We start from the raw sequence: 72,089 nt of genomic DNA, 5'->3' as shown, positions 1-72,089 counted from the left end.
ATAAAAAAATAAAAAAACAAAATAAAAAAAAAAAAAACAAAATAAAAAAATTCAAAATAAAATAATAAAAAAAAAAATTAAATAATAAAAATAATTAAATAAAATAAATACTGAAAAAAATAAAAATAAATTTAAAATAAAATGAAAATAAATATTTTAATATACAACAAAAAAAATAAATATATAAAGAAATATGTCGAAAACAAAACAAAATAAATAAGTAATAAAATAATAAACAACAAAATTAAAATAATAATAAAAAAGGATTTTAAGCGAAATAAATATTAAATAAAAAATTAAAAAACAAAAAAATATTTTGAATAGGCAAAAATAAATTAAATAAACAAAACAATTTAATTAAAAATAAAATAAGCTAAAAAATTAGAGATAAAATAAAACAAAAATAGCAAAAATTAATTAATCGTGAAAAATAACAAAATTGAAAATATATTAAAAATTATACTAAATATTAAAGAACTTAAAATTAGAAAAAAATAAAATTTTGAGTTGTTTAAAATTATTAAAAAAAAAACTAAAATTTTATTAAAAATTACAAATAATATAAAAGTATCAATAATTAAAAAAGAAATATTAAAAATAAAAAGCAAAAGATAGAATTTAAAATAGCATAAATAGTTAAGAAGCTTTCAAATAAATTATTTAAATTGTGAAAAATAAAAAAATATCAAATATTGTAAAATATAGTCAAAATTGTCAAAAATAAAAATAAATTTCAAGCATTATAAAAAATATGGATATTATACAAATTTGTATATGTTTTTTCGCTTAAAAGTTTAGGTGGGCACACATAAAACAAGTTTTCTTTTTTAGAACTTAATTGTTTATGAAATTCTTTTTTCAATAAAATTTTTAGATATTTCATATTTTTTTCTATTTGATAAGATTAAGGTTTTGCAATTTTTTAAGAAACCAAATAAAGCTTAACAATATAATTAAAGCTTAAGCTGAAATAAAAAAATAATAATAATTGACGGAATCTTAAAAAAAAGTCCGTTTAACAAATGTAGCATCACATGCAAATTAAAGCGGACCCTCGTAGACGAAAGTTTAAAGATTTTGCTTTTCGCAATTTCGATTTCCTACAAATTATTGTAATTAGTTAACGAAGACAAATAGACTTCACGAACCACTAACTAAAAATTAACTTAGTTTAAAAAATATTACAAAGATTATAAATGAAAGTCATTGAATATACTAGCAGCTTTACAAAAAGGCAGTAGCACAATATGAAATGAATTCATAAATTATGTGAACTTATATATACATATATTACTTTTTACTAACAATTTTTCCATTAAATTATGAATTTGCATAAATTTTCTGGAATATTTCTTTTTTTTTTTGTTATTTTATTTTTCTGTTGTTGGTGGTAAATTTGCACTCTGCAGTGTGTTTATTTAACTAATATGCCTTAAGGATTGCAATTATATGTTTAAAAACTACAAAAACAAATATTAAAATTATACAAGAAAATGTTGCTTGACTTTCTAAGTATGCACGGCAGCGCAAAAAATATCGCTAATTATTATTAAATGCAGTAAAATTGGAATGTATAATAGCGTGTGTCCGTTACTTCCGCCAAGTTAATTAATTTTTTTCAAACGCCCCTGAAGCTTCAGTTTTTGCCCAAACAAAACATTATCCAACGTAAGCAAGCTCTTTATTTTCAGTGTAAATCGCGGGGAAATTTTGGGATTTTTTGAACTTTTGCAATAAATTGAAAAACTTAAAAAATATAATTTTTTCTGCTCTACAAAAAAGGTTTGAATAACTTTTTTTTCACAAAAACACTCCTTCAAAACTTATACGCAGTTGAAGTTATGCATCATACGGTATACTGTATGAAGGTGCAACACAAAATGTCTAAATCACTTGCATAAATGCTCAGTACATTTGATGTATGACTTTAACTACGCATAACTTAAAACAAAAAAAAAATTAGAATATAAATTTTTCAAAATTGTAGATTTTTTTCAATGTGCACAATATCAAGAAATCACGTTTCAAATTGAAAATAAAGACCCTGTATATGTACATTTAATCTATTTTTGGGCAAAAACTGACGGATACTCTAATGTTTTTGTATTGCATTTGATATATATGTAGCTTATATAAACTGTATACTTTAGAAATGCGCATCTTCTACAAACACACATGTACTTCCTGGCGTATACGCATACTTGTATGGGGTTTAACGTGTCAATTTCGGTTTTCAATAATAAATCACTTATAAGAGTTTTGTAACATTTTAAGTTTCAGTAGAGATCTTTGAGTGTGAGCATTTGTTGCACATCAAAATTTGTCTTATAACAAAATATTACTACTTTGTAAGCTTAAGTACATATATGATTATATTATATTATAATTTCAACTAATTAGTTATGTGTAAATGTGTTTGTGTTTATGTCATTTGTTGGATATGTGGAATTTTGTATATTTGTTCGTTGCAGTCAATTTCGTGCTTGTGTGTGCTACAGAAATATTTTTTTATATTATTTTTGTGACCATTAGTATTAATAAATGTTTTATATGTATTTATAGTTTATGCAAGCGTTCAACAATTCGTGTAAATTTCTGATATTAGTAGTTTAAGAGATTGATATAATAATAAACTTTTGCATTTTTGCATAATACACTATTTGAATGTATCAATCTGGTTTGTATGCGATATGTAAAACGCTTTTCAAGCGCATATTCCAAGCAGATTAGTAACTGTATTCTTTCATATTAATATTCTGTGCAAAAGTTATACCCAAACACCATGTGGATTCTTGCTGGTCGGCACGGCATTTTCCAATTGCCTTGGTGAGCCGATTATACGACGACTGCTGCCGGGTTTATTGGAACCTTTAGATGAGGAGAAATAATATATTAGGCAGGAATAACAGATTAAGTTGAAATATAAACAGGGTTACGAATTTTTAATTCAAAAATTTTGGATTTAAAATTAGATTAAATATTTTTAATTACAATTTCGGGATTGAAAATTAAATTTTCACTTTTTAATTCCAATTTTTGTATCTAATTTGTTTTAAAATAAATTTTTAATTTCAATTTTCATATTTCGAGATGGAAAATTAAATTTTCCATTTTTAATTCCGATTTTTTTTATTTGTTTTAAAAATAAATTTTCAATTTTCATATTTTGAGATTGAAATTTAAATTTTCCATTTTCAACTTTTAATTCCGATTTTTTATTTAATTTGTAATAAATTTTTAATTTCAATTTTCATACGTATTTCGGGATTGAAAATTAAATTTTCAATTTTTAATCCCAATTTTTTTATTGCATTTGTTTTAAAAATAAATTTTCAATTTTCATATTTCGGGATGGAAAATTAAATTTTCAAATTTTAATTCCGATTTTTTTATTTAATTTGTCTTAAAAATAAATTTTTCATTGAAATTTTTCTATTTCGAGATTAAAAATTAAGTTTTCAATTTTTAATTCCCATTTTTGAATTTGATTTGTCTTACAAATAACTTTTCAATTTTAATATTTCGTGATAGAAAATTAAACTTTCAATTTTTAGTTCCGATTTTTTTTTTTTAATTTGCCTTAAAATAAATTTTTAATTTCAATTATATTATATATTTCGTAATGGAATTTTTAATTCCGATTTTTCTATTAAATTTGACTAAAAAATAAATTTTTAATTTCAATTTTGGGATTAATAATTTTATTGTAATTTTTTCTGAATAAATAATTTGTTTATCGTTGAAATTTTATTTTTAATTTTTTAATTCAATATTTGTGATAAAAAATTTGAAAACTATTTTTAATTAAGATTTTCGAGATTATTAGTACAATTATTTTTTAATTAATTATTTGCAAACCCTGAATAAAACTTCATTTTTTATTAGAATTACCTTCCAAAAAATGTTTAATCTCATCAGATGTTGTAACGGTAAGACTTTGCAGATTCACTTCTTTCATCTCATTCACCAATTGCTCCACCTTAAATATAAGCAAGAAACAGCATTTACTTCTATATTCTATATGTAACCATTAACTAAACGCACTTGTCGTTTCTTTTCTGTGATCGCATTTTCAATTAATAGAATTTCTTTTTTCAAATTCTCCGCTGTTTTATTAGACGTATCTGTGTTGTGTATAGCCTGATCGATTTCGCTTTGTATGCGCTCCATCTCCATGAGAAAATCGCGCTCAACATTTTGCCTAAAAGTAAAGGGAAATATTAACAAAAAAAAATTTTTGTAACTCAAGTGCTTAGTTATTACCTATTTGCTTTCTGTTTGGTGGCATTGCTCCGTTGCTCCACCTCAATATCGTTCATCAATAGGCGTATCTTATTTTTGCACTGTAGCAACTCAGTTTCGCAATTGGCCAATTTTGAACGTAGTAAAGCAATCTCGGATTTTAATGTTTTCTCCTGCTGCTTCACCAGCTCATTCTCTTCCTCCACATACTGTAGTGTTTGTAACTGGAAATGCGATTAACAAAGCTCAATAAATTGATATATGTATGTATGTACACATGTATTTGAAAAAAAATTATAATTGAATTTTAATCGCAAAAACGGATTTCAAATAAAAAATATTACACCCAAGAACCGTTAAAAAAAAAATAAAACTGATTTTAAAAATTTGTATTTCTAATTCTAATTTTGAAATTAAAAATTTAATTCCCAAAATTAAAAAAATTAATTTTCAAAATTTTGATATTAAAAATTTAATTCCCAAAATTAAAAATTTAATTTTAAAAAATTGGAATTGAAAATTTATTTTTTAATTTAAGATTTAAGAAATATTTTTTTATCACAAAATTTAAAAGCAAAATTTTAATCCCCAAAATTGAAATTAAAACTTGAGAATCTAATGTTTTATTAAACAAATTTGCAACCCTGTTGTTAAATCATTTAAGTACACCATACTCACCTGCTCACTGCCCTGTCGAAATATCTGATCGGCTTTGGTGATTTCACGCGAAATCGCTTCAAGCTCCTGGGCTTGATCTCGCTCTTTATTTTCCAAATAAACTATTTCAGCATCATACTGTCATAATAAATAAATAAAATATTTTTGAAATGACGTCGGCAATGCAGAGTGCCAAAATTTACTTACTTTACTCAATTCCAGTTGCTGCGCAGATATTTTTTCGCGTTGAAATTTAATCAGCTGCAATAAATCATTATACTGTGTCGCCTGGAAAATGCTCTCGCTCTCCTCAATACTACCCAAACTGCCGCTACTACCACCACCACCTCCACTACTACCGTTACCATTTCCAGCTAGGCGCTGAAAGTCCACATCATAATCGCTTGCATTGTTGTAATCTTGCGTAAAAGTGTTCACAGCTGCAGTGCTCATGCCACTCGCTACAAATTGTTGTGTTTGGAATTGTTGCTGCTGCAATTGTAACGGGCTATTGCGTGGTGGTGGCGGATCGCGGTAAGGTGGTGGCACTAGTGCGCCATTTGCCGAAATTGTTGGCGCATTTTTGTACAGCAAATCCGGTGGCATATCACCGCCAACCCCACCACTGCGATTCACATTGCCATTGTAGATGTCAAGGAGATTTTCACTGCTACTACTGCTGCAACTATTGCTGCTATTGTTGTTATTGAAGTTGTTGCTATGCGGTGTGGCATACAGCACGTCCGGACTGTTGGTGGCTATGCGGCGATCCAGCGACTCACGCACAACAGCCAAATTAATTTCGTTGATTGACTTGCTGTTCTGAGCACCGATTTGCTGATATATATGGTTGCTGTTGTTATTGTTGTTGCCGTCATTGTTTCTTTGCTGTGAGTCATGAAAAAATCCAGCACCATCGGTAAATGCATGAGCATGGTTTCGGGGCATTTCAGTGGGATTCGAATGAGATTTTTCGTGGCGAGGGATTAGCTGAGGTAAGGCTGACGAGTTATTATTGTCAGTCAATGTAGTGGGTGAACGTGAGATGGACGCGAGGTGTGGCGAATTTGTGTTTATGGGTGAAGAATTTGGTACCGGCGCAATTCGTTGCTGTTTATTTAAATTATTATTGCTATTGTTGTCGTTATTGTCACTATTGTTACTGTGACGTTGTGGTATACCTTTGACAATACCAATATTTTCAATATGTTTTGCATCGTGCCTGTAAGAAAAAAGTTTATTAAAAAGTTGCATATTTATTCATTGTATATGTTACATACCCAAAACTCTTTTTCTTCAATTCACGCGATTTATCAAGGTGTGGTGATATATTTAAATTTGTATCCAGATTGTTCAAATGTGATGACTTGACTTGGTGTGGATTGTAGTTACTATTCGTAGTATTGTTGTTGTTATTAATATTATTTTGACTATTGCTATTGTTATTGCTTAAGCCTAAAGGCTTTCTCAACATCACAGCTGCATTATTAGTGTTACTGTTGTTATTATTATTGTTGTTATTGGCTACAGAATTGTCTACACGTTGCGTTGTTGGTTGTTGTTTATTTTCCGAACGTTGCAGTATAAATTGCACATCATTGGCGTATTCACCCCATTCCAGTAATAATTTAAGCGGATTTTCGTTTGGCGCCAGCAAGCGCTCATTGTTGCGCCAACGTTCAATGAGTGTAAAGCGGCCTACTTTCCCAGTGGCATGCGCCAGCGCAAATACCACATCCTAGCATACAAAGTAAAGAAAATAAGTAATGAAAGCATTAAAAAATATTGTACATTTGATTAACGATTTATTGGTATTATTTGCAAGCCTAGATTAATGAGTATAAAATGGGTGAATGGCAGTGCTTTTACATACCTGACACGTTGTGTTCACGGTAACTCCACATACAATCCGTTGAATACCCTCAACCCAAACTTTCAATTCCATGGTCGGGTACGAAATACTTTTAATGCGCCAATTTAATAAAAGCCCTCCACAGAATTTTTAAAACTCATTTGTACACCTTTGGGAGTGGCGGTTAAAGCTGCGTTGATCGCGTGCTAGTTGCAAGTCAAGAAGTATGCACAACAGAAAAAATATTCGTTTACAACTTTACGCTCCAGTGAAGCGAAATGCATTTGTCGTTTTTAATATAGCTTTTAATGTTCTAACTCTTTCATTGTACGCCTAGCAACCACATATTTATGGCAATAATGGGCATATGTTGCAGCGATCATTTTACAATTTGTTGTTGCATACATTTATTATACACAAATATATGTATTTATCACAATAATTTTTGATTATAGATAAAAAGGATTGATTTGTGCAAAAATAATATTTAATCGATTTTCACTTTTCACAATTCCAATAGCTTGTTTCCCTTTCTCGCCACGAATTTATGCCTCGTCACTTGTTCAGTTGTTGTTATTTTCATTATATGTGCTGCAAAAACTGCATTTGACAAGTTCTACTTGTGCATCATAGCAACACTATTGTTGTTGGATGTTTATTCAAGGGGAGTATGAGAAATGATATTGAGGGCGTTCAATATGTGTACCACGAAATTTCTGCAGATTTAAGTTGTCTTTTCCATTACAATATCACATTTTCGTTGAATACTTTGGATTCACTTTATTTCTCAGGCTTTGTTTATTCTTTCTAATTATTTAAAACAACAGCGAAATTAAATTTCTATTAATTTTTTCATCAAAAACTTGTTTCTCCAAAAATTCCTCACCAACAAAAAACGCCATTTTGCCCTTCTCGGTTGATTTCTTTGCATTTGACATTCATCATGCATTTCAATGCATTATTTTGTTTACCTCCAAAAAGAAGTCTGGGTTGCCTACCAACTATAATACCTATTAGTTAATACTCCTTAATCCATCACACTAAAACCAATCAGTTCTAACTGAACTGTTTATACTCGTAAGTATATAATACAGTAGTTGCTTCCATTCTGGTTAATCCGTAAACTGAAATATTTGGTTATATCAACTCACTAAATATTTTTTTTAAAAACTATGTTAAAGTTATTTGATGCAACTCTGCGTGTGTATTTTTGTCACATTTCCTTTTGTGGCTCTTTCTTTTGAAATTGTTGCCGCACTTTATTTTAATTTTTCAGATTAATATTCTCCTACAAATAAATAAAATACCTCAATTTATTTTTAAAATAATATTCACAAATGTTAGAAAATTATTTCATTATAACTTCATCCATGTTAATATTTCTCAACTGGACAAGTATTCAAATTATACAACAGCTGGCAACTCATTAAATTTCCCAATTTTCATTTTCTTGTGTGCACCATTTCATATTGCTGCAGTGGTTTTTTCAAGTCAGCAATGTACGATTGACAAATTGCTGTGCTGTTAATTTATTTTTATTATATTTCCTTAAATTTGGAAAAATGAAAAATTTATTGATTTTATTGTGAACCACTTATAAAATGTTTGATTTTACTTGAGAAACGAGCAAGTGTGAAAATAACATCGAAAGTGCAAAGGAAAAGTGTTTTTGCAGAGTGGTTTGGGGAAAGTATGCATAAAAAGATTTGATCGACGAAAGAAAATCAAAGAGTTCAGTGGCGGATTGTGTTTGTCTGGATTTTTAAGCTAATAGGAAAGGTTTGGATTCGTAAACATAGTGGTTGAAAATTTTTGTTGGGGCAAGGACAGAAAACTGAAGTCTTAACTTCTATGGTGAAAATATAAAGTCGGAAACAATTAACGAAAAAGAATTAGATAAAAACAGGAAGTAGTTCAGCATAGTGGCTGTCGCTGCTTATCTTGTGATTGCAGCGACCAGCACAACCAAAATATAGCTAAGCAGCTTTAATTATACCAATTCAGAAGCACCTCTAAGCTGTTGACGTTCCGAAATGTCGAGTCGCAGTCGCGCAATACTTAATGTAAACCTCGATGCGGCTATGGCCAACGATCCGTTAAGAGAGCTCTTCGAAGCATGTAAAACTGGAGATATCGCAAAGGTAAAGAAACTAATTACCACACAAACTGTGAACGCGCGGGACACTGCTGGACGCAAATCGACTCCTTTGCACTTTGCAGCAGGTGAGTTTTTTCCCCCTTAAATTAAAAGAATTAATCTAAAAGCAGAGTGGGTTTAACAATGTATGTGGCAGTTGTTAAGTTGTTAATATATGCATTTATATAATACATATGTTGGATCTTTAACGGTGCTGCTGAAACAGCGTACAAGTGCAAACATAAATACACATTCACGCAAGTAAGCATTGGCGTGAGTTCATTCAAGTAAACACAATAGTTAGGTATGAACGTCCTTACCTTAATTCGTCCTTGAATCACTGGGGCAACCGACTGACGCGCTGCGGCTGCAATTGCGTCTACCATGCACACGTTGCTTTGACCCAGTTTGCTTGCAAAATTTCTACTATATTCCATGGTGCGGGTTAAAAGCGGTATGAAGGGTGGGATTGTTGAAACAAGGGCAAGGGAGTGACTGAACATTATGTACTATATATGTATGTATGTATAGTGTAACAGTTAGGACGTGTATGTGGTGCTGTTTTGTATTTTGTGACGACTGAGCTGAATACAGCTTGGTATATTGGTCCTTGTAGTTGATGCTGTTGCTCCATTTTTCATATTCCAAGCTTTAATTTGTGCAACAATTTGTTGTTACTAGTAAAGTGTTGTGCGTCGATGGTCGTGACGTATTTGCTTGACCTGGGTAGCCAGATAGCAGTATATCAATCATTGAAATAATATTCTTTCCAACCTTATATTTATATTAGACTTGTTATATTAAAAGTGTAGCTTGGTTTTTTTTATTTATTAATATCCCAAAAATATGAAACTTAATTAACTATGTTTTTAATATCATACACACCGTAATTAATTTATTTTTTACAAGGGTAAATATTCATAATTTTTACAAAACTAACATATGTAAGTGCATTTTTTTATTTGTTGATGTTGTGTTAACGTTGTGCTCATTTTTTCTGCTAACACACATAGTGTCCTTCTTCGTCGATTCGTCACAGCGATATGGGTTTGAGCACGTTCAAGCGCTTTGTGTTTTTAATCTCAGCGCTTAATTAGATGCTGAAAATAAATTAACAGGTTTATTTTTATACTGCTGCATATCAGTGCAATCGTGTAAAGTAAAGCGTCTAATCATATATGCGATCACTAAAAAGAGATATGTATGTACATACAGCAGCTTGTCAAAAAAATGAGAAATATATATGTATGTACATAAATTTGACGCCAGACACGATAATGTGTTGGTTGGTCCTAGTGTTTTGTTGTTGTATCGACGCAAAACAATCATCAAATATTCTACAATGCTGCGAATTTAAAAAAATTAAAGAATTTGCGTGTACTGGTGGTCTGTAAACGGTATGCTTCATTAATTCAGCTATCAAATTTATCCAACCGACTTCACCAGACCAACCCTTTGGACCACAAAATGGAAACCACGCGGTCTGTGCAATTAAGATTAAAGTGATTGTTGTGATAGGCAACTAAAGTTGAGAGGTTTACGCGGTCAATAGATTAGTTTTAAATTCAAAAATATATATACATACTTTCTCGTTATTAAAAGTCTTCTCCTAAAACTTTGTTGTTGTTCTCTTTTTAACCCACAAATTTGCTTTCGTTATTATTTAATATTCCAATTGTGTCGTTGCAACGATAACAAAAAACTGGTGCGCTTGCAACATACTAAACTACAATTTGCAGAGCTCACATCAATTTGAAGTTTCACTCTTTGCTGCTCATGTTCACTGCTATCGGCCCCCAACTAATATATAAAAATGTAAATTACCTGAAAGTAAAGTGTATGGTGCTTAACCACATTTTTAATACAAAAAAATTATATACAAACATATAGTTTATTTGTATGCATGTATGTATTTAATTATTTCCTTTCCTTTGTTTACATTTATTTTCGTTTTACACAATTTATGTGGCCATATGTTCGACTGTCATTTAAAACTTTTTAACTACTAACTTAGTTTCTCTCAGAGTTTGTGAATTTCCGAAACTTTGATTGCTTCTTCATTCCACTTAACACTTGGATACATATTGTATACATACTATATAGGGGGTTTCCAATAAGAGTAATATGATTTCTTAAAAACAAAAAACACATTAATTGTTAAGAAAATTCAAATTATTTTTATTTAATGTGAAGTGCAATAAGTTCGGAAAATAACATCTTTTGCAAAAACGAATTCGATTAATCCAATTTTCGAGTACTTTTTCCACTAAATGAAGTCGTATGTCGTGAGCAGTCCGTTCAATATTGACTTCTAAAGCTAAAAGACCAATGACTTCAAAATACCCAGAAAGGAGTGGTCTAATGGTGTTAAATCACAACTTCTTGGAGGCCATTCAATGTCATAATTTCTTGAAATAAAATAATCTCTAAATTTTTCTCACAAAATTCGGTTGTTTCGCGTGCTGTGTATCACGTAGCCCCGTCTTGTTGAAATCAGAAATCTTCCGAAGGGATCAAAGCAATGTAAACGGTTTAATTTAGCCTTTAGAAAGACGATTTTATACCCTGATCAGGGTATACTAAGTATGTCATGTAAGTTATAACATGCCAAAGAAAACGTTGGGAGCTAAAATGTATATCGATTTGAAATTTCGCCCACACTATTTTTTACAAAAGAAAGTACCCTCCGACATGAGACCACTATAGTATATAGCTGCCATATAAACCGAACGTTACAAATCAAGTCTTTATATGGGTCACGTATTTCACTTTGTAGCTTCGGTGCAACCGAAGTTAACATTATTTTTTGCAAACACAAAATTACATTCACCTATGAAATGTTTGTACATGAAAGCCAAGCGGAAACAAAAAGAAGGATCGGCATCAAGCTTGGTAATGCCAAAATGTTAGTTGATGTATAGCTGCATGCCGTTTCTGGAAATACGGCTAAGGTGATATGCTTGGCCGAACATAGATCTGGGTTCTTTCAAGTAACCGAGATTTGATTGTCAAGGTTGTCAAGGGAAGGGACTCCAAAATGATCGACAAGAATTTTCCTTTCTAATTTTTTAGTATCTTTAACGATTTACCTATCTGAACGATCAAATAGAAAGATTGGCCGCCCCTAGCTCAGTTTAAAACTAATATCTTGTTTTGTTTTTGGTTTGAGTTATTGGTCCCACATTAGTAGTGTTATTTTAAAAGGTGATTTAAATGAGTCTCGCTTAGCTACAACCTTACCAATGACAGTATATTTGCTTTCACTCAATCGTAATAAGGTCGTGTGGGATTTGTTTCATATTCGTCTAAAAACATGTTCTTAGAATTTCCATAGAATTGGCCAATGCTAAAGTTTTCTTTATATGGCGTGATGTTATTTTTATTATCTTTTTAACTATATACTTAAAATTTAAATTGCGCACATGCACATACATAAATATGCACAAAGTCATAAATACAGTTATCAGTTAACAATTAATTTCTTTCAGAATGACTCAAGACAGTGAAATCACTGTAATGTTTGCATGTTTTTTTTTGCGAACTATCGATAGAAAACTTAGCGATAGACAGGCAATTCATGGACAGTATCGCACAACCACCGACCGACCTTGCCTGCATGCAGTTGTTGTTGTATTATGACTGATATAAGCATTGTTAGGTTTAATGGCTAATAGCGAAACCAATTCGAAACGCCAGCCAAACGACGAATGAGTTTCAATTCAAAATAAATAAACAAAAGAAAAAAATTATAAACCATTGTTAGCAAGTAACTAGAAGAAAAATTATAACAAATAACAAAAATGGCTTAACAGAATGACCAGATAACTTATTGTCGCCATACGAGGGCCGGTTGTTTAGTCAGTCACTCTTTGTGTTTCCCTTTAAAGAGTTTCCGCGGACGATTTAAAGTTTATGGCGGAACTTTTTTGTTACTTCTTAGAGAAAAAATTTCAGGGGACTTGATTACAAAAGCAGCTTACCCTACTAGATATTGCATCGTGTACCGGAACGGACCCGGTTTTGATCCGGCCAAGGACTGTCAACTCGGCAGTATTCTGCCTCTACGACCACAACTAGATATTTTACTGAATAATTATCTTATTCTGATTCATTGACCTGAAATACATAGAATTTTCAAAACTTCTAATCAAAAATCCGATTCTTTTTGATCCAATCACTTCAAAATAACTCGTTTCAATAATAACAATTAAAATGTAATTCTAAGTAACACATACACATTCTTTGTCGGTCGAAAATGCATTTTTATTTAAATTCTCTATCCACAGAGTTAACAAACTGCCCTAGTAAGTTAGTGCCAAAAAGTAATGGTTACAATTAAATTGTTTATTTTTTCGTTTGAATTTTTAATTTCGTTTTGTTTTGCTTCTTTTTTCATTCAACATTCACAAATACATATATCACGTTTAAGTCATGGCATTAAGCTAAACAACTGCAGCACACCATTGTCATGTTGGCTGGTTGGCGATGACTAATTTGTGGTAACGCATCTTAAAAGCTCAATTCATATTCTTATATGATAACGCAAAATTTATAACGGTGTAGCTATATTTAGTAATAATTGTCTCTCCACTAAAAAAATAACTGTTTTATGAACACTTAAGACCAAAAAGGTATTGAGACAGAATATACGTATGTTAATATATAAACATATACATACATATAATTATTCCCTGAATATATATTCTTTATTCGTGTGAAAGTGAATTCGATGTCATTATGTATGGAACTCGATTTCTTTTGTATGGCCACCATAGGTACGCTTGCAGAAATCCAGACGCTGAACCCGATTTTCAACGGTTTTCAAGCATAAATCGGCCGATACTCCTGTAAATTCACGTTCGACATTCATACGAAGTTTATCAATCGTCGCTGGCTTGTTGGCATAGACCATAGACTTGACGTGGCGGCCAATTGGCTGTGCTATTTTGTGAGATAACACGTTCACCAAACTTGGTTTTCAATAAATCGTTTGTGATATTCGCTGTGTGGCTTGTGGCGCCGTCCTGTTGGTACCACACATTGTCCAAGCCCATGTCATCCAATTCCGGCCAAAAATATTCAATTATCATTGAGCGGTAACGATTCCCATTCACAGTAACGTGCCGATCTTGATCTAATGGTGACTCATGGATTACGTGTGAATTGCTGCCTGACCACTAACGTATATTTTGCTTATTGGCGAAGCCATTCGGCCAGAAATGGGCCTGGCTCAATCTGGATAATTTTCAAGTTGTTGCTCAGCACAACTCAGTAATATTCTCGACACAACGGGCAATTTTTTGTCTCACTGGTACGGAACCATTTTGTACTGTGCCTGTGAAGTCAAATTTTTCCACTAGACGCGCAATTGTTGATCTGACAGGCCGATTATGACGACCATAAATTGGACGTAGCGCGCTTAAAGTTGAGGCCGCTGACTCCGAATTTCGGTAGTAAATTTTAATAGTTTCGACTCGTTTTTGGATCGTATATGATTCCATAATGAAATGGTAAATTTTACTGAAGAGAAATGTCAAAAAAACGGGTGAGAAAATGGCGTCGTTTTATGTCTCTATCGGTCTACTTTTGTAGGGTCCCTATTAAAAAATCCCTTACTAGTTGCTGTAAGAAATGCCTCTGTGAGGTTATTAAAGGTTCGGTTAAAGTTAACGGTTTTCCATCTTTTCTTTCTTTTTTATAAGTATTTATATGTATGTATGTATGTATATTATAGCATTCTTGTTTTGTCGCTTATTAAAAATAAAAATATTCTATTATACATGTACATATGTATACTACTTGTATATGAGCATTGGTACGTGTGTATAACTCTTCATGAATTATTAAGACAATCTAAAGCAGATGTTAAGCTCTTAAGAATTTTATTCGTATTGTTTTCAATAAGAATAAAGAACTAAAATCTGTTAATATGGATATTCTTAAAACACAATACCGTAATAAAAATTGCAAGAGATGTGTTTACAAAAGATTCGTTAAGCAGACTCAATGATTTTCGTTTTTTTTCCTAAAATGTCTTTTTCTTTTATCTTCTAGCTTGTTTAAGGTTGGATTTTACTCACTTCATTCTATATACCATCTGATCAAATTTGACCCAGACTTACATAAATAACACATTTCGCATTTCAGCAAAATATTTATTATCGCCTGCAAAATACCATAGGCTCCTAATAAGAATGCTACTTTTGGTACTTTCCGTTTGGTCTCATTTGCTAGATTGTTGTATTGTTTCGACGTCATATTCATAAACCCATATCTCGTTGTGGTTAATGATGCGTTTAATGTCTGTAGGGTCCTCAGCTACTTTGTCAAATACCTCTTTTGCAGCAGTTTCAGGTCTTTTGGTACGAGTTTAGCATTAAAACGCTTCATAAGCAAAACAGTAACCCAAATGTGTTGACTGGTCCATGAGAGATGCTGATATCCTCTGCCAGCTCTCTAATGCCAACACGTTGATCTTCAAGGACTGTTTCTTTAACTTTCTCAGTGTCATCGTCATAAACTGAGGTGGATGGAGGACTCGCATTAATCGAGTTTTCGATGACCGAATACAGGACCTCTCTTTTGAAATGAGCAATTTTTCTATTCACAAATTATAGCCAATAATATTAAATACATTTTAGAACAAGCTTGCTACCAAGTGGAGAGATATTAAGAACCTTAAGACCCGAAGAACTATCACCACCCCCACACATTTCGCAAAAGTTTTCGAACTCGTGCGCTAAAGTTTTTAACTCACTGTAGCATTTCTATAACTTTTAGAATAAAATTAGCTGCAGTTGCATATTTTTATGGTAATTCCACTTCTTGAAACATCGTATGCGAATATTTTTCAATTTAGCAGTGGTTTATTTTGATTTGGCAATGATTGTCTGAACCTGTTATGCATTAAGCTTGAAAACAAAGCAAACAATTTGTTGCTTATTTCGATGTATTTATGGCCGCTAAACTCATTTTGCTCATAACGCCCTCGGTCAAAATCATTTTTCAACTTAATTATTGATAAATGGTTTCTTCAAATGATTGCCTGTCCAAGACTTTCATTAACTACTTTAATTCGTTTACTCCATTGTTGAGCATACCATAATTTTAAGCCAGTTATGATATAATTTGAGCTAATGTTTGCTACTGCGATAAAATGCTTTAATTAAAATAATTATAACATCGATTTTTCTGCATAAATATTTAGATTACATAATTTCGGTATAACTCGAACTCATATGTATGTCTATGGAAAAGTGGTCACCTCAAAGACTTACACAAATCTATATTTTAATTATACCTAACAAGGGGTAAGAGTCAGAAGGAAACGTCTGAGACCCTATAAAGTATATACAATATAGTAAATGATCAGCGTGACGAGCTGAGTCGATTCAGCTATTAGCGAACTAGTTCCTAAAGCTTTTTAGATATCGATCTGAAATTTTTGCATATGTCCTTTTCTCCGCAAGCAGCTGCTCTTCAAAATCAAGTTTTTGTATGGAAAAGTTATTTATTTGACCAAGATATTTTCACGACCGTTACTGTTTCCGAAACGATTGTTCAGATCGGAACCTATAGCAACGTAGGTTGCCTTTTGTATTGCCGATCGAGAATAAAAACAAATTTTAATCATCGAAAATCGCTTTATTGATTTTCTAAATATTCTCCATTAAGATTTTTTCCATGCGTTTGAACCAATTGTCGAAGCAGTATTGCCACTCTGTTTGAGGTATCTCAAAAACACGCCTTTTGAACGCATCAACCGCGGAAATAAAAAGAAGTCATTCTGTGTCAAGTCAGGACTATACGGAGGATGACTCATCAAATCGATGTTTTGAGTGCTCAAAGATGTACAGCGATGTTGCGGAATGTGATAGTTGTCGGAATCAGAATTGAAACCGATCAAAAAAAGCAGTAGGTGCCATGAATTCAGATATTATTGGTTTGATATTCGAAACATAATTTGTACCGGCTTTGAGTGCCTCGGGAAACAATTTTATGGGTTTTGCTTTCAGAAACAAAGCAAAAAGAAAGTCGCTCACAGATATGAAATGTAAGTTAAGAAATCAAGTTATTGTATTATTTCGAACTAATTTATCTTTATTACTATAGGGGAAAACATAAGTATAAAACACGAAATGTCTTATTGAGTTTTTGAAAAAAAAAATCCGGATATTTAAAAATATTAGATTTACAAAACGTAATAAACGTAATATAACACCTAAATGCGTATTTATTCATTCGATAAATGTTATCTCTTAAAATCTTTCTTTAATTCGGAACTCATTAATTAATTGCTTCCGAATGTATTCATTTGCAAGTTTTGTCACATTAAAAACAGCTGATTCGAATATTGGTTTTGCGTATGTTCGAAAAGACGAAAATCCAAACAGATTCTGTGACACCATTGAAAATCAGAATTGGTTTGCAATTCTGTCTTGGATTCCACAACATCCTTGCTAGTTTTTTCAGCAAATGTATGAGAGCTGGTATTATCGTGGTGAAGACTGATCATTTGCTTGAAAGTGCTTCGTGCGCGAACAACTCTGGTTGGATTCGGCCCATATTGAAACAGCCATATAGTCGATGTGAGAGAGCCAGCATTATCGTGGTGAAGAATGATCCATCTTCAGCGACTTATCTTGAAACACCCATACAGTCGACGTGTTTCGAAATATCGTTTTTGTTAACATTTCTCTCGACCAATAGACACGAGCCTTTTTTTGAGCGATTGTTAAATTGTGTGGGATCCCACGTGAGAAAAATTATTCTAACATCAAATGTATGCTAGTCCCATTAATGACAACAGTTGTCTCATTCTCACGGTAGATCGCATGACGATCTTGCAATATCAGTTTGGGCATAACAATTATAAGTTTCCGGGCCAACAACTAGTTTTGGACGACCATACCATCGATAAACACTTCTTGATGGAGCTTCATCGTCAAAAATTTAATCAAGTTCATCTAGGCACTCTTGATGAGCTAATCCACGTCGAAAATTTAAAAAATAATCGCACGAAAATTTTAGCGACATGATTCTATTTTTTTTGTCGAGAAGAATATTTCAAGTTACTGAAAACACCAAAAATAGCGCTGGAATGTCAAAACGCTCTAAGTATGCATAACATACCATAAAAAATGTCAATGTTTACGATGAGTTTCCAGATTGCAACCCTCGTAGCACCTGACGTATCCCACAAAAAATAGTTTAACGAAATCAAGTCACATAACCTAGATGATAAATTGTCAGACGTTTTATAAAGAAGTATCGCCTTGCTGGAACTATGTATAAAGTACATATCCATACATATGTATGATTATTATTTACGGCGGGAACCACTTTAATTATGTGAGTTATTGTTGTTGTATTACTAGTAGTGCAAAATTCTCTGTAAGATTGCAGCAGTAAATATGATTTTGGAATTAATATCCATTATTCAATGGCTACCAACCATGCATTACTTCTGTTGTCTTTAATCAAACCTCTTATTACCCATTACATCATCACGAATGTTTGTTGAAAACAACGACGCAATATCCTTGTTCACCTAATGCCATGCATATCTGCTCGTATTTACCTGTCGCATTGTGTACAGCATTCGGTGACCCCATTTAACTTGGTCACACAGCTTTACTTGGTGACCCTGTACACAGCTTACCCCACTTTGCTATTTCTTCTACAAACTTGTAGCTGGCTATTGTCCAGTTTACTCTTATTCAATAGTGGTTATGTGTGGCAAGCTACAGAAATTTTTGTTTACCATACACGTGTACAGTGTAGTTTACAAAAATGTGACCAAACTGATGAAATTTGAACCATTGTTAAGAGTAATAATTCAATATTTTCAAAAATATTACCATTTAAATCCAGTGTTTACCCATGAACTTGCCTATCTGCGGTCAAATGTCTAATGGATGAATCGAAATGTGGGCAGGTCTCTCCTTGAGGGCTCCTAACAATCAGAGACTCTAATGCCAATGAGCTCATAGCCCAAATTACCATGAGAGTTTCGAGTTTATTTTAACATGAACATGGATGTCAATTGTGTTAAGGGGTTACCTGGGTTTCGTTGGTTAAGAAACAGCCTCTTTTCAAGAATTGTTTCTCATGTAAAAAATGAAAAATTATTTTATTAGAATTTTTTTAGTTTTAGTTAAAACCTTGACCTAAATCACGAATGAAGGAAAAAATAAAACTGAAAATTGTATTTTTGGCAGAAATTTTTACAAAACATTAAAATTTCAGTGAAAATTTCGCGAAATTTTTTTTTTTTCAAATTGTTGTAATCGAAAAAAATCCTTCATCCAAGTCTTTAAGAACTGTATCGTAAAGGTCTGTGTAAAATTTTAAGAAGATCGGTTGAGTAGTTCTCGAGAAATCTTGCCAGCCGACTTCAGAAACACAGTTTCGAAGAAAACGCGTTTAAAGACAACACACTTAGCCTAGCAAGCCTCGAGCGCACAAGTTTGCAGGGCTGTTTCTTCGAAACTATTACTCGGATCAACTTAGAACAATATTCTAGAGATGTAGAATTGAAAAAAGCAATAAAAAAGGGAAGGTCTCCAGTTTCTTTCTTGGCTCCTTTCCCAGAGCAAGTATTGCAGTTTTCGGAAAATTTATGATTTTCGGATTATGATTTTTCTTTGTGTTTCTTTGACAGTTATCGCTATTTATAAACAAGCAGAGCTGCATATTTTTGGTAGTCACTGTATTTCTACATTTATATAGATATATAGACTAAACCGACAAAAGCACATTATTAGCTAATATTCACTTACACAATCTCGTCATGTCTTATTTACAATATTTACACAAATATTTCCTATAATCCTCTTTAGGTTATGGTCGCCGCGAGGTAGTTGAATTTCTTCTTAACAGTGGCGCTTCCATACAGGCCTGCGACGAAGGCGGTCTACATCCATTGCATAATGCCTGCTCATTCGGGCATGCTGAGGTGGTGCGATTACTCTTAAAAGCCGGCGCAAGCCCCAATACAACAGACAATTGGAATTACACACCCCTCCACGAGGCGGCCAGCAAAGGTAAAGTGGACGTTTGCATAGCGTTGCTGCAGCACGGTGCCAATCCGAATATACGTAATTCGGAGCAGAAAACGCCACTGGAATTGGCCGATGACAACACACGCCCCGTGCTTACGGGCGAGTACCGTAAGGATGAGCTGTTGGAGGCGGCACGTTCCGGCGCTGAGGATCGTCTATTGGCGCTACTCACGCCGCTAAATGTAAATTGTCACGCCAGCGATGGTAGACGCTCGACGCCACTGCATTTGGCAGCCGGTTACAATCGCATTGGTATTGTGGAAATATTGCTGGCGAACGGCGCCGATGTGCATGCCAAGGACAAGGGTGGTTTGGTGCCATTACATAATGCTTGCTCGTATGGACACTTTGAGGTGACAAAACTGTTGATCAAGGCGGGCGCTAATGTGAATGCTAACGATTTGTGGGCGTTTACGCCGTTGCATGAGGCGGCGTCCAAGAGCCGCATCGAGGTGTGCAGCCTGTTGCTGAGCAAAGGCGCCGATCCGACGCTGCTCAACTGCCATAACAAGTCGGCCATCGATTCGGCGCCGACGCGAGAACTGCGTGAACGCATCACATGTAAGTTGTTTGATTAATATTAAATATGAAATATGTAAGTATATTTAATTAAATTATTATTTTTTGATTTTTTTAGATGAATTCAAAGGTCACTGCGTGTTGGATGCATGTAAAAAGGGTGATCTGGCACGTCTAAAGAAATTCCTCTCTTCCGAAAGTGTAAACTTTGTACATCCATATACAGGCGATACACCACTGCACGCTGCCGCCATTACCATTGACCCGAAACGCAAACAGATCGTTGAAATACTTATACGCAAAGGTGCTTTGCTGAATGAGAAGAATAAGGCCTTCCTTACGCCACTACACCTCACAGCCGAGCACTTACACTACGATGTGATGGACACATTGTTAAAGAATGGCGCCAAAGTGAATGCCTTGGATGGTCTTGGCCAAACTGCTTTACACAAGTGCGCCCGAGATGAACAAGCCGTGCGTCTACTACTCTCTTATTCCATTGATACAACTATCATTTCGCTGGAGGGTTATACAGCTGCACAACTAGCCTCTGATGCGGTGCTGAAGATATTTAAAGATCCCCCAGACACGGAAACGCATCTGTTGGAAGCTGCCAAGGCAGGCGATCTGGATACGGTACGTCGCATAGTGCTCGCCACACCGCACACGGTGAATTGCCGCGACCTCGATGGACGTCACTCCACACCGCTGCACTTTGCCGCCGGCTTCAATCGTGTGCCAGTGGTTGAGTTCTTATTGGAACACGGCGCAGAAGTGCATGCCGCCGACAAAGGTGGCTTAGTGCCACTACACAACGCTTGTTCGTACGGTCACTATGAGGTCACGGAGCTGCTGGTGAAGCATGGCGCCAATGTAAATGTTTCGGATTTGTGGAAATTCACACCGCTCCATGAAGCAGCCGCCAAGGGGAAATACGATATTGTCAAATTGCTGTTGAAACATGGTGCGGATCCATCGAAGAAGAATCGTGATGGTGCCACGCCGGCTGATTTAGTCAAGGAGTCGGATCACGACGTAGCGGAATTATTGCGCGGCAACTCAGCTCTATTGGACGCTGCGAAGAAGGGTAATTTAGCGCGTGTACAACGTTTGGTCACGCCGGAGACGATCAATTGTCGCGACGCACAAGGACGCAATTCAACACCATTACACCTGGCGGCCGGTTACAATAACTACGAAGTCGCCGAGTATCTGCTTGAAAATGGCGCCGATGTAAATGCACAAGACAAAGGTGGTCTAATACCATTGCATAACGCCTCATCCTATGGGCATTTAGATATTGCAGCGCTCTTAATTAAACACAAGACTGTGGTGAATGCCACCGATAAGTGGGGCTTTACGCCGCTACACGAAGCCGCGCAAAAGGGACGCACACAGCTATGTGCGCTACTGCTGGCACATGGCGCGGATCCCTATATGAAGAATCAAGAAGGACAAACACCAATCGAATTGGCTACTGCCGATGACGTGAAATGCTTATTACAAGATGCGATGACAACGTCATTGGGCGACTCGACACTGAGTTCCTCACAGCAATCACTCCTCAGCAATTCTCCATCGCCGGCGCCAACAGCGACTGGTGCAGCAGCCGGTACAACCGCAGCTAGCGCTGGTAGCTTGACTGCCGCAGCGGCAGCCTGCAATGTGCTTTCACCAACTACTGAGACCGTAACACTGCCTTCTGGTGCATCGATGACCCTTAGCGTGCCAGTGCCGTTGCCACTGTCAACACGCATTAGTCCCGCACAGGGTGCTGAAGCGAACTCCGGTGATTTGACGAGTTGCGAAGAGGTGCCCGATCCGGAGTCCATCACCAATGTGGCCAGCTTCTTATGCAGCCAACAGCTGGAACATCTGATAGATCTCTTTGAGCGTGAGCAAATCACGCTGGAAATACTAGCCGAAATGAGTCATGAGGATTTGAAGCAAGTGGGCGTGTCAGCGTATGGATTTAGACACAAAATATTGAAAGGTATTGCGCAGCTGCGCGCCACTACAGGTGAGATACATAACTAACATATTACTTATATTTAACTCAATTATTCTCTCACTCCGCCAGGCATTGGTAGCAATGTCAATCCAGGCACTCTTTTAGTGGATCTCTTGCCCGACGATAAGGAATTTCTCGCGGTTGAAGAAGAAATGCAGGCTACTATACGCGAACATAGAGACAATGGTCAAGCGGGCGGTTACTTCACGCGCTACAACATTATACGCGTGAGTAATAAGCAGCTGACATTTTTATTGAAATCGCATTTTATTTGAATTTGTTGTTTTTGTAGGTTCAAAAAGTACAGAACCGCAAACTTTGGGAGCGATACGCACATCGACGCCATGAAGTCGCCGAAGAGAACTCCATACAGGCCAATGAACGCATGCTCTTCCATGGCAGCCCCTTCATCAATGCAATCGTGCAGAAGGGCTTTGATGAGCGTCACGCCTATATTGGTGGCATGTTTGGAGCCGGTATTTATTTTGCAGAGCACAGCTCAAAGAGCAATCAATATGTATATGGTATTGGCGGTGGCATTGGTTGTCCCTCGCACAAAGATAAGTCCTGCTATGTTTGTCCAAGGTAAGTCGCTGTTGTTGCAACTAATGACAATTTTATAACCCTTATTTATGTAAGACTTTGTTGTTGTTCTGGCAACCGCATAAAAACTCCGAAATAAACGTACCCATTACAGTCGGGTCTTCGTAACTGGAACGGACCCGGAATTTTATCATATACAAATACAAATATGTTTTTCCAAAGAAAAATTACGTTTTTCGAATTTTCGAAGTTATCTATATATTTTTCTAAATAAAAAAATTATTTGGGATTGTTATTGTTGTTGTTGTAGCGTCAGAAAACATTCCTGAAGAAATTTCGAGGAATGGTGCCGATTTGACAGTCCTTGGCCGATTAAAAATCCGCGTCCGTGTCAATCATTTTCAAGTCAATCAGTCCAGCCGTTTCGGAAAAATTTGGGGGTTAAAGTTAAAAAAGTTAAGTTAAAAAATTCTTACAAATCGCTCATATTTCCGAAACTGTTTACTGGATCAACTTCAAATTTTCGGAGAATATTTTCATATATACATGTACATCCAATATATGCCATTGAAAAGGAACTCCCGTTTTTGGATTTACAGATTGGCGAAGCGCTTTGTAGCCAATACATAGTTACACAGACGCTTAACTTCAACACCCGCCAGTTCGGTTGGGTGTCCAAAGGTATGCGCCCCCAAGTGTCTGAGTCTTGACCTCCCAAAAGCGGGACAGTCAAGCAGGAAGTGCTGGCTTGTTTCTACCGCATCTTCTTCCAAACAGCTTCTGCAGTCGGCATCCGGTAAGATACCCATTCTTACCGCATGTAAGCCAATAGGACAGTGGCATGTTAAAAGACCCACTAACAATGAGAGGTTAGCCTTGCTGAGGGCTAAGAGATCATTAGATCTACTGCGATCTATCCTGGGCCAGAAGGCTTTTGCAACCGCACAAGTGCCGGTGCTGGCCCAGCGTTGGACGAGCATCCTCGTGGCCCAGCTATCCAGTAGTAGACCACAAGAAGAAACAGGAGCACCGATCCGTTCCCATTCTACCGATAATAATTCTAGGGTACCTTTCCTTGCTAACTCATCAGCTTTGCAATTGCCTGCAATTCCGCTATGGCCCGGCACCCACACCAGTCTAATCACAAAAACTCTAGCTGCTAGAGATAGCGACGTTAGACATTCTTCGACCAACCCTGCACGCACTGCGAATGAGCTCAAGGCTAATATAGCCGCTCTACTATCTGAGTGAATAGTCACTTCTCTGAAGGTGGATGCACTCCGTAGTAGCAAATCAGCTGCTATCTTGATGGCTGCGACCTCAGCCTGGAATACACTACAGTAGTCGGGAAGTCTGAAAAAGGAGTTGATGGAGAGCTCCCGACAGTAGACCCCTCCACCAACCTTCCCCCCAAGCTTTGACCCATCTGTGAAGAAGCTTGCTGGACCCGATCCAAACGGGGTTAGATCGCCGAAAGAACAGCCCTTGGTCGGATGAAATCCGAGTCAATTCCGGTGCGTAGAACCGGCTGTCGTGGAAATTGCTGCACCCCTCCTCCAACGGCTTCTTCCCACCCACATCTCCCTCGTCGGTATATGGGCAGAGAAGGAGCCGCCAGAGTTCGGTATGGCGACTCCATGATACAGATGATCCGGTATGCAGTCAAAGTTTGTAAGGATATCCGAATGACCAGATGCACGTTCCTTTAAGAAACCAGATTCTCTGAGTCTGATAGCCACCTTCGCGGCTATGCACCTACCGGCAATGTCCACCGGCGTTATATTCAAAATTGCATTAAGTGCCATAGTTGGGGTAGATCTTAATGCACCACATATGCTAATCAGCGCAGCCCGTTGAACGCTTTCGAGTTTCTTGGCCAGTGTGGTCTTCCCTAAAGCCCTCCACCACATGAAGACACCATAGAACAAGATGGGCTTTACTATGGTGTCATAGAGCCAGAGGACCACTTTCGGTGAGAGACCCCATCTTTTGCCAATAGCTCCTCTGCAGCAGTATATGGCAAAAGATGCCTTTTTTGCTCTCTCCTCGATATTCGGCTTCCATGAAAGCTTCTTATCCAGGATGAGCCCTAAATATTTGACTGTATCCGCCGGTTGCAGGCGAATACCTCCCATCTGCGGCAACGGTGCCGCCGGGATTTTATATTTTCGGCTGAATAAACCATTTCTGTTTTGTTAGGATTAATGGCGAGTCCACTTCCGACCGCCCACTTTGTTACAACGCTGAGATATCCCTGCGTCAACTCGTACACGGTGCTAAGGAACTTTCCTTTGACCATAAGTGCTACATAGTCTGCGTAGGCAATCACCCGACAGCCGCGATCCTCTTGTTTTTTGAGCAATTCGTCAACGACTAGGACCCATAGAAGAGGAGAGAGAACCCCACCTTGTGGTGTTTCCCTACTCACCCTATTTTATTTGTTTACATTTCATAATTTTCATGTCCACTCCTACATATAGACAACTCCTCCTGTGCCGCGTCGCATTGGGTAAATCGTTCTTGCAGTATAGCGCCATGAAAATGGCACACGCGCCGCCTGGACATCATTCGGTTATTGGTCGACCATCGGCAGGTGGCCTGCATTTCGCTGAGTACGTGGTCTACAGAGGCGAACAGGTAAATTACTTTAAATTATTGAAAAAATAATAATAATAATAAGTTAACTGTAATATGCACACAATTACTTAGGCCTATCCCGAGTATTTGATAACGTATCAGATTGTCAAGCCCGATGATAACAGTAGCGGCAATGAGGAATCGAGATGATGGCCATCAGTTGGTTCCACGCCCACCACAACATCGCCTGCACAACAGCAACACCAGCATCCACAGTTGCAACAACAATTGCAGCAACAGCTAACGCACCAACAACCTCAGCAGCAACAGCAACAGCAGCAGCAACAACAGCCACTACCACAACAAAAACACCACAATACGATAATAGCAACAACACATCACACTCATCCACAACCGAAATTGCAACAGCAGCATTCACTGCCACTGCAACTGCAGTATCATCATCACGCGCTTAACCAGCAACAGCAGCTGGTCACCACCACACAGCCTTCACCGGCTGGCACATTCATCACACAAGCAGGCGGACTTGTAACAACCGTCGCCAATGGCGGCGATATGTTAAGACATAGCGGCGATATGTCACCACTCTCTTCCACGAATTCCTTTTCATCGGTGGACACCAATCAAACGCTACTCAACTCGATTGCCAATCAAACGCAACTGCAGTTTCAATATCACCACCAGCAGCAGCAGCAGCAACAACAACAACAACACCAAAAATCATCACATATGCTGCCGCAACTGCCGCCGCCACCATTACCACCACCGAACAACAACGGTAGTGGCCACATCAATCGACATGCCGCCAGCAATCGTTCTTATCGCACCAAATACGGACAATTCATGATCATCACACCGGCCGTCTCCATTGATCGTGACTACGAGCATGATGAAGCATTCGGCAGTGGCGGTTCCGCTGCCGCCGCCCTAACCAATAATTTCGATTTCGATGAAGATGCCTATTGCAATGACAACAACAGCAATGCCAACGGCAATAATAGCAACAGCAATAACGGCAATATCTTTCGCATGTCGCTGCTGCAACATAGCAGCAGCATTGACAGTGGCAACAGCAGCGACAGCTCATTCCGCTCCAACTACAATCCCTATCTGCATCATAGTCGCCAGCATTTGTTGCCCAAAACAGCGCCACACTTCTACACATTCTCCTCGTGGCGTTGGTGTACGCTCATTTGTGCGGCAATGCGCTGCTTTGGCGGCGGACACAGTTCGAATGCGCCGTACAGCAGCAGCTTTGCGCGTCCACCCTATCAACGTTCGCGCAGTTCCGGCGCACAAACGACCCGTTCCTCGCAGCCGCATCGGCGCTTGCGCTCCTCCTCGTTCACGGCCGAAACGGCGTTCGAGCATTTCTCGGCACCGTTTAAGGCGCGCAAAACGCGCGATCATCTCAACAATATCACATACGAATTGTGACGGTGGCGGCAGCAGCGCGCACGACGGCAACAACAACAACAATGTCAATTCGTTATAACGCCAATAGACGCGCGTTTGTTGGCGTCGGCGGTGGTGGCAATTGCAATTGCATTACGAATTCGAACGATTCGAACGACTGCATTGCAGCAAGCGTTTAGAGCATTTTTTGATCTCCTATACGTATTTCTATTCGATTTGCTGTTCGGCGTAAAGACAAAGCCAAATGACAGCAGCAATACGCTTAACGTCGCGTGCACAGTGTCGTCGTATTCCAATCTTAAAGTTTATAATTATTATTATTACAATTATGATTACATATTATGAAACAAAGAAAACTATTACACTCTTACATTTACTCCATATTTCGTGTACTTTTAACTTATAGTCGTCGTCGTGTTAAAACAAAAAAACAAGAAAAAAATTTACAAACATATTATACATATATTAGTATGTAAGCTTTAGGTAGCAACGTTTCGGCAGTACGAGCATAGAATGAAGGAATCGATTGAAAAAAATGAATTACTATAAAACAAAAGAAATAATTAATAATAAAAAAAAAAACAAAAATCGAATTGAAATTACAACGGCGAAGCAATGAAATCAAAAGCAGCAAAGTAAACTCGTAACGTTTCTCTAAATAATCTGGCGACAAATAGCGTTCAAATTTGTTCAAGTGCACACATACATATATAAAGATGAACGCGGGTGCTTAAAATGCTGTCTTCGAAAATAATTTCTAAATTTTCTTAATTGGTTTTCGAAATTGACATTACCACGAGCAGTTTCGGTGGAAAAAGTAGAAGAATTCAAGAAAAACAACTGTATTTGTTTTATAAATTGTCGTGGTAGCACATAGTAAAGGTCGAAAATAACCGAAAAGTACAGGGTTTGTCCGGAAAGCAATAGGACTGATTTTTTCCCCCACGACTGTACTTCGAAGCGTGCGTGCGCCGACTGGATTCGATAGAGGGCATTCCTAGCTAACGAACGAGCGGCTGATCAGTTGTCTACGAGCACCTGGAGAGTCAGGACATACTACACATTTTCGCGCGACGTGTTTCTGTGAGTGGTGGAAGCCGAAAATGCAGCGTACGTTAAAGCCAAGGTACGCGATTAAATTCAGTGTGAAACTCGGTAAATCTGCGACAGAGACGTGATGATGATCAAGCAGGCTTACCCAGATGTTGCTTTAGCAGGAAGTGATGTGTTTCGGTGGCACCACACCTTTTTGGAGGGCCGGGAAGAGGTCGCTGATGAATGAGCAAATCCAAAGTGAAAACGATGGTCATTGTCTTTTTTTGACATCAAAAGCATCGTCCACCATGAATTTGTTCCTCCGGAACAAACCGTCCACGTCAAGTTTTACGTGGAAATCCTCAAGAGACTCAAACGAAGAATCAATCGGGTCCCACATCCCGATTGAAAGTTGCTCAACGACAACGCCCCGGCTCACACCGCCTTTCTTGTGAACAGCTGCTTAAGCAAGGCATCAGAACGCTTCCGCAGCCGCGCTACAGCACAGTTGTGGCCCCCCCGGACTTTTTTTGTTTCCTTGCCTGAAAAGGCCGATGAAAGACAAGCATTATGAGACGACAGAGGGGATCTAAACAGCATGCATCTCGACTCTCAAGGCTATTGCAGATAATGCCTTCCGTGACGCCTTCAATGCTTGGAATTCGCGCTGCATCGTTGCAGAAGGAGCCTATTTCGAAAGTTTTTAAAGAATTGTAACGATTGGTTCAATAAATTTTTTTAAATCGACTCAGTTCTATTACTTTTCGGACAAACCCTGTAAAATCTGAAACAATTTTTCAAGAATGATTTCTAAATTTTCGAAAGCAGCAGTTTCGGCGAAAAACAAAAATCGAGAATCAAGTGAACAGCATTGAGTAATTGTCGAAAATAACGAAAAAGTCAAATCTCAAGCCAAACTTTTTTTGCGAATAATTACTGAACCTTAAAAGTTGGCGTTACCAGCGGCAATGTCGGTTAATAACATTTCTACCCTAAAATTAAAAAAAAACTTTAGTTGTGTTGCAATAAGCCCGCGTTCCCAATATCCTACGTCCATCTTTAATATGTATCGTGAAATTCATATAATTCATATGCTGTAATATTGAACAATTTATGAAAAAAAAAACAAATATCGATTTCGATTGGCCACTTTGGGTTTTTCTACAACTCAGCAAGGAAAAATTTGGAAAACTCTAGATTTTGGAAATAATAGAAACCGTGGACGTTACTTTCAATGCATGCAATTAGCTACGAACGCTGCTGTAATTAGAGGTGTCACAAAGTTGAACTCAAGAAACATGCATATGTATGTATGTATATCAAAGCTTTTACGAGCACAACTGTCGACTGTGATTTCCTCTACAGTCGGTTCAACGGAAATTTGTTCGGTCAAAGACTGGCAATATTATAAAAAGAAATTTTTGGATAATGTTATATGCCACTACATAAGCATTAATAAGAACCAAGACGCTTAGGTTCTTTTAAAAAATATTTTTGCAAATTAAGGGCATGAACTCGGTTCAACATCAGCTCAATAACTTTCACAAATATCAGTAAAATACTTTTTGTTGCTGTAATAACAATCAAACCATCAGGATCAGTTTCTTCCTTTACAAACTTGGACTCTCATTCGGCCCGGTACTATCACTATTTGACGAGATACATATACATACATATGCTGTCACAAGAAAAGCAACATTCAAGACAAACCGAAAACATTCAAGTGAGTTCTCCTGAAACTCATTCTACTTATAACTATTATAGCTGGACTTAACGCAACACAAGCTGCGACATACATACGTAGATAATTACAATTATGCAAACAGTTGTTGTGACGCCTCTAATAGTAGCTGACGTCGACTGCACGCCGATAATGGTAAATTTATTGCAAATGTAGACTGCAAAACGGGCAAACAATTGTTGGAACAACAAAGTAATGTCTATTTTTCTCGTGTATTAATGCATACAGTAACACCAACAAATATATTATACATACATACAAACATAAATAAATAAATGCATACATATACATACATATATATTTTAATTAAGCGACTTTGAATGCGTAACCTTAAGTGTTTACAATTTACGATCTTCAAACCATTCTCTATACATATATTATTATTGATGTATAAATGATAATTGTATGAAGATATAAAATAAACTTAAAAAAATATATAAAAATAAAATAAAAAATGCAATGTTTAACTTCAATTAAAATATAACTAAAACAAAATGAAAAAAACTGTTTTCTTTACGACAGCGAATAATAGCGCTGAAGCTGTTTTCACAGTCATATTTTTTTGCTTTTGTGTTTTTTTGGTTATTTCGTTTTATATTTTTTTTTTTGCATTTTGTTATTTTTTTTTAATTTTCTGTATTTTGTTATTTTTTTAATTTTTTTGTTTTATATATTTTTTTGTATCTCGTTATTTAGTTGTTTTAATTATTATATTTTATTTGTTTGCCAAATTTTCTCTTTTTATTTTCATTGTTTTTAAATGATTATTTTTTATTTTCGTTTTATTATTATTTTTTTATTACTTTTTATTACTTGTTTATTATCTTTTTTTATTATTTTTAAACTCTTGCAACCAGTTGAGAGTATTAAAGTTTTGTTCACCTAACGGTTGTATGTATCACCTATGTAAACCTAAGCGAGATAGATATAGGGTTATATGCATATATGTATGTATGTATATAAATGATAAGGATGACGAGAAAAATTTAAATCCAAGTGACTGTCTGTCTGTCCGTCCGTGCAAGCTGTAACTTGAGTAAAAATTAAGATATCTTCAAATCTTAGTACAAAAAAATTTGAGTTCGTAGATGGGCGTAATAGGACCACTGCCACGCCCACAAATCGCCATTAACCGAAAACATATAAAGTACCATAACTAAAAACTAAATTAAGATATGAAACCCTAATCTGGAACAAGGAATCAAGGTAGAAAGGCACCAGTGAGCAAAAAATTTTGAAAAAGTGGTCGTGGCCCTGCCCTCTAATAAGTTTAATGTACACATCTCCTAAACCAAACTACATTAACTAAAACTACAAGAACCAAATTTACCTGGCACGAATATTATAGGTGCGAAAATGAATGAAATCGGAAGATAACCCCGCTCACTCCCCATATAACGGTACTTTTCAAAACCACTAAAGCCGCAATAAATCAATAACTAATTACATTAAATTTAATGGAGGCCGGCCTGAAAATTGGACGATGGGCGTGGAACCGCCCTTTTTTTTTGATAAAATGACATATCTCGGGACCCGACTGACCGATTTCGACTAAACTTATTACGTGACATTTTTCCTATGTGAAAATGGGCGAAATCGAACTACAACCACGCCTGCTTTCCACATCGCACAACTTTAAACTCCATTTGATTCTTTCACTTTCCACTACACAAATCGAGAAGTAATTAATATAATAGGATACAATTTTGCACTAATAATTAGTTCAAAGTATGCCACCTTAAGACCAAATATTGCCCAAATCCATCCAAAACTATTCAAGCTCCTAGGTACCGAATATGTGGGCCCCAGTACCTACAGTGATATTTGACCAAATATATCGGTCAATGTATGGAATATACAATTGAAATTCAGAGACAATCCTTTCCTGACAATAGTTACTCTGTGAAATGGGTTGAATCATGTCAATGCAAGTTCAATATTGACTTCTTAAGCTTGAAGAAAGTCTGGTTTATTGTTAAAGACTAATAACTGCAAATAACCCCACAAAAATGTGTCTAATAATGTTCATTCACAACTTCTTGGAGACCATTCAATGTCACAATTTCTTGATAATAATATAATCTCTAAAATTTTCAATAATTCGGTTGTTGCGCGTGCTGTATGTCACGTAGCCCCGTCTTGCTGGAACCAGATGTTGTCAAGCTCAACTACTTCCAAGTACGACCATAAAAAGTTGGTTATCATCGATCTATACCACTCTCCATTGACATTAATGATGTCTCCAGCTTCGTTTCGAAAGAAGTACGGACCGAGGATTCCACCAGACCAAACCCACACCAAACTTTCAATATAAGTAAATGTTATGGTTGATGATTAATAACTTGTGGATTTCCTGCGCACCAAAATCGAAAATTTTGTTTATTTACCGCACCATTCAGATTTTCTTTAACATTTAAAAAAAAAATGTTATCATTTTCAAGTGGTTTCAAGGCAAAATCAGCAAATTCACAATGTTTACGGTAGCCCAATCGCTTCAGATCTTGAACAGTTTGGTAAGGATGTAAGCCCAAATCCTTTCTCAAAATCCGCCAGGTTGCGGTTTGAGACCTTCGCAATCCTTGAGATCGTCTTGGAATCGATAAATTTCGGTCACCAGCAGCACTTGCCTGAACGGCAGCAATATTTTCTTACGATTATCTGAATACAATGGAAGAAAATACAGATCAAGATAAGGACTGTACCGAAAAGAAACTGCACACAATGTTTTATTTGTAACGTAACGGATATTATTAAGTTTTGCTTGTAAACTTTTTTTTAATAACAATTAAAAAGAACTTTTACCACTTTTAATTAAAACTGGTAAAAAAATGATTCTCTTAATTTATGCCGAATTTTTCGTTTGATACCCTTCATTAAATTCTGCACACCTCCTTTTGTAATGGCGCGATTTGCCTTAAGCCATTTTTTTCGGCAAGTCGATGATCCTTTTTCAAGTTCCATTTGTTAATTGCCCAATACTTTCTCTATCGGGCGAAATTCTTAGACACTCCTTCTTATAATTGTCGGCCGATATAGTACCCTTTGTGAAAAATGGAGTGGTCTTAAAGCCGCAAGAGCAAATAGCCTTGCAGATGAGTATGTTCTCGCCAAATTTTTCTATTTCAATTGTCCATCTTTTGGTTTCGTAAATAATTGGGGACCTGGTAATGTTATTGAGTCCATTTTTACGTATGTTTCATCGTCCATTATAACACACTCAACAGAAACGTTTAGCAAACGTTCGTACAACTTCCGTAGCCTTGTTTTCCCTATTTTTATTTGTCGTTGACCTTTTGGGAATCTTTTGTTTATTATTAGTTTTTAAATTATTTCTTTGCTTCACTCTTTGAATCATAGTAGCACTGGTTTTAGCTTTTTCCGCCAAATCGCGCACAGACATTGATTTGTTTTGGTTTATGAAGGCCAACACCTTTGCTTCAAGATTTGGATCATTAGGGCCTTTTCTTCGCCCATTTTTTGATAAATCTTTAAGAGAACAGGTTTCACTCAACTTTATTATAATATTTTCCACACCATTTACACTGAATTTAAACCATTTTGCTAGCTTTCTGTATGAAATGCTTTTTTCGGTGCAGTAATTGTGCGCAATTTGCCTACGCACGTGCTTTTTGATTCGAGGTACATCGCGAAAATGATATTACAAATTACGCAGAAAGAAAAAACATTAGAAGCACAGCTGACCACGCTTTATAACGGTAATTACCGCAATGTCATCAAACGATTACTTCATGAGAAATATTGAATTGAAAGTGTGCAGTTTCTTTTCGGTACAGTCCTTATATAAAAAATGACCGAAACGACTCTTAGAACTCAAAACATTCCTATTAGTCAACACGATATTATACCATGTAAATAAAATCTCACGGTACGAATAGATAGATTTGCATGTAAAATTAAATTTAATTTTAATTTATTTTTTACACGTTTATTTTTTTGCACGTATTCATTTTTTTAAATTGGTCCTAATAGTGAAATTTGTATGAAAATTATTATTTTTTGTTTTTTTTACACGACTTTTACTTGCACGAGTAATTTACTGTCGCAGTTAAGGGGGTATTCTGGTTTAGAAGCCCGAATTTTAGGTATTTTTTTAACGCTATAAAAAAAATTAATTATCAATTTTTTTCATGTTTTTTTTTGTGAATATTCTAAGACTACAAAATATAAATAATAAAGAAAAAAAATTAAATTTAAAAAAACTTCAGGTCGGCGAAGTAGAGACTGATGATCAATGGCTTTTCCTGGTGTGCAGGATATACATAAATGCTTTCCGTGACCTAAAATGAAAATTTATGCGAAATCCATGAAGAAGTAAAAGTGTAGTTATCGCACTACGAAACGTTTTTGAAAAAAAATGTTTATAAAATGGTGTAGGTTTAAAATAAAAGTTTCGTATTTTCCATGTTTTTTGTGGTTCGGAATTTTTTAAAAATAAAAAAAAATTATTTCGAAAGCTCTTCGTGGTACGATACTATAATGTATAAGGAAGCTCTGTGTAAAATTTCATGTGTATCGGTTGAGTAGAACTTGAGATCTCATGCACACCGTTTCTAGAAAAGTAGTTATGAGAAAAACGCGTTTAAAGTTTGAGAACTAGTCGCGCGCAGTCGGAGTCGGAGTCACAAAATGAGCTATAACTCGGAAAATAAATTGAATTTCGAAAAATCCTCTTAGGAACATTTTCTTGAAGGGTTATACTATAAAAATATGCAAAAAAATCGATTTTTTCGAATTTCAAAACCAGAATACCCCCTTAATCGTGCAAAAAGACGATCAAGTGTATATTCATAGAGAAGCATCAAAATCAGTGTCAATTTATTGTGTAAATTCTTGAGAAATTTCTACTGCTTCCATATCTGATCCAATATCACACCAGGTTTGACTAAAAAATTGAGAAATAACAAACTTCTTGATTCCTTAAATATTTTCCACTTTAGAAGTAATAACAGATGTTCTCGTGACATTTCTTAATCCGCGACTTAACATATTGTAATGTTTAGGTTTATGAAAGTATTTTTTCAAAAATAACATTACTTAAAGATACCAAAAGAGTTACTTGCCAACGAAAAAGAACTAAAGTCGTAACTCAACCAACTTTTCGGAAGATTTGACTCTTGTGTAATTGAATATAGAAGAATATAGGAGTCTAGTGTATGTTCTTGTTATTCTGTATTCTATTTCATTATGACAGCCTTTTGATTTATACCGTTTTGTTGTTCGTTTCGCCACTCTAAAAGTTTGGGTATAATCACATACATTTACTAAAAAAATAGAAATGTAAAAATATGAAAGCAATCATTTTATCATCAAATAATTTGTGCAACATTTTGCATTTCCTACAACACGCAACATCAATGTAAGATATTTAGTTTCGATTCGGGTGCAACATTTGTACATTTAGAGAGTAATCTTCCCGTAACCAATTCGTCAGCTGTCAAGTAAAATTTAAACACTCTGCCCGAAGGCAGCTGCTAACTCTTTGTATTTGTATTTATTTTTATATTATTATACTAACATATTTTAATATGTACCTGTAACCACAAGGAACCAAGGAACATACAGACATATCCAGAAAACATTTGTAAAACTGCGGCATCGGCAAATGTGCAAATTTGTAAGAAGAAAAAATAATTCGTCTGTTGATCATTAAAGTGTAATTTATAAAAGCTTTACCTTTCGTAATAAGAAAAAAAGCGAGACAACAAAATGAGCGGTGTGTGCGGCAGCTGACGAAAGTTGACCAAAGCATGTATAAGCGGTCATTGTCTGCGCGCATGCGTACGTTATATTCTACATAGGAATACATAGGAGACGCTTTCGGTTTGGTTATTCATTCATTAATTTAACGCAGCAGCTGCCATAGTGAGTTCAAGATATGTTTGTGCTGTTGTTTTAACGGCTGAGAAGGCAGAAGCTGTCTGTGGTCATGTGTTTTTTGAATGACTGACACTTTGCGGTTAAAGGTTGGAGTCACAAGCGACTGTGGATCTTATGTGTCGATACTACATACGTATATTTATGTAAGTATATGATACAGACGTATGTACATACATATATACTTATTTAAGTGGTAATATCCAAAGATTTGGTTGAAGTTGATACGGTAAATAGTTTCGGAGATATATGTATGTATATTTGCAAAATTTTTTATTCAGTGTAATCGGCTCCCATAGAGCAGAATAGATGATGGAGTCATGTGTAGAAAGTGCAAGTGAAGAAAGTTCTCTGAGCGCTATTCACTTGGGAGTGGTCAGAAACGATTATTTTACATATGGCTCAAGCTGCTCACGACTTCCGATCTTAGACCAAGGTAGCCAAAGAACATCCGTTTAAAGGCGAGCTAAAGTGAGAAAGCGAACCATCCCTCCCCAGGGTTTTGTGCGGGGTTTGGGACCCGCTATGTAAAAAACGCGCCCAATGAAAAGGAAACATGAGTCCTTCGCGCTGTTGTAACTCGACTATAACCGTGTAACTGTTGTCTACGTAAATAAAGAAGAGGAAGAATCGGCTCCAATGTCTATTGTGTTATGTCTGAACTTGGCATTCCCTCAGACGCATTAGCTAGCTCCATCCGAGTCGGGAAGGACCTCCCCGCGCTCTCGACCAACAAAGACCAAACTCTACAAGTCACTCATCTTCTGATTAGTCGGTGCTGAGAGTGTTCAAAAGAAAGGTTTTGCGAAAGATTTATGGTCCTTTGTGCATTGACAACTGTGAATACCACAGTTATACTGATTGATGAACTGTACGAGTTATACGGCGACATTGACAAGTTCAGACAATCAAGAGACAGCGGCTACACTGGTCAGGACATGTTGTCCGGATAGATGAGAACAATCCAGCTTTGAAAGTATTCGACGTAGTACCCGCTGGTTGTCATTTCGGTAGTTTATATATTCAGAAATACCACTCTTTAAGGTGTTTTCAAAATACAAATTATTTTCAAAGTTGTAGCCGTTTTAGTATGGCAACGCGGTCGGTTTGGTCTTAACATAAAATTTGAAACGCATTCTTCTTGAATATCTGTCGTTTAATAAAAAAACTTGTTTCAAATTTTTTTTTGTTATAAAATGGTTAGTAAAACACTCGAAACTTGGGCTCTAGAATAAAATGTTTCTGAAACAGTTAACTCTAATACTGAACAGGATTAATTGCCATACACTTCCACACTTTTAACACTGTTACCTCATAAAAGATAACACTTTTTAAATTAGTTTTTCTTTTCTTTAAAAAAAATATATACATAGTACATATGTATGTACATATGTATATAATCGTCTTCACGTCACGTTGGTTATGCCAAAATCTGCAGGCCGGGACTAGTGCAATTTGAGACACAATAATAAAAACAAATTAAGCACCAGGCACGACCTACGCAAAATGACACTATATTACACATACATATATGTATGTATATAGTAGACGAGAGAAACAGGAAAAGCGACTAAAGTGCATTATATGACTTAAATGCTAGCGAGAGAATAAGATGTTATTAACAGTCGTAAAGTTGTAAGAAAAAAGGCAATCCCGCTACTTTTACCACGAGGCACAACGATCACCTGCCGCCGAAATGCCAACTGACATTTCGTTATTATCACAAATTACGACATTTATTTTAGTTTTCTTATTTTTTTTTATACACAAATGTACTTTAGTGCCCACTATAGCCGCCGAGGGCGCCGCCAAAGCATTCATGCAATTAATTTATTAAAATGTGAATGTGGCGAACTACCGTTGGCGCGTTGCAAACAGACCGTTCGGTTGACGACAAAGTGTGTTAGTGACTGGAGCAATTAATCGCTTGCAAAAATAAAAGAAAAATACACAAATAAAAACAACAACTTCAGCAGATGCACTCCAAAAGCACTAGCGGCACTTCTGGCAACCGCATTCTACAATTAACACACATGCTTATGCATGCACTTGTGTTGGTAGGAAGCATAAATACTTTTTTACATAATAAAATGAGAATTTTAGTTCACAAAAGGATATTTTATTTAAAGGTGCAAAATTGTTGCCATTATTTGTTGGGAGGCTTGAACTGCAGTGACTCAATTAATTCACCTCAGGTTGAAATCGCGGTGTGAGCAGCGCAGCTTAGCGACAAACCCTAATTTTTCTGGCGCTTCAAAAAAATTTATTAATATTTTTTTATTGAAGTCAGTATAGACGTTTGCTGTAAATAAATTAATAATTATTAGCACTTACCACTTGGCCCACACCTTTCCCAGATGAATGTTTTTTTTTTTTATTTATAACCTTGAAACATATGCGAAATATGAAAGGAAAAAACTTTAAAAGAAAAAAATTGAAAAATTAAAATTGAAAAAAAAATTAAAAATTGAATAAAAATAAAAAATAAAAAATAAAAAATAAAATTTAAAAAAAAATTAAAAAATATACGAAATTAAAAAAATTAAAAAAATTAAAAAATAAAATGAATTAAAAAAATAAAATAAAAAAATAAAAAAAAATAAAATAAAAAAAATAAAAAATTAAAAACAAAAAGAAACAAACTTGAAATGCAAAAAAATTTGAAGAGAAAAAATTCAAAAAAAAATAATAAAAGTAAAAAGCTGTATGAATGTAATGAATCAAAATAAAATTATAAAAATAGTTTATCATAACAATAATCAAAATTATATTTAAAAAAGTATCATGAGTTCAATTATTAAAAAAATAATAAGATTCAGTAATCTTGCTGGTAAAAGTACATATATTGTATTTACTTTTTGTTATAAAATTTTAAGTTGAATTTGAAAAGAAAAAATAAATTGAAACAAAATAAAATTTTAAAAGAAAAATATTTAAATGATAAAATTAAAAAAAAAAATTAAATAACTAAAAAAAACATTTAAAAAGAATTTGAAAAAAATTGAAAAGAAAAAAACTTAAAGAAATTAAAAAAAAAAACTTAAAAAAATAAAGAATTAAAAAAAAGATTAAGAAAGAAACTTAAAAAGAAAAAAATAAATTAATGTTCTAACGAATCAAATAAAAATAGTTAATCATAACAATAGATAAAATTAAAATTAAATAAGTATGATCACTTCAATTATTAAAAAAAAATAACATTTAGTAATTTTATATATTATACTTACTTGTTATTATACGCAGAAAAGGGCATATTAAGTTTGCCATGACTTTTTTGAAAGGCCGAAGACCCTATAAAAGTTAGATATGTACATACATATTGTATGTATGTACATGCATACACACTATATAAATGCTCAGGTTGACCAGCTTAGTGGATTTAGCGATTTCCGACTATGCGTCTGTCTGTATATACGCGAAATAGTTGCCTGGTTTTTGAGACATCAGTCTGAAATTTTGCACACATCCTTTTCTTTCCAAGAAACTGCACATTTATCGAACCATTATACCTGTAGCTTTTAGTTGCCAATCAAAATCAACTTCTTGTAATGAACATTTTTTTATTTCAAAAGCTATTTTCACGAGATTTGGTACGGATTGTAATCCAAGGAAACGCTTCAATTTCCGAACATTGTTCAGATCGGATCACTATAGCGTTTAGCTGTCATATAAACTGACCGATCAATATTAAGTTTATGTAAGAAAAACTTGAAACTAGGAAAGTTAACTTTTATTCGTGGTTTTTACTCACTTTCTCAATGTTTTTTTTTTTTAGATATTTTTAACACAGTCAATAGTTTGGCTTGAAATAAAATGTATGTGATAATAATAATGATATGTGTAATTGTACAATTAGACCCTTTCATCAAACGGTTGCTGTAGTAACAGTAAAAAAACGGGATTTTTGTTGCTGTAGTAGGGGTTTAAAATATCACACAAGCAATTGTGTATATTAAAAAACCATTACAGACTATAAATAAATGTCGATCGCACACATGAAATAATACAAGCAATGAAATTTATAAATGGGTATAGCAGAGCATACTTAAATATGCTCAAAAAAAGTATGGTTAATACCAATATTAAATGGCATCGTCAAAAAGTAGTTCGAGGCATATTAAAAACTACTTTGTAGATCTCTTGCTTGCGAATATGCATTTATATTTATGTATGTAATAACAAAAAAATATCAAGTTTAATTTTTTTTATAAAAATAAAAATAAATATTATGTGTCACTAACCTCACTTTACCTCACAGGTTTTATGCATCTCAGTTGTTCCCTAAAAATAATATCGTTGCACATTTGATTTAATCCACACACAAGTTAGAGTTAATGCTTGCAATAACTGTAAAAAAGAGCAATAACTTTCGACAAACACTCGAAACCCATAGCTTCCAAATCAAATTATGCACATTATTAAAAGCACATGCGGAAAACTTTATTCAATACACAAGCTTTGCGCAAAATATTATATTATAGTATATGAAATAACTAAAACAATACATTATAGGAAAACACAAGACAGTCAGTTCATTAAAAAAAAGTATAGCATTAAATAAAATTAAATAATGTTTAGATGTATTTTATTAAGAGTGTATGCAGCAGTATATTCAAACACCATTCACATTCACTGCTTCACCAATGTTGCCGTTGATTTGCTGAAATGGTTGCATCGCGGACAGCGTTAATTGCGGCTGAATCGCACTTTGTTGCGCTGGCACTTGTGCGCTCTTCTCCTTACTATCCAACAGCACACGCACCACCTCCGAAGTGAACTTTTCCACCAATTGCAGTGCGCGAGTCGCGGGTAACTCCAACAGCGAAGCAGATACGAATTCACCAAAAGCGGCATACTTCTGTTCGGAATTGCTCAAACAACGACGATTGATTTGTAAATTATTATAAGCAGAACGTGCTGACGCCAAAGTATGCTGCTGCTGCTGTTGCGGCTCCTTACGCTGTCCAACAGCATTGTTTGTATTGTTGTTGTCATTGTTGTGGCTGGTATTGAATGTACTATGCGGAATGTTTGTATGCGATTGTGAATGCAGACCAACGCCACCGGACGACGAAGTGCGCTCTTGCATTGTATCTAAGCGGCGTATTTTGATTGCTGGCGGTTGTAGTGGTGCAGGTGAAGCGGAATATTTCAATGGGCGCTTACTTAAGGCGCCCAATGACGATGATGTCGCAGCGTGATGGCTTCTATTATATGGCGATCTGGAATGTGGCTGGCGTTGTTGCATGCTGAGCAATGTCGAAGCGGCGCTTAGCTTCAAGGGATGCGCGCTGCGGGTGTCGTCACCGCTCTGACTAGCGCTAGAAAAAAAAAGCAATAAAATTGTTAATAATTAAAATTAATGCAAGTTGAAGTGAAAGTGTTATTACGATTCTTCATCGGCGGCATTTGCATCATCTGCATCGGGTTCCTCCATTTTAACGGCTAACAGACCATTAGCGAATGTTGCCATATCAGCGCTGCTGTTGTTGCCACCACCCTCGCCGCCGCCATCGCTATACGAATCACGATTTCCAATTGTCGCTGCTGTTGAATTCAGTATTTGTTGTTGCTGGTGTTGTTGTTGCAAATATTGTTCCGACTGTTGCTGACGACTACTGGGCTGTTGTTCATCATCATCGTCGCCGGTGTCCGCAAGCGATGTACGCGGTTGCATGCTTTTGTACGAACGACGCGGCCGTATGTGTTCCGAGAGGAAATGCAAATGTTGAAACAGCGGCCATGGTGATTCAATATTTTGGCCAGGATTCTCATCACGTACTTGCTCGAGGCGACGCTTCTCCAGATTATAGCGATTGCGCAGCTGCAGCATGCGATCCTTCAGCAAGGACACTAAAAAACCAAAATTAAAGAAAGTTTTACTTTTATTAGAAATTTATTGTTGATGAAGTGACATAGTGCCGGCAGGTGCAGCGGTGGTTGCTTCTAACTGTTATTTCAGATTGTAAACAAACACAACACTAATACATACATACATGCATATGTATGTTATATTTGCGGCCGAATAGTTCACCTACTACCATTGACATGCTACTCGTATGAGAAAAGACCACATGATTTCAATGCACGCCGATCTAACTAACAATAACAAAAACAACTAAACACGGCTGATTTTGTTTACAAACGATTTATGTCCACATATTTTTATATTTTTTATACTGCTGCTCATTTTTCTTATACATATATACATATATTTTTTCCAATTGTTTTTTCTGCGTTCTCTTTGTGATTTGCTGCCATGCGCAAAGCAATATCACAATAAACAACTCAATGAAAGCTTTACTAATTATTGACCGCCTCAATACTTCCGTTGGGTGGTTTTTTGAGTTATTTTCTACCTACAAATGTATTGTGTTTGCTCTCTTCCGTCCCTCACTATCACAATCTCTTCAATTTAGTTTACTGTAAATACTTATTTAATCATTAGTAAGTAGATGCAGTATTTTATAATTAAATTTTTTAACAAATTAAGGGTGATTCAGCAATAAGTATATTTAAAGATACGTATGTATGTACATATTATGTAGTATAAACATTGTACATTTGTGCTTTATGGAAAGTTGAAACGAATACGAACACAAAAATTAATTAAATAAAAAATAATTGTTTTTGAAAAAAAAATATATTTTGTAGTGAACACAAATCCATAAAATTCTTTTATCAACCCCTATTATATTATAACATGCATTTATGCTTATGTATAGCCATTGTAATTAATATTTCATTTACGTACATACATACATACATATGTATGTGCATTTATCTTTACATTTCAGAAATTGCTGCCCTAACAAAAGCCTGAATAAATCCGAATAATTATATTAGTAATATATGTACAAGCACAAAATATTTATTAATTATAGATTTTCCATAACCAACCCACAACTATATTATCTACAAAGTGGATATACATACATATGTATCTTCAATGGTTAACCATCTGTATACACCAACCACCACCATCATATCAAGCCGCAATTGCATTTCAACTACTAATTACTCACCATCAAAGCCCAATTTGTTGGAAATCTCCTGCCATTGATGCGCTGTATGCAGTTTGTCCTTGAAACTGGCTGAATTGCGGTCGTAAAAGCCAGGACGTGCACGAAATTCTCGTATGAGACTCAAATCGAATTCGCCTGTTGGCGCATAGCCACGACCACGTTTGGATGGTTGCGGATAATCATAATTTACGTAGTCCACGGTGGCCGAGTTGTTATGGAGAGTTGCGCTATTCCCTGTTGGTTCTGTAAAGAGGGGCGATGACAAAATAAAGTTTACATCATTTCATTTTAATTTATACGAAAAACGTAAAAATATTTGCGGCAAGCATTTGTGTTGTATTTATCTCTGTATTGTAAGTTAACATTGACATTTACTTTATGCATACAAACATATGTAACATTAACCTCAAATTTCAAAAAATATATTTTTACATAAATTATAAAAAATCTTTAATCCGATGAACAAGCCGCGATTTCGAGATTATATAATTAAATATCAATAACTTATTTATTTAAGTCAAGATCAAACACGCAGGCATTTCCCACAGTTATCACTGTAGTCAACATATAACACTATATCATAGATACATACATAGTATGTATGTATGTATGTATGTATTTCAAAAAGCTAACCGACTGATATAGGTAAAATTATCTGAGGAGTGCTAACCTTGCGATTGTTCTATAAAATTAACGATTGAAAATTTCGATTCTAAACCCCTAATAGCTCGAACGTATGTATGTATGTATGATGTATCTTTAAAAATAATACTTCTAATAGCAACTTTCATGAAAAAATGTAAGTAAAAATTTTATTTAGAAGCAAATATGTTGAATTTTTTATTTGGAAACATTAAAAATATTGGAAATTAGAAATAAAAAAAAATATAAGAAAAAATATATATTAAAAATATACATACTATGTATGTATGTATGTATGTATGTATATGTATATTAAAAAAAACGTATTAAAAAATGTTGGGAAAAACTTACATTGAAAAAGAAATTGGAAAAAATATTTATGTAACTATAATATTAAAAAAAAAGTATTAGAAAAAACACATCTTGAAAATTTTTTTTGATATTTGTTTGAAATAAATAAATTGTTAGCTGTAGCCAATCACCTATTTTAAACACAAATATTATTTAACACCCCAGCTTAATACTTTCTTTTTAATTTTTTTTCAAGACATTGTATGTAAAGCGTTTTCCAGGCCATGAACCATATCTTTCTTTTTATATATTGACAATATGGTATGGTATGCATTAATACGTAACCCTGCTAAATGTAAAAGCTTTCTAAGCAAAATTAAAAATTGTGTTTATTTGAACACTCATTTATTATCATATTTTTTCAGATGTTATTCTCTAAGCTTTTAGTTTTAGAGAGATTTAACTTGCTCCTTGAATTAAGCACTTTATAACTAACGATAATTTTTTCTCGTATTTACATATATCGTTTATAGCTTATTTACTGTCAGATAAGTATGAACGAACCAGTATAGATTTATATAATAAATAACAGCTCACAGATATAAAGCTTTCTCGACATTGTATGCACTTATATGTATGGATGTATTCGTATTTATATTTAACTATTTTTATAAATACTATGCACAATCATTTTTATTAATCAAACATATCATCATGTTAATTATAGGTAAATATGTATCAAGTGTATACAGGTACACACATGCAAATGCAAAGTCATATTTTTATTGCAAGCGAGAGAAACTAGCGCAAAATTCATGAAATTCACCAAAACTTTAACCGTGGAAATTACTTTGCAACACATTTGATTACTTTGCACAAATACTCACATTTTTATAACACAAATTTAATAGATGGATTTATTTTCATGTGCATTGTTTATTTCTATGGATTTTTATTTATCGCAATTACGGATTGTTTATTTTCACGTGACGTCTAATTACGATTTTATTTTTTTTACACATTTTTCATTGTACATACATACATACATACATATATGACTATTTATATACATACATATGTATGTACTTATATACTTAGGCATAAATATTTAATATTTGCATTTGCTTTAAGCTATCTTTTGTGATTAAGCAGCGACCGCGACGGAAACTTTCGATATTCCAGAATATTGCGAATAGCAAACGTTACAATACTTAAATATTGCCCAGCCGTTTTCTTACTTGCATGCTGAACTCGACAAGTTAACTTAAATTTTTTAACAAGTAAAAAGATCGCACAGCAAATTTATACATTACTTACAACAACAACAATAATGCAAACGACAATGTGGAAAAATCGAAAAATTTATTGTCAACCAGAGATACGAAACTATTATTTATATTTTAAATATTTTTTATAGTTTAATTTAATTTCATAAGTTAATAGTAGACAGTAAGCGGCAGCATATTGGTAGCGCAAACGTTGGAGCTACAGACCACCAACACCATGCCATGGCGCTTCGTGAATTTGAGAGCCGTCTCTCACGACGCTCTTTTTTTTGTCACAAATACGCGTGCTCGCAAAAGCGCTCTTTGGGTTTTGTTTGTGCATTTATTTTTTTCTGTTGTTTGCCGCGAAGCTTCAGCGATTTAACGGCAAATTATCGACGGTGGTAAGATTGCTCTCGTATTCTCATTCTCATTCACATTTTAATCACCCCAAACCGCGCGCATTCGCTCTCACGTTCCTTCTCTCGCATTGCTCTCTATTTGCACATTCGTGCCGCTGTACGTACTGAGCAAAGTTGAAGAACAAAAAATTAAATATATTTTTCTACTTGCACAATGATATGTACAATTAGTTTAGCGTAAAAAACTATTTAATATATGCTGGTCGCTGCTGTTTATATTACATATTATTTATGAAATCAAAAAATCTTTGAACTTTAAAAGAATGGTAAAAAAAATAAACGTAAATTTGCTGCGGAACTTCGTTGGCATTTTGTTACAATGAAAGTTTTTAATATGGCAAATGTTTTATAATAACTCGCATTGATTATATTAAATATTTTTTGTATGTATGTATGTAAATAAAAAGTGTGCACATGGCTATGTAAGCGTGTATGTATATAAAATACATATACAATATTTTTATATGTGTTTGTGTTTGCTTACTATTAATGCATATATATGTATATGTATGCATATATTTGCGCAGATATAATTTATAATTTATTAGAGGCTCCTCGGTCATCGCACTACCCCTCCGCTCACCAACTTTCATGGCATAAAATCCATGTTATCTGCGGTACAGCGCGCCGTGCGGCCTATCGCTTGTATGTCTATTGTGAATTGTGCTATAATTTTTACATGTCGACTTTTTCAACTTAAATTTAATACTACATATATGCATGTACATACTATGTTTATATGCATGTAATTATATAAATAATTAGTATCTACAACATTTATGCTTTTAAAAATATTTTATGTAAAACAAAGAAATACTTACCAATTTGATTATCCATTTAAACAGAAATTTTTATTTTCACAATTAAATAATATGCGCAAAAAAAAATATTTTTTATTTCAAAAAATTTCTACGCATAAAAATGCACGTCAAAAATCGATTTTTAGCCAACTATTTTTTTATTTTTATTTTCTCTACTCTCTTTTAAATATGTATGAATTTCATAAGTAAAATACATTTAAGTTTTAAAATATTATTTGCCGTTCGGCACATATAACCCGTTCTCCGCTGCTAACACAACAAACGACCGCACACAACGACAATAATTTTAAAACTAAAATATGAAATTTTATTATTTTGCTTTAACACTTACGCTGCTCCTCGTACACACATCGTGTTACGCTTAAATATAATGAAAATGTAAAAATGACGAGCCAAGGCAACAGAAGAAAATATATAAATTTATAATGGCAATTCACATGTATAAGTTTTTCGAATATTTGTAATGGCATTAAAACACGAAGGCGCGCTCACGCCGAACATGATAAAAACAAAATGCAGAATACACATACACAGTAGCATACATAAGAGAGCGAAAAACTACAGCGGTGAGAGGACAGTTGCTCTTCGTTTGGTTCTTACCTACATCAGACTATCGCTTGAAACGTGTATGTGTAAGCGTTGTGCTGCTGTGCCTCTCTTTAGTTGCAAGTAATGGTTCAGAGTCTTGAAACATACCGGTTTTGCGTCTTGTGTTGCGACTCGGTACATGCAACATTGGTAATTTGCCATTAAGCCCAACTGACAAAACGTAAATGGCAAGGTAGCGCCACCAGCTTCTAACGAGGCAGCTTTTAATCGAGTTTTTGTCACATTTTTTTTTTTTTATAAAAAATTTAGCTAATCTCATCAACTACTAATCGAACAATTTATTGCAATTCTGTGAGTTTTTTGAAGGATAAAAATACATAAATTAGTTTTTTATGCACAGTTTGTCACAAAGTTGGTAACACGCATATTAAATAAATGGTACATACATACATACAAATGTAAACGATCAGCTTGACTAGCTGAGTCGTCTGTTTGTCTATCTGTATGTGCTCGAAGTAGTCCCTCAATTTTTGTGATATCGTTCTGAAATTTTGCACACGTTCTTTTCTCAACAAGAAGCTGAACATACATACATATGTATGTATGTCGGAACCGCCGATATCGGCTCGCTATAGCATACATACATATATCTTCCACAGAAATTGATCGAACTCTTGTATGGAAAACTTTTTTTATTTAATTTCAAAATCGTTATAAATTGGCTACAAATTTAAATTTAAATTATGAAGAACCGAGTGAAAAATATTAGACAATATATAAAAATTCAACGGTTAGTATTTTGAAAAATTTATTAAAAATTAGAAAAGCTGTACTTTATAATACAATTACTAGATTTAAACTAAATGGCTTACTGGGTTTCTCTCTTGCAGCAGCTCTCCCTAATTACTTTAAATATCAGTCGCGAAAATACATAACTGTAACTATATTTACATATTTGCATACCGTAAATACATGCAGACTTGTTTATGTAGTCGCAAGATAAAGAAAAGCTAAAAAATTAATTAAAAAATGTTTATAGAACAGTGAGAAAAAGCGTGACAAAGGCAATCTCTCGTGTTATTAGAGAAGATTTTAATAAAGAACGCATGTAGATAAGATACATATGCACAATAAGTTGTTGCAAATATGCATAAAAACAGGACACTCATGAAGAATCGTTAGAAATTCACATATATGCATACATACATACATACATATCGCCATCTAAAATGTAAATCAACGTAACATCGCTTTTCATAAGTTTAAAGGCGAAGGAAAAACGATGTAATAGAAACCACTCATATTGAAACAAAAATTTGAGTTTTGGTTATAAAATGGTTATGTCTGACAGTGTTTTACATTTTAGGTGACGATATATGAGTGTATGTATTAATAATCTAGGGTTTAACAAAAAAATTAAATTGATATAAAAAATTTTTGTTATGTAATTATATCAATGCCAATTAATAACTCATTAACTTAAGTAAATGTTTGCCACGCTGCCACATTTATGTCTACATGTATGTATAATAAAATTACACTTATGTATATCATAATATCATATCTGTTTGTAGCTGCATATTTTATCAATATTCATAGCTGTGTATGTATGCTTGCATTTTTATTTAATTTAATTTTTTTACTTATTTACTTAAATATGCGTTTGGCATTTTTCTATTTTATGTTCGTATTTCCGCTTATTAACTCTCTTCACACACACGCACACATCCGCTGAAGAGACCGTATAACACGCTCTTCGTTACGCGCTCACATCTAACTCTTACGCTCTTTCGATAATAGCTGAGATATTTTATTTACTATTTTAAGTATTTACTTTTATGTTTTAATTTAATATGTACAAAATGTGGGTAGAGAAAATTTTCTTTGTTGGTTGAAAAATAAATTAAAATAATAAAAAATGAAATAAATGAGAAAGCGTATGGCAAAATCGATAAAGACGGTGAATATCTTATGGGGGCGCTATTTTTAGTTGGTACGCATGTGTGTGTGTATACGAGTAAAGGTAATTATTTTCAATTGAATATTTGAAAAATATATATAAGAATGTATCAGTGTTTATTTTTTTTATGTGCCTATGATATATTATATATATATTAAACAGTTTAGAAAATTAAAAAAAAAAATTGAAAATTTATAAAAAACAATTAGAATTTTTTTTTTGTTTTTTTCTTTTCAATATTTGTGAAAGTTAGTGCCTCACAAATTCCAAATTGTTTGACATTGACGCTAGAAGAACTTAAAATAAACATTTTTCTATTTTTAAATGGAAATTTTCGAAAGCAAAAACAATTGCGAAAAATTTTCCGTCGCAAGCAATTCTTCTTCTTTATTGTCTACGCCAACCTTTATTGTCTACGCCTACCGCTTATATAGCCGAGTTATAGTCAAGTTAACAACAGCGCGCCAGTAGTTCTTCTTGATTCCAAGTGTAGCCACCAGGTCCTTCTCCACTTGGTCTTTCCATCGAAGTCATTTCGAGTCCATTCGGACGATATGAGCTAGCCAGCATAGGCGCTGTCTCTTAACTCGCTAAACTATGACAGTATCGTCGCAAACAATACAATAAAAAAAATATAATTAAAAAAAAAAAAATAAAAAAAAACAAAATAAAAAAAAAAAAAATAAAAAAAATAAAAATAAAAAAACAAAAAAAAAAATAAACAAAAATAAAAATAAAACAAAAAAAAAAACAAAAATAAAATAAGAACAAAATAAAAAAATAAAAAAATAAATAAAAAATTATTATAAAATTTAAAAAAATATATAACCGCATATATCAAGTATTCTGATAATTGTTGTATTTTTTATAGCCTAAATACATTTCTGCATAGTAATGACGAGGACAAAATAAATTCGTTTATCGATCAGATCATATGTATGTACAGTGATTGAATTATATGGCATTTTTTGTCTGTCTGAATTCGGTTTTATAAATAAGAGATGGTCAGGATTATGCTGCTTTTGTAATGTTTACTAAATGGAAGTTGATATCGTGACAGCCTCTCGGTAAAAACGTGTTTACAGTTTCAAGTGACTATAAAGCGCGCATCCTCTCAAGGGCGTATCTCCAAAACTATTAGTCGGTTAAACTTGAACACTTAGTACAATATTCTAGTGATGCCATAAATTTAAATAAAACAAAAAAAAATTTATGAAAAATTCCATGAAATCCCTTTTAATAATTGTCACTAGTTGTATCAACAGGTAGCAATTTGCTTCAGACTTGCTCTTACCATCTTTACCTGGCTTTTTACACTACCTCATCACACTCAACATTTTCAAGTTTCTAATATAAAATTAATATTAATATATATTTTTTTAATTTTTTTAATTACACTTTGTCCAAACTTTTCAAAAAAGTAAACAAAATGAGAAGCAGAATTTATAATTTCTAGAATCTTCTTGAATTATTTCATTACGACTTACCTGTTTGTACATGCCAAACAAATCATTTTTGTTAGAAAATATATAATTTTCAAAAACTATGAACAGAAAATTCTAAATTCTGACTAAATTGAAGATTCTTGTTCCAAAGTTAAAATATAGAGACGTACATACGTATTGGATGTGTCATTCAAAAATCTGTAAAATAGAAAAAATATTAATTAGAATTTGTTTTGGTGAAAATACGTTACATACTAATAAAACGGTAAGTGAACTTAAATTTTTTTAGCAATTAATTAATGGTTTTAAATGACACTTCGGTTGAGTATTAAAATGTATTGCAAAATATCCGACATAAAAAGTGCTCAGAACATAGAAAAGAGAAATTCTAAAAATTATTTCTCCACCCTTTTTATAAATAATAAAAAAAAAAAAACATTTTTTTCGACTGATGAAAATATTATAAAAGTAAAGAATATGGTGCTTGAAAATCGTCAGGCAAGTGTTAGAAGGATAGCAAAAGAGCTCAACATCTCTCGCGAGTCCGTTCGAATGATTTTGGTGGATATTTTAGGTATGAGACGCATTCTTGCTCGATACGTCCCGATAAAGCTGTATTTTTTTTCAAAAACAGTATGATTGTGACCGAATTTAAAGCCAAAAACGCAATAAATACCATCGATCAACCACCGTATTAACCAGATTTGGCTCCGTGTGATTTTCTCTTGTTCCCCAAACTGAAATTGTCGCTCCGTGGAACCCTGAAGACGTTGAAGGCCATCCCAAAAAGTGCTTATGAAAAGTGTTTCAAAGACCGGAGAAATCGTTACCATAGGTGTATTTTATCTGGTGGCGATTACTTTGAAGGCGACAAAATAAATATTGATGAATAATCAAACATCTTGCGTTTTTTTACATTTTCCGGGTATTTTTTTGTCACAATTTATTATAAGAATATACAGTTGAAGTTTTGAAGATAACAAATTAAATATTTTTTACAGTTCCACGCGAACTTCGCGGCGCTAAAAAAGCCTTCGGTGTTCTCCGTGGATAAAAAATATAAAAAATAAATTGCGACAGCAGTTGGACGAACACCATACAATGACAAAAAAATTACAAAATGGCGGTGTTTAAAAAATAGTTGAATTTTAACTAAAATTTTGGTCGGTCAACATCGAGATTATCATTCCCTATGGATGGTAACGATATTTCTTGCCTCATTTTCGATGATGCCGCCATACCACAATCCACACCAAGTGACATTCTTTGAGGATGCAATTGCGTTTCATGAACCACACGAAGACTTGAGTCATCCAAATAGCGACAATTTTGTTTGTTGACCAAGCCATTAAGCCAGAAATTGGCATTATCTGTTATGCGCGAAGCGCTCTTACAGTAGCCAACGGAGAACGTGAATTTTCAAGCGTTCTAACCTAACCTAAACCTTACTGAACGCACTGACAAGATTTAACACAAATCGGTATATAAACATGGCCGCCATGAGCTCTTAAAACCACATTATCACTATGGACGTTGTACATATGTATAGCCTATCCAAAGCCATAAATGCTCTTATTTTTAAAAAATCCTCTTTTGAGAAAAACTAAACTGATGAAACTATGAAACTGATTTAACTGAGCGGTTACATTTTAGAAGGCATAACACAAAAACTATTTGAGATATAGATTTAAAATTTTGGTATGTTATTTTTGTAGGTTTCGAAATCGAAATGCGGAAAGAAACCCCGTTTTATTTTATAATTTCACACTATATACCACATATTAACGCATCTGCTGGGTTATAAAAATTGTGATTTTTCAAGTATCCTAAATGTATGCTTCGATTTTAGTGTGGTATTACAGTGTATGAACGTTCATAACAAATTCTTGTGCTTTTTTGATGCTTGTGTAATAATATTCCATGCATTTCTTTAAATTTTAATATTATAGTTTTTTTTCACTTTTGTACACATGCATAAACACTATTTTACAGATATCGCGTAAACCAAAGATTTATTTTCACTTTCATATTTTCATCACACACAGTCGAAGACACTTGTTGCTCACGTGAACCGCACATAGGCCGGGACAAGTGCAATATTAGCTTGAAATGCATAATAAAACATTGTCACTTTCCCGCCCTGCGTGCAATTCCATGCTGACTCGATGCGTGTGTGCATTTGATGAAACTTACAAACGGCATATTTAATATCTTCTTTGAACACAAAACTAAAATTCTTCTAGAAATACAGCTGCAGCCGCATTAGTATATGCATTTAATGCATATTTCGTTGCATAATTATCATTTGGAGTATAAATAAATTGCATACATTGTTTTCGAACAATTTCGAATGAATAAAAGAAAATCTACTGCTCAACATCTTCTTCATAAAGCAATAAAATCCGATTGCCGCTTAAGTATTGAATTTCCGCCCTTCGCATATGTAGTATCCAGGTATATGTGTGCGTTGAGCATCCTTTGCTGCACAATGAGAAAGTACAACAAAAACAAAACGCCTGCATCCTGCCAGACTGGGTTCGTGCATCCGCCACCGCCGCTTTTAACGGTAAGATAATGTGCCAATGCCAATTGAGTAACTCGCACATACTACATACTTATAGCATATATGCAGACAAATAGCGCGAACAAGTGAATCATTAAAATTTTAGCCATCACACATACAAAAAAGACATTTTTTGTACTTTGGCTCTTATGTCTGGCATAGAAATTTGGCAAGGTAGCAAGTAACACCATGTGGTCTGGAGTCGGCGGTAACGTCTACTCCTCCTCCACGCCCTGCGCAGTTTTACGCTTATTTCGGCTTGTTGCAAACTCGTCATGTATGTAGATATGTAAATATGTATGCATGCACTAGTAGTCGTGCATTTGTTGGTATGCTACTCCCTCCATGGCGTGTCGGTGTCTGTGTCTTCGATCTCATCGATTTTTTGCACATTTTACCTTGACGATTACCTCCTTCAGCGAAGGACTGTGCATCTTCAATGTCTGCACACACAAGTGTTCAACAAATAAACATACTTATATACATATATGTATGTATGTAAAGCGCTCTTCATGATGCTTGCTCTACTCCAGTTGTTGTCTGTTGGCGGCTGTTTATACCTTTTCTTGCTTCTCAAACAAATCATGCGGAAAATGCTTTTATTTTCAGTTGAAATGCTTTTATTGTTCAAGTATTATATGTCAATATGCTCTCTGTTACGTTTTTTCATATTTTTGTTTTGGCGTATTAAATAATGGTACAAGCTGTTGGGTCTACACTTCAGTAGTGCTGGTTGGTTACCTGAGATTGGTCTGAATGTTCAGCATAAAACGCACAAAAATGATTTTTTTTTTACTTAAAATGTGCCACTGGAAACGAAGCGGCATCGATCATGCCGATCTTTGCACACCTACATAAACACATATAGACGTACATGCATATTCTGGTGGTGTATGTGCTTTGCCGGTTCGTGGTGGATCTTACTGCAGGTATAGCTGGTACCTATAACCATTTGGAATAAACACAAACAACATAAATTTGCTCCAAATACAACATTTAGTTGTATTCAAGTTGAGATAATTTGATCCTTGTGAAATGTGGCAGTACAGCTACGTGTAAAATAATAAGACAGCCAGGCAGGCAAATCCTCTAAATGATACTTTTCAGCTCTCTGTCAGGATCAATTAATTTTTTATTGTCTTATTAAATTCTACAACACCTCAAGAATATTTTCAAATTGATTAGAGAAATAGTTTCAGAGATACTTCTGCGTTCGAGGCTAGCTAGGCTAAATGCGCCATCTTTAAACGCGTTTTTCTCGAAACTCTGTTTTTGGAGTCGGTTGGCAGGATTACTCGAGAGCTACTCAACCGATCTTCATGAAATTTTACACAGGTATTTGAGATACAATTCTTAAGCACTTGGACGAAAGACTTTTTTTCGACTACAACTATTTGAAAAATAAATGTCGCGAAATTTTCACTGAAAATTGTTGAAAAAAGCTGTGTTTACCCGAGAAAATCCTTAATAAAATAACAGAACTGCGAACATATTCAGCACTCTAAAAAGATCACGTGATTATTTTTATTGCTTCCGTAAAATTTCTAATAATGTTATATAATAAATTGTACATATATAGCCATACAATTTGGATTTTTTCTGAATATCAATTACATACGATATGCAGAGAAAATTCTATATTAAATTGCCAAAAATGTCATCCGTCTGGCTAGCGAACAAATACAAGAAATACTAAGTCACTAAAAACGATATACAATGAAATTTCCGAACGGGCTGACAGACGGAACACGATTTCGAAAGGCCTGCAGGACGATTATTGGCCTAACGACAGCTCACAACCTACTGGCAACACATGCGCGCCAGATAGGCATAAGTAACGACGACACATGCAGAAAATGCAGAATAGTAGGCATGAGGCAGCCTCTTTTTAGCATTATTTAGAATCCGTCTTAAACACCTAGGAACTTCGTAATTCAAGGGACTAAATGAAGTATCAAAATTAGATATCAAGACGCGCTTAAAGTACGCCTGAATTATAAATATTTTAGCTCAAATTAAACAGAGCCTTCAACTGGCATTACTAAGGGCTAGTAGGTCTGTGTAAGGCGTGTTAGCCGGCCAGTATAACCTTAACTTAACTTAACCAAGACATTTTGAACATTCTGACGGAATATATCTATATTCCTATATATTTTTATACTTTGGAAAGGATATACTAGGTATGTCACGAAGTTGTTAACACCCAGAAGAAACAATATCGGAAACAATAAAATATCAGTGCAACGAACTGAGTCGTTTTTGCTCCGTTTATCCATCTGCTAGGCTTTATACATATACATATGTACCTGTAATAGTCCTTCAATTTTTGAGTTATCGTACTGAAATTTTCTCCCCAACATTTTCACCACAAAAAGCGGCTTATTTTGCGGAACCATCGATATCGGACTACTATAGGATATAGCTGTCATAGCAATTGACCGATCCAAATAAAGTTGCTGTATAAAATAATATCATCATCAAATTTTGCATAGCTTATTTTCCAAAGCGTGGCTACAATATCCGAAAATATTTTTCAGATCGGACCACTGCAACTTATAGCTACGGTATAATTGACGTGGTTGCTTATAGAAATGCATCTGTAAAGGGTATAATTACTTCGGTGCAAACGAAATAAAGAAGCGAAAAAAATTTCAAAGTAAAGGAGTATTAAAATATATACTCTGCCTTATAAGCTTTTTATATTTTATAAGATTTTCGTGGAGAAAACCTATATACATATGTATGTGACCTGGTCTACGAAAAGTTATGACTTTTTGGATTCTATCACACGTGAAAAAGCATCTCATCTTCCATCCGAATCAACTAAAAAGTGAAAATTGATTTTTTGACACCCCCTTTCCGTAGACCAGGTCACATATGTATATGTTTGTATGTACACATCAAAAACTCTATTAAATGTTACTCTTTAATTTAAACAAACTGAATGTAAGCAATTCCAGGGGTTTTACTCTTCTCCAAAACTCATATGCGAAGCAGCCAACAACTCTTCTATTTACATATGTATGTATGAATACTACATAGTATACATACATATATGTATGTATAAATCTTTATGTACATACAAACATATGTATGAATAGATCAACTGACAAGGCATAATCTCACACAGCAACAACAAAGAAGCATAAGGTATATAAATATAAAAATCTACACACATATTTACATACATATGTATAAACAAACCAAATAAACAAAAGACAATTGAAATCAAAACTTTTGAAAAGCTTTGCACTGCGCGGCATTTCTTCATGTAAACAAAATGACGAGAGGCACACAAATTAAAGCGTTTTATAAATAATACAAAGCATTTTGGTTTATAATTTGTCATCCGCTGATTTTGAGGAATAAAAAGGAAGTTGTCAACACTGCAAGTTTCACGACAGCACACCACTACATACATACAAACATACATACATACATATATACATATTCACAAGTACAGCCATTCGATCGAGGGTTAACTGCGATGGGGCGCGAATGCTCCCAACGAAGCAGTTAAGCAATTCTAAGAAATAATGATATCCAATCGCAAATTGATCTGCAATCTAGCATTGAATGTGGGCTGAAGAAATAATCTGATTGTGAGGAGAGCGAAAAATAGAACAAAGAAGTAAAGCACAGAATCTTGTAAGATAAAAGGGCTGACACCGCGTCAAAGTCTAGATAAAATATTTAAACGAAAACTCAGTGGTAGTTTTTTATAATGATACCAGCATAATATTAATAACAGCTTTAGAGAGTAGCAAATCGAACAAGCAACTAACGTAAATACATACATATGTAGTATATACAATAGCCATACCTTAAACAAAGAGTTATAGATTGGCATGACGATACCATATTGATGGCATATCCACTTACCCTATTGTATTGAAATCAAATGGTCCACGGTGTTCTTGCTGTGGTGGTAGATTGGGACAAAAAAGCACCCTGAAATTGTAATCAAATTCTCAGTTTGTTGATAGCAGCCGTAAGTCGCTACACCTCAGTAGTGCGTTGCGATTTTTACAATTGATAAAAATATCGAACAAAGAATTTGTCTCAAATTCTGTATTTCTAATCAAGAGTTTCGTGTGCGGAATCGTTGGGAATGTTGGAAAAGCTTTACGGTGATTCAAACAGCAAACTCTTCAAAGGCGGTCGAGAGATCGTTGAAGACATGCCTCGTTCTGGATGACCTTCGACCTCTTCAACTTCTGAAAACGTTAAAAAGGGAAGGATATGGTGCTTGAAAATTGTCAGGCAAGTGTTAGAGAGATGGCAACAGAGCTCGACATCTATCGCCAGTACGTTCGCATGATAATGGTGGATATTTTGGGTATTAAACGCGTTCATGCTCGACTCGTCCCGATAAAGCTGATTTTTTTTCGCATCTAGCCGCGATTAGTACCGAATTTAAAACCAAAAACGTAACGAATGCCATCGATCAATCACCGTATTCACCAGATTTGGCGTCGTGTGATTTTTCTTGTTCCACAAACTAAAATTGTCGCTCCGTGAAACCCGTTTTCAGGCGATCAAAAAGATGAAACAAAATTCGCTGAAAAAACTGGAGACCATCCCAAAAATGCTTATGACAAGTGTTTCGAGGATTGGAAAAATCGTTTACATAAGTGTATTACATCTGGTCGGGATTACTTTGAAGGAGACTAATTTAAAATAGATGATAAATTAATATTAATGATTAATTAAATATTTTACGTTTTATTTACAATTTTCGGGTACTTTGTTGTCACAATGTCATCATAAAAATCGTTATCAAAGATTTGTAAATGAATTTGGAACTTGAAATTAGGGGACTTCAGGTAAATACATTTGTGGCATGCGTTTTTACTACAAAAGCGCTGGAGTGTGATTTTATCAGTTTTTTTACACCCAAAAACTTTGCAGCTGACGATATGAGGAAGCGTCTAAAGTAAATAATTGGCGTGCGACGTGATTAAGATAAAGAAATGTACATACATACATACAAAGTTTGTTCTTAATTATATAAAAGAGTGGACTATATTCATTTGAAATAAAAATACTTCAAAAAAATTGTTGAAAAAAATACTGCTTTTTACCCGAGGAAACCTACATATAAGTATAAACCCTTAAAACAACTTGTCATAAAGCAACGTAAAATCATAAATTTTTACACTGCAAAAAATCTTCCAGGGGGCACTGCTATGTACTGTCAAAAAAGCTGAATGAGTTTTCATGTCTATTTTCCGGGTTAGAGTCAGTCGAATAGTCACGTCCCGGAGTTACGCCGGTCGAGTGTCTCGAGTCTCTAATTGCTCGCAGTTAAAAAGTGTCTATCCAGTGATTAAGAAAACATTTTCTGTATCCAGTCCAATGGAGGGTGTTATTGAAGGTATGTACATATAACATATTATGTAAATCATTTGCTCTGAATAAAACAAATGACTGTCAAAATCATATGTCAAACAAGAGCATATGTAAATATGTATAACCAAATTTTTTCGTTGGTATTTTTGAAGAGTACATGCCCGCCATTTTGTATGCGCCTTTTCGAATTTCGAAAAAATAATAACATATTTCAAATTAGCAACCAAAAAACTACAACACACGAAGTTTCGGTGCGTTCGGAGGACTTTTGGTTTGAAATTTTTTCAATGGCGAACAATTAAAACAAAAAAAAATTAAATTTGAAAAATTTAAAAAAAAAAAATTATAAAATAAACACCATATTGAATATAATAAAAAAAATTTTGCGCTTATTGTAAAGCAAAAGCATAATCCACAATCACCAGGAATCAGGGAACTCTTGCGGCACACAGCGCAAATAGCGAACAGAAGCACTACAGAAAAACTCGCTTGCCAAAGCACACTCGTGCTCCACTACACCACTTCGGTTTTGATGGCAATGACAGCGTTGTCTGCCGATAATAGTAATAGCATAGTACGATTACAAATATAAAAATAAAATTAAAATCGATGATGCAATTGCTGCGCGAAACAACTAGACAATCGAGAAAACCCGCTCGACGGTGGCACAACGCCACTGTGAGACAACGCACGCCTCAACACCACCACCATAACACATTATGCCATAATCTTACTGGTGTAAATACTCGTAGGAATATAGTGTAGTATGCTAAATGTGCCCCAGTAAAAGCAACAAGCTGTAACATTAGCAGCGCAGCAGCAGTAGCGGCGGGGCAACAACAGCTGAAAAGCAGTAATCAACTATTGATTGTGAACACAACAACAGCCAGCAACAAAAAGGAGCAAAATACACGATGCCACTACAATCTAGTTGCAAGGCACGGTGTACGACGATGGACGATAGTGGTAACAGCTGCAACAGCTGTGCAGCTGAGGCAAAAACTAGTGGCGAGAACCGGCCTTGCTGCAGCAGCAGCAGCAGCAAATTGGCGGCTGCTCGGACAAATGTTGTACACAAGCGAGCCCATACACACATAGGTACCATATATTTATAACGTGACTGGGAGGTGGGCACGCCTGCAGTGGCCGAGTTTGGTGGGCAGATGTGGCGGACCAACTGCTGACTGTGTGGCAAACTGCAAATACTGCAGGCAAAGCGAAGTTTTTGCGAAATTAACGATTGCCTCAAAATGCTAGACATACACACAACTAAAACTGTAACGGTGATTTTCCTACAATTTATATATTCAGCATCCTGTGTGTAGGCCAGGCAGTGAAGTGAGTGAATGTATACGCCGCCGCCGTCGCCGCCCTCCGCACTTTCTAGCTCACATAAACGCGCTATCGGCTCTATATGGACGTATGCCTACTTCTATGTGTGCTCAGCAGGAGGAAACCAGTTTTGCACCTTTTCTCTAGCCGCTCTTTCAATGTTATGTTATTATGGTTCTTTTTTACCGTTCACTGCACCTTTCCGGGCGGTGCGGCAGCGTTGCATTTGGCCTAGAGACAGTTATATGTAACAACAGCATCAGCGACAAGAACAACGGCGGCAAGGCTGCAATTTTAACACCATTCGAGGTGTAGATAGTTCTTTTCATGTGTTCGCAATGAGTGTTGCGAGTTTTTGCGCATGCGTGGCACATTGCCATGCTAGGCTAGGTATACTAGCCATATAGTTGCTCCGTTGGTCGATTGCTTATCTGTGACTGCGCTCCATTTTTCGCTTCCTTCTTCCAAATATACTACACACAAACACATACACCTACAATTAACTACTTAGAGGCTGTCTGATACTGTGTTTGAGAGTTTGCTGCACCTCCTTCGAACAATAAAATGTAACTGTAAAGTTAAATCAAATGAATTTACTTTTCCACTAATTTACCACAAAACTCGCATGGAGCGGTGCAGAAATGCATTCATACATATTTATGTACATATGTATGTATTTACATTTCAGAATGTAGATAAAGCAAGCGAGTGGTTATGGCCAATTGTAATTAGTTTAGGCATACATATGTATATAGATGTATTTGGTATACACTATACATACATATGCATGTACATATGTACATTATTTATTATTATTATTTTTTTCAATTTCATATCTACATATTTTCTATATAAGAGCTAAAATATCTTAAACGTGTCTTATATCCGTGAACCAGCTGCTTCAAGAAATATCAAAGATCGGTCGATTGCGCGATTGTCTCTTTTTTCTCTCTTTGAAAGCAGCTAATGGAGACCATACTCTTTCACCTTGATATATTTATAATAAACTTGAAGGGTTTTTACCAAGGTTTGTACTACCCTTTTGGCATCGAAAAAACTTTTAAAACGTTACGTAAAGTAAGGTCTCGGACTAAATGACTAAAAGGTGGGTGAGGTAAAACTTCTCAGCCGCTGCATTCCAAATCCCACCATATACAGACCATACCTAGACGTCATGGATATTCGGCTTTGCCGCGATTTGGCTGGTTGGAAAGATTTCTTCTTCTTCTTAATTGGCGTAGACACCACTTATGCGATTATAGCCGAGTTAACAACAGCGCGCCAGTCGTTTCTTCTTTTCGCTACGTGGCGCCAATTGGATATTCCAAGCATAGCCAGGTCCTTCTCCACTTGGTCCTTCCAACGGAGTGGAGGTCTTCCTCTTCCTCTGCTTCCCCCGGCGGGTACTGCGCCGAATACTTTCAGAGCTGGAGTTTTTTCGTCCATGTGGACAGATTTCACATATGTATGATTATTTGCATTAAGCGTTGTCTTAAGGTGTTACATGGGTTTACGGGTTTCAAAAAATCGATTTTATTTTTTATCGTATTAAACTCTACAACACCTCTAGAAAATTGTCCTAAATTTTCAAGTTGCTCCGAGTAATAGTTTCGGAGATACAGCCTTGATAACTTGTGCACTCGAGGCTAGCTAGGCTAAGTGTGCAGTCTTTAAACGCGTTTTTCTCTAAACTGTGTTTTTGAAGTCGGTTGGCAAGATTTCACGAGAACCACTCAACCGATCTTCTTAAAATTTTACACAGGTCTTTGAGATACAATTCCTAAACACTTGGATGAAGGATTTTTTTCGATTACAACTATTTGAAAGAAATGTCGCGAAACTTTCACTGAAGTTTTCATTTTTTTTTGTAAAAATGTCCGCCAAAAATCCAATTTTCAGTCGTTTTACCCTTCGTCCAAGTTATAAGTTAAGGTTTTAACTAAAACACGTATTTTTTCAGTTCAGATGACCTTGTAAGGAGTTATCCTGCCAACGCGGGCGGATCTTTTTTCCGAGGGGTCACCGGAACTGGCGTCGCAATGGCCGAGTTTAAAATATTTTTTTCCAAAAATTTCAGAACTTCTTTGTTAATAAAGTATGTTTGTAACAATAAAAAATTCTATTAAAACATTTCATTTTTTATATGAGAAAAAAATTTTGAAAAAGGCTGTTAACCAAGGATGCTCATGTAATCCCTTAATGAACCAATTTTTCATAAACAAACAAAATGCAATACAAAAACGACTTATTTTTATGGGATTCAAGCAGCATTTCTAACATGTTTCTTCAAAGTCTTTTGGCGTCAATTCATATGATACCCAAGTTCCTTGCTGAGTTCGACTGCCAAAGATTCTGCGAACTCTTCTTCTGTTTGGTAACAACCTTCGTCGAATAAAAATCTACAACTTATTTTTGGTTTTTGGAAAGAAGTGGCGAGTTTGTCTCCAAGATTATGAGATGTAAGGGAATTTTGATCCTGTGCATACCTTTTAGTTATTTAAGAAGTGATTATTAGAAATTGAAGCGAACTTTTCGACACTAAATAGTGTTATTTTGAAACCAGTGACTAGATACGCACTGAAATTGAAACAGTTCAATACTAGAGCTTCTGACTGCAGCAGTAAGTAACGTGTTAACTCTTCTTGGACTATTGTAAAAAAAAACCTTGGTTGGCAACACAATCACAGCAAAGCAAAACAAATTTCGTAGTGTTTTTTGGTTCACCTCATTTCTTCTTCGTTTAAAGGTACCAATTAATGGAATAATTTCTCAGGCTTAACTGCGTTGGCCGCCTGCTCCATTTATTTATAAATCGACAAATACGAGTATGCAGAAAAAATAGAATACCTAAAATTTAATTCGCAGAAAAAAGGCAATGAAGCAACAAGCGGGACTACCTGCAACAAAGCAGAGCATAACCAACAGCCATCCATATACATATTTCATTATTGAGTTGAAAAATCTGAAGAGATTGGTTTGTGTGCCAAGATCAAACCATTTACTAAAGGCCATCCGTACACGCATCAAAGCTAGAGTTTTGCAGGCTTTGCCATGATCTAAACATACCGGTGGAAGAATAAAGAAATCTTGATATAAAAATATGCATACTTACAAACATGGATATACGCTTCCATATAAAATATTTATGCACGCTACTCAGTTCCCCCCACAATTTAGGTACGTAAATGTGAACGTAAAATGCTTAACAGCGTCATAAGAAGCCGCCAAGGCAAAGCTTTCAGCAAGCAGACAGCGAAAGACCAATAAATTCAATTCAAAGCTATACTTTACATTGAAAAAAAAAATTAAAAATAAAGTATTACACAGCAACAACGTGGTTTATTGAAGATAAGCTAATTATGTTGGCGCTTAAGTTCAGATGGAGACAAGGCAGATATGCACGTGTGTACATATTTAGATCGGCAGCGGATGTGATATGACAATAATTTTAAAATTTGATTTATTTAACCATAAGCGTAAGACATTTAATGAGTTGCAATTAAAACATTTGCACATTTATAATGTTCGTTCAGCAGTTTGTGTGATTTTTATACTCTGAACAGGATATACCTATGCATTAAGTTGGCCACGAAGTTTGTACACTCAGAAAGAAACGTCGGAGATCGAATGCAGCATAGCGAAGTGAGTAGATTTAGCTTTCTCCGTCTGTCTGTATATAGACGAACTAGTCTCTCGGTTATTAGAAATTTCGCACGCGATGTTTTCCCCGAAGAAGCCGCCGCCGATATCGGCTCATTATAGGATATACATATATACATACATATGTACTATATATGTATACATACATATGTACTATATGTATGTATGTATTTATCAAAACCAAGATAAAAGTCTTCATAAAAGATAATTTTACCTTATATTTAATCCAAAATCGACTTGAAAATTATCCACAACAAAATGGCTATAGAGAACAAGCAAAACCTTGGATGCAATTCGTTGGACGGTTACGTTTTTAGATTTAGCTATACATACTAAGAGTTACATTTCATGCATGGTCACCACAGGCACGCTTGCAGAAGTGCAAACGCTGAACCCAAATTTCGACGGTTTCAAGCATAAATCGGTCGATACTGCTGCAATTTTATTTTCGATATTTATCAATCGTCGCTGGCTTGCTGGCTCAGACCATAGACTGGACGTAACCCCACAGAAAATAGTCTAACGGCATCAAATCGCACGACTGAGGCGTCCAATTGACTGCGCCATTTCGTGAGATAACACGTTCACCAATCTTGGTTTTCAATGAGCCGATTATGACATTCGCTGTGTGGCTCGTGACGCTGTCCTGTTGGAACCTCACATTGTCCAAGTCCATATCATCCAATTCGGGCCAAAAATATTCGATTATCATTGAGCGGTAGCGATTCCCATTCACAGCAACGTGTCGGTCTTGACCATCAAGGAAGAAGTACGCCCATAAACCGCATCAAACCGTAATTTTTTCGGTATGCAATGGTGACTCATGGTGTACGTGTGGATTACTGCCTGACAAATAACACATACTTATTTTGCTTATTGACGAAGCCATTCAGCCAGAAATTAGCCTTACCGCTGAAGATGATTCTTCGATGAAGATCCGCATCATTTTCAAGTTGTTGCTCTGGCCATTTCACGAACATACGACGATTCTGGTTGTCAAGCTGCTTCAATTCTTGCGTCAATTTGATTTTGTAAGAATGTAGACCACGTTTTTTTGGGTCTTCCTCAATTGATACGCCAGCGGCAGCAATATTCTCGATACTGCGTGCACTTCTTTATCTCACTGGCACGGAAATATTTTGTACTGTGCCTATGGATTCAAATTTTTCCACTAGGCGCGCAATTGTTGATCTGACAGGCCGATTATGACGACCATACATTGGATGTAGCGCGCTTAAAGTTGAGGCCGCTGACTCCGAATTTCGGTGGTAAATTTTAATAATTGCGACTCGTTGTTGGATCGTATAGCTTTCCATGATGAAATGGCAATCCTTACTGAAAAGAAATGTCAAAATAGCGGACAAAATATGGCTTCCTATCGGTCTACTTTTGTAGCGTCCCTACTGAAAAAAATTCAACTGTAAAGGGTATTTTAGTTTTTGTGTAAGTTATTACTTGTTTCTTCTGATGTATGCACTATATAACAAAAATAATAAAAGAAAGGCTTTTCGGTTATACACATCTGTGAGGCCCCGATATTATTGTTAAACACGTTATTATTTTACTTAAATCAAGCAGATTTTCTGCGACCGCGCAATAGTTAAATCGAACAAAGAATATTTTTTTAAGAATTCTTTCCACAGAAAAAAGGCGGCTTGCTCTGATTGTAATTATAATCAATTAAGTATTTCAGATAATCAAAAAATAAAAATAAACGCTATAATAAAACGTGGGCATACACGATAATTCCGAGAAAATAACGTAAATATGTGCATACATACATACCCACACATACAACAAATATATAAAAACGCATGTGCAAACGTGAAAGAACTTGCTGCTTGTTTGTGGTTTCGTTGATGCGGCAGTTGAATTGCTGCAGAAACGCATGTTTCACATGCCATCAATAGCTCACAGTCGACAGGCAGTCAGTCAGCCGAGCTCAAGACTACCAGGACCCATCAGACTGACTAATGATAATGGTTCATCAACACTTTCATCATTAACGTGTCATTTTTGATGTTTCGACATAAGGCCAAGTAAGTAGATAAAATTAAGAAACAAACCGTGGTTTTATCACGAAAATGTGAAATAAATATTTGAGATATTGCGTTCTAATACTGCATATGCAATATGGAATGAAAGAGAAGATACCATAAATAGTATTTTATAGAAAGTAGTTTTATTGTGTCAAATGATAATAATGCAAATTTTTTAAGGAGTTACAGATCTAAAAGTTAAGCTAAGACGTTGCATTAGCTATTTTTTGTTATTTTTACATAAAGAACTTTTGATAAAAAACGCGAGAAGCACACTGGTACTTTACACATACTTTATTTTGTGCATGTTTTATTCATTATTTAACCACTGTAAATACTACAACATAATTAGTCGTGAAATTTTGCAATTCACCTTGAGATACATGCGTATAAAATTTATGTATTTAAAGGAGTTAAGGCCCATTCACATGCAACTTTCCTCGCTTTGCGCGACATTTCATACTGAAAGAACGAAACCCAGAAAACAATGGGTATGCGACAATGAAGGTTTTGCTTATTTTGCCCTCAACGTTTTGCTTGGCTTCGCGTCGAAAACTTTTTGTGTGAACGTACTCATACAAACGCGTACATCGAACTGTCAAAACAAATGTCTGACGCAAAGCGTAGTAAAAGTTTTATATCAATTGACCATTATGCAGCGTAGTCTCTTCTGCAAGTGCGTTTTTTCTGTTGGTAATTTTCTTTTATGAATATTTAGATTTTCGATTAAAACTAAAACAATAATTTTGTTATAAAGAAATCCTTTAATTTAAAACAATTAAGTAGATGAGTTTTTTAAGAGGTTACATGGGTTTACAGGTTTCAAGAAATCGATTTTTTTGTTATCTTATTAATTATACACCTTTAGAATATTGTGCTAAATTTTCAAGTTGATCCGAGTAATAGTTTCAGAGATACAACCTTGAGTTCGGCTATATAGTCACTTAAGTCTTTAAACGCGTTTGTCTACATAGAAACTGTGTTTTTGAAGTCGGTGGCAAAATTTTTCGAGAACTATTCAACCGATCTTCATAAAATGTTACGGAGGTTTTTGAAATACAATTCTTAAAAACTTGGACGAGGGATTTTTTATCGCTTACAACTACTTGAAAAATAAATTTCGGAAAATTTTCATTTTTTTTTGTAAAAATATCTGCCAAAAATTCAATTTTCAGTTCGTCCACGTTCTAAGTTAAGGTTTTAACTAAAACATGTTTTTTTCAATTTAGATGATCCTGGATCCTGTCAACGGGGGCTCATCATCTTCTTTCCGTGGGGTCACCGGAAATGGCGTCACAGTTGCCGTGTTTAAAATATTTTTTGCAAAAATTTCAAAAACCGAAATTTTCGGTTTCGACTGAAGATGTAAGGAAAATATTGTTAAACGAGATTCTATATGTAGCTTATTGTTAGAGATACGGAAACCCTAGTGTTGGTTTTCAACTGTTTTTTTATAAATATTAATTTTGATATTTCTTGATGTTAACCAGTAGTTTACTATTTTTATTTAAAAACCAAAAATTCCATGAATACTTTTAGAAAATGCTTTTTTCTAAAAAGAAATCCAGCTTCTTTCCGGTTATGGAGACCCGCCTGTCGTGGTATCTGTTGCCACATAGAGCACATTTTAACACTAGTAATGGTATCATACATACATATGTATATGTAATTCAGTTTTCACATTTTGTTGTATTAAGTAAAACAAGTTACATACAGACATACATACATACATACATGTGTATAATTGACGCAGCCTGTAATATTTTGAATGACTCATATGTAAAATCCGCATACTAACAATAAATACGCAAATATGGCACAGAGCATCCGTTTTTCCTAACCTATACACCCTCTAATCGAACAACCCACCAAATCCAACTACCAGCGCAACAAGTTTTTTTGTGACAAAGTGTACGGACCTACTTTTATTCATTCGCTACGTTTCTTGCTTTGAAGCATTTGCACGTGCGCCAAGAGCAGCAGCAAGCGAATTTTGAGGGTGGTAAGCATTATGTGCCACATACTGTGCGTCATATGCCACCTCTTCCTCCTCTTCCGTTTGGAGTGTACATATTATTACTACTTATTATATTCGATTGAGTTGCTGGTGCTTAAACATTTGTTAGAATTTTTATTTATTACGCAGCGGCGTACATATGTATGTATGTACATATGTACATACAAAAGTGGAACGAGCTTAAGACTGTACAATTGGTACAAACTTGCAACCCATTAATATACAAAGTAATTATAAATAACGCAGTTTTCGAAAATATAAACATAATGCCCATAGGCATTGTGACAGTCACACACAAACATACACACACATGACTTTATGTATGTATGTACATATGTGAAGATGTAGATATGGTTTGTGTGTTCATTATTACAAAGGGCGCGCGTTTTATTTGATTACTTTTGATGCTTTTTTAAAGTCGATTGCGCCATTGGGTGTTTGCTTTCCCTAATTTATTTATTATTGCTGCGCAGTGTAGAGTTTCAAATAAGATTTCGGTTTGATAAATTTTTCAAGTATAACATGCATCTGTACATACTTACATCTGTACTTATGTATGTATATTTAAAGCAATACATTTATGCAAATACATATTTCATTTAACTTTAACAAGCGAAAATTTCTGCATCTGCCGTGTATTTGTCTATTGATCAGCCAGGTTCGACTTCTTGATGCTGTGTGCAAGGTAATCCAACACCAAATATGTTTCTTTCAAACTTATGCAGCCTGCCGCTTTCCATTATGCCTAAGGATTGATCAGAGTTGATGTCTATTTTGAGCTTCCCTTACGTTCAAGCGGTATAGTATATTGTGGGCTGCGCTTTAGTATACCATCCCACGATTTTAGGATCCTATGAATGGATAGATTTTCGACGGCTATAAATATAAATATTCTTAACCTGTAGAATCTCCTCTATCCAACCATACCATCTTTAACACTTTGAGCCCCGCGTGCCCACCCGTGATAATTTTTTTTCTGTACCGGTGGACCGCATGCTGACGAAGGGTTGTGCTTTAGTTGACAAGCTGGTTTGTTTGTTTTTGTTTTATTGATTGTTTACTTAGTTTTATTGATTTTTTGCGATTGAGGTGACTTTGTGATATTTATTTTTGATAAACCAAATGCATTTCTGATGTTTTTTTTTCTTTTTTTTTTTTTGTGATCACCGGTGGTCACATTGTCCCATAATGAAAATCCACCAGTGTCCACCGGTGGTCACATTGTCCCAAATCGTCAAAACATAAATGTTCACCGGTGGTACACGCGGGGCTCAAAGTGTTAATCCTGAAATCGGGGAATGGTATACTAAATTTTCCTCAAATTATAAATGCAGAGGTAGAGACAGTAACTTTCAAACATAGTATAAGATATCACCCTCCCTCTGACAATGTTTTTCGTATCCAGCCACGTTGAACTAACACCCCTCTTGCGGAAGGCAAGTGGATTATACAAGTAGTTGACGTTATGCTTACGTTAGATATTGAAACAGGATTGTGATTTACGGAAAGCTACAGAAATCGATCTATTTGAAAGCGCAGATAACAAGCCCAAGTTTTAGAGCGGGTTGACTTATAGGAAGCAAAAGAAAATAGGAGAAATCGCGTATGCGATAAATGTTATATGGATCTTTCTGAACAACTTTGCCTAAGAGACTATCGAGTCGAAAACCGGTTCTAAAAACAGCGGCTTAAATTTTTAGGGATTATAAAAATTCGTTCGTCAATTTTTGAAATTAGCGAATGTAATTTAATGCGTGATGTATTTTGATAATCTATTGATCATTCGTCGGAATCGGCTAGATCAGACAGCAGTTTCCTGATTTTGACAGTTCTACTTACTATAAATAAGAGTTGTACTATTCGATAATACAAATTGTCTCCGGTAGCTACACGATACTCTCTCGTAAAGTACGAATGGCAGCTAAACTCGCGCTTTTATACATACTATACATAATAGGAAGGGGATGAAGTTTATATTTGTTCGTTTCTTAAACACTATTACTCCACTTTTACAACAGAACAAATCAAACTTTTGGCAGTAAATTAACTCAATAAATGTTGTACTAAAATTGCAATCATAAAAACCGTTAGTTTTATTATTTAAAGCTGAAATTACTGGGCACAATCGTCTATAATGGGAGTGGAACAAACAGCAAGCACAGCAGTGTTAGAATCTGCAGCATCAGCAGTAACTTTAGGTTTGCAGCAAAAATATTGCAAAGCTTTTCAATGTATTGCAAAAAACCTGAATTCGCAATATGTCATAGTTAGCATCTGCATCAATGCACTAGTAGAAGAAGCAGACCTGTTTCATGAATGAGGAAGTTATAGACACAGAAGTATGTGGATATGTGTGTAACAATGTGGAATAGTAAAAAGTAGAAGAACGGATAATCATCAGCGTTTGATCATGGCCATGACCATGATGGCCTCCCGGCATTGATGTACGTACATACATATGTATGTATGTACGTATGTTTGTATAACGCCATGATGAAAGCAAATCAGTATGAAGAAGTTGCTAATAACATATGGAAAATGACGAAATTGTATGTGCCAGGACTTTGACAAACATGTCAAAGCTTAGTTTTCAATCAACTATTATTAATTACATTTTTATGACTAGCTTAACAAATGTAGGCTTAATTTATAATAGTTTATTTTCATTTCGATAATTACAATTTGTAAACACGATTCCGATTACTTTGGCGGTGGGGGGCTGAAATCGAATTTCGGTATAAATGGGGTATATGCTGATAGGGGAGCTTCTCCAGAGGAGGAATATGTAAAAATATTGTTGCTAACACTTATATTTTTCAAAATATTCGCGTTAGTTAACCAGAACTTAATTGATACATGCTAACCAGACATTGAAAAAGCGATAATCGCTTTCGAGTTACTAACCAACCCTTTTCTCGCAATATTATTTTACCAGTTATATTAACGTTTTATCTTCATAATTAATTCTTTAGCTGGTCAGTGAACACTAGTAGTGCACGATTCCGATTTATACCGAAATTCGGTTTCAGTCCCCCACCGTCAAAGTAATCGGAATCGTGACCCTTTCGGGAAAGTTAACCAGAACTTAACTGACAGATAGATTAACCAGACATTGAGAAAACTCAAATTCTCAATTTCGTTCCTTATAGTTGCCCTAGCATTTTGTCGAATATTTACGAAAAATTTCAAAAAAAATATTAAAATTTCCGGGTTTCACTAGTAATGTCAGATACTCACCTTGTATTTAGTATCAAAATTGTATATTTCGAATTGTCTTGTCTTTGTTTAGCAAAGAATTGCCAACGTTCAACGAAATGTTAAGCCATATTTTATAAAATCACTGGATAAGATTTTTCTTTACTGATTTGTGTAGCTATTAATACAATGTTATTACATTTTATGCTTCATGCCAATTTCACAATTTTTTAAACGAGACAACACTATTACTATTAAACAACAAAACACTTTTTTTAGAATGACAAAAAAATATAACGGTCTATTAAAATGTTTTTTTTTTTTCATCAAAAATTCACATATAACATTAACATTACTTTTTGCACGGATGCCGATAAGGAAAATACTGAAACACGCTACTGTACTAATCGCACGTTAGTGAAACTGTAAATAAAAAAAAAATCGTTACATCGTCAAATACTTTTACACAGTATGCTGCTTTATGATTTGACTTGTCCAGTCTAGCCTACTACCGGCTTCGCTAGAGTCTGATGGCAATAATTTTGCAAAGCGGATGAGATGATATACTTAGAAACAACCGTTCATTTCGATGGCGCGCGCACAAGTGATTCCTTCAGTGCTACAGATTCGCACAACGGCTATCTGTCTCCTGCTGATTCTACAAAAATGCTCCATCTAGCAGCTAGCTGCGACGTCAAACAACAACAAACACACACGACAACTTCAACTCCTCAAAATTTTGAAACCAGAATGCCAACGAACAAATAGAAAAAAAAGGAAAAACGTACAACGACAAACGATAAGGAAAAAAGAGTAGCAGTCGTATAGGCATGACAACAGCAACAACAACAAAGAAAAGGCAGGCAAACAATGACGACGTAAATAACTGCACTCGATGGAGACTAGGGCAGAGAACAGTTGCGTCGACGCAGACTAAACCGACGTCGCACATGTTTGAAACGCAGTAAGGGCCGGCCGCGTCGACTGATCAATACACATACACAAACATATTCACATAAATATTTGTAAATAGTATATTTATTGTGGGCAAGGAAGTTTGCCGAAGATTATCTTTTTTTTCATTAGCCAGTTTACACGCGGACTTTTCTGTCGCTCATTATCGACAAAATCTATTTTGGTGTCGCTCATTGCGTTTGAATCTCAATGTTGTAATGTTTCATGGAAAAAATTTCAATATGAAAAGGAATGTCGATCGCGTAGCAACGAACTCTCAGGAACAAGAACAGAAGGCGTGTCGCCCGAACGCGAGCGGCACAGGCGACAAAACTGTCCGTGTGGGAACCGGCACTTACGCATGAAATCTGTCTAGAAATTTGGTCCATGGTTACCACTGTAAAAACTTATATCACCACTTTTTTACATAAAAACATCAAAAATGTCTTTACCGCGAATTGGCAACCGGATAAGCGCATTTTAAAGCGGTACGCGAACGCAGTGAACAACTAATTTCTTGATAATTACCGTTTTGAAAGAAATTAGAGACCATTTGTGGAAAAGTATGAATATTTCCCAGTTGTAAAAAACGTTCTGGAGTAAAGTGGTTTTCTCCAATAAATGTGTGTTGAATCTGTTTCCGCAAATATCAATATTTTTTATAAGATAAATTATATAATTTTTATTTATGGGAAGTCTTTTCATCAAAAAATAATAACTAACATTTTATAAGTAAAACTGATCATGATCGAAATATTTCCAACATGTCAGAGTTTTTAAGTTTCTGTTCGATTTGTAGTGGCAACACTGACGTACAGGCATTTACAAATTTACGCCAATATGTGCGT

At 35.0% G+C, this 72,089-nt stretch overlaps 3 protein-coding genes and 1 long non-coding RNA gene across 7 annotated transcripts; 1 reads left to right on the top strand and 3 right to left on the bottom strand.

Annotated features, from left to right (window-relative positions):
* Positions 1-2,251: 2,251 nt before the first annotated feature.
* On the bottom strand, positions 2,252-7,657 carry LOC120782835 (uncharacterized protein DDB_G0283357). The gene is made up of 9 exons (XM_040115357.1): positions 7,638-7,657; positions 6,773-7,558; positions 6,180-6,637; positions 5,107-6,121; positions 4,921-5,037; positions 4,264-4,466; positions 4,045-4,201; positions 3,892-3,979; positions 2,252-2,868 (listed from the first exon to the last, which is right to left on the bottom strand). The coding sequence occupies exons 2-9, from the start codon at positions 6,842-6,844 to the stop codon at positions 2,768-2,770; spliced, it is 2,211 nt and encodes a 736-aa protein (XP_039971291.1). The 5' UTR covers positions 6,845-7,558; positions 7,638-7,657; the 3' UTR covers positions 2,252-2,767.
* Positions 7,658-8,302: 645 nt separating this feature from the next.
* On the top strand, positions 8,303-27,421 carry LOC120768588 (poly [ADP-ribose] polymerase tankyrase). Its single transcript, XM_040095351.1, is given in 7 exon segments — positions 8,303-8,974; positions 19,730-20,512; positions 20,589-22,490; positions 22,551-22,708; positions 22,774-23,066; positions 25,505-25,661; positions 25,734-27,421. Coding segments are annotated over 7 exon segments (4,809 nt in total). The 5' UTR covers positions 8,303-8,784; the 3' UTR covers positions 27,060-27,421.
* LOC120768596 lies at positions 14,669-29,960 on the bottom strand. Its single transcript, XR_005704780.1, has 3 exons — positions 29,874-29,960; positions 21,882-21,883; positions 14,669-14,683 (listed from the first exon to the last, which is right to left on the bottom strand). It is a non-coding gene; the product is annotated as an uncharacterized LOC120768596 (long non-coding RNA).
* Positions 29,961-40,124: 10,164 nt separating this feature from the next.
* On the bottom strand, positions 40,125-70,734 carry LOC120781706 (putative uncharacterized protein DDB_G0272516). Of its 4 annotated transcripts, XM_040113951.1 has the most exons (6): positions 70,644-70,734; positions 70,330-70,465; positions 50,304-50,327; positions 42,735-42,977; positions 41,100-41,562; positions 40,125-41,030 (listed from the first exon to the last, which is right to left on the bottom strand). In XM_040113951.1, exons 3-6 carry the CDS (start codon positions 50,317-50,319, stop codon positions 40,322-40,324), a joined length of 1,431 nt encoding a protein of 476 aa, XP_039969885.1. In that variant the 5' UTR covers positions 50,320-50,327; positions 70,330-70,465; positions 70,644-70,734; the 3' UTR covers positions 40,125-40,321. The 4 variants fall into 4 exon arrangements, with proteins under 4 accessions (XP_039969885.1, XP_039969880.1, XP_039969873.1 ...); XM_040113946.1 differs by lacking the exon at positions 70,644-70,734 and having other exon boundaries at positions 70,330-70,518; XM_040113939.1 differs by lacking the exons at positions 50,304-50,327; positions 70,330-70,465; positions 70,644-70,734 and adding an exon at positions 46,176-46,271.
* Between the last annotated feature and the right edge of the window lie 1,355 nt (positions 70,735-72,089).

The sequence above is a fragment of the Bactrocera tryoni genome, chromosome 1 (assembly GCF_016617805.1).
Source record: "Bactrocera tryoni isolate S06 chromosome 1, CSIRO_BtryS06_freeze2, whole genome shotgun sequence".
Classification (NCBI taxonomy): domain Eukaryota; kingdom Metazoa; phylum Arthropoda; class Insecta; order Diptera; family Tephritidae; genus Bactrocera; species Bactrocera tryoni.
Note: the sequence above shows the minus strand (reverse complement) of the source record. Positions and strands in the feature narration are given on the sequence as shown.

Coding starts and splice junctions, on each gene's coding strand:
- LOC120781706 (XM_040113951.1), bottom strand. Junction 41,563..42,734: donor CAACAAATTGGGCTTTGATG/GTGAGTAATTAG, acceptor TTGGTTTTTTAG/TGTCCTTGCTGAAGGATCGC. Junction 41,031..41,099: donor AATGCCGCCGATGAAGAATC/GTAATAACACTT, acceptor TTTTTTTTCTAG/CGCTAGTCAGAGCGGTGACG.
- LOC120782835 (XM_040115357.1), bottom strand. CDS start 6,844: ATGGAATTGAAAGTTTGGGTTGAGGGTATTCAACGGATTGTATGTGGA. Junction 3,980..4,044: donor TCACAGAAAAGAAACGACAA/GTGCGTTTAGTT, acceptor CTTATATTTAAG/GTGGAGCAATTGGTGAATGA. Junction 2,869..3,891: donor GATTAAACATTTTTTGGAAG/GTAATTCTAATA, acceptor CCTCATCTAAAG/GTTCCAATAAACCCGGCAGC.